This window comes from Talpa occidentalis, unplaced genomic scaffold, assembly GCF_014898055.3.
Source record: "Talpa occidentalis isolate TD23 unplaced genomic scaffold, MPIMG_talOcc4v2.1 talOcc4.12, whole genome shotgun sequence".
Classification (NCBI taxonomy): Eukaryota; Metazoa; Chordata; class Mammalia; order Eulipotyphla; family Talpidae; genus Talpa; species Talpa occidentalis.
This window is the reverse complement of record NW_023601212.1, coordinates 866,418-934,637: the sequence shown is the minus strand read 5'-3', so window position 1 is coordinate 934,637 and position 68,220 is coordinate 866,418. Positions and strand designations below refer to the sequence as shown.

General features: G+C 64.8%; 1 protein-coding gene across 1 annotated transcript; it reads left to right on the top strand.

Annotated features, from left to right (window-relative positions):
• The first annotated feature begins 38,145 nt into the window (after nucleotides 1-38,145).
• SESN3 (sestrin 3) lies at nucleotides 38,146-67,858 on the top strand. The gene is made up of 10 exons (XM_037504756.2): nucleotides 38,146-38,213; nucleotides 51,510-51,575; nucleotides 53,043-53,240; nucleotides 54,427-54,609; nucleotides 55,787-56,023; nucleotides 56,756-56,927; nucleotides 58,192-58,310; nucleotides 58,832-59,022; nucleotides 63,813-63,957; nucleotides 65,520-67,858. The coding sequence occupies exons 3-10, from the start codon at nucleotides 53,133-53,135 to the stop codon at nucleotides 65,604-65,606; spliced, it is 1,242 nt and encodes a 413-aa protein (XP_037360653.1). The 5' UTR covers nucleotides 38,146-38,213; nucleotides 51,510-51,575; nucleotides 53,043-53,132; the 3' UTR covers nucleotides 65,607-67,858.
• The last annotated feature ends 362 nt before the right edge of the window (nucleotides 67,859-68,220 follow it).

Genomic DNA, 68,220 nt, shown 5'->3' with positions numbered 1-68,220 from the left:
GCAGCTGCCTTCCTGCTAAGGCCGCAGCGGAGGATCCGGGAGTGAGAGAAGGTCCCGTTTGGGGTGAGAGGGACTGGGAGGGAGGAGCCCCACATTTGTGTACAAACACATTATCCTCTGACTGACCGACTCCTAATCACACCTTCATGAGGGAGAAACTGTTGGGGACGGGGGGCGGGGACGGGGCTGGCAAAAGTGAGAGCTGGGAAGTAAAGAACCGAGCCCTTCTGGTGCCTAGAGAAGACAGTCTCGACCTCCCCCTGCCAGCTGATTGCTGCCCTGGCGAGAGCCAAGTTCTCCAGCAGCACAGACAGAAGCCCGAGTGTTCACGTCACCCGCAACGTCCGGGGCGCAGTGGAAACGTAGACATGCAAGAAAAAAAGAAGAGGAAATAAAGTCATGATCAAGGGAAAAAACAAGCCTGTGATACTCAAAAGCAATCATGAGTGTGGCCAAGGACGTAAAAACAGTCACTCTGAATAAACAGGCGCGAAATCTCAGCAGAGAAAGAGAGGCTGCAAAAAGGAACCAAATGGAACCAAAAATTAACTGGATTTATTTCACTGCAGATTGGAGAGGTTAGCAAATTAAAAGATAGATGATAGAAATTACATAATCTGAGGAAAAAGCAAAAATATCGAGAAAAAAGAGAATGGATCATCAGTGATATGGGAGCCAATCCTCAGAATCCAACGTAGGTGCACTTGGAGACCAGGAGGGCAGGAGGTGGAACAGGATGGAAAATTACGTGAAATCTGGAAATGTATGAAAATGAAAATGTATGAAATCTGGGAAAAAGCCAAGTTAAATATCCAAGAGGCTCAGCAAATCTCAGCAAATCTCAAGTAAGAAAAAGCCAAAGAACCATCCCTGGATTCATGATTGTCAAACGGTGGGTATCACAAGATTAAAAAAAAAAATTAAAAAATCACCTTGAAAACAACCATAAAAAATGCCGCTGTGTGCAGGAGGAGCCGCAGCACACGTGGGAGACGCCATAGAATCAAATGAAAATCCTGCCTAAAATGATGCACAAATTTGACACAATCCCCATCAAAACCCCAGCAATCTTTTTCAAAAAAAACTCAACCAAAAATATTAAAATTTATCGGGAACCATGAAAGACCTCGAATTACAAAAGCAACCCTGACTTCAAACTTAACTATAAATCAATAGTCTTAAAAATTATATGATTTTGGCACAAAAATAGATGCATTGATCAATGGGACACAATCAAAAGCCCAGAAATAACCCACACCTATGCCAGCCTCTAATTTATGATAAAGCATCTGTGGCCGTAAAATGGGGAAAGACAGTCTCTCTAATAAGGGGTTCTGGGCAGCTGGAAAGCCACACGTAAAGGATGAGGGTGGATCACTCACCGACACCAAATAAACTCCAAGCGGATTAAAGATTCAGGGGCACGACCTGCAGCAATAAAATGCAGAGAAGAAAACACTGAGGATACTGTCCACGACATCAGCAATAAAGATATTTCTGTTGGGCCTCCCTGGTGGCGCAGGCGGTTGAGCGCAGCACTGTGACGCTGTCCGCAGCCTCTGCAGCGCGGGTTCAATCCCCAGCCGGCCAGGGAGATTCACACACGGCGCGGCAGACCTCTCCTGTCTCCCCGCTGCTCCCTCAGCAGTGTACTTCGTCAGTCTGCCTGTTCTGCTCCCCACTCTGTCTCTGGTGAATCCTCTCACCCTCCCACGCATCTGGCCTGTACCCCAGCTCTTGTATAAATAAATAAATCTTTAAAAAAAAAAAGGTATTTCTGTTGATTCAAACCCAATGGCAGAGGAATTAAAACCAAAATGAGCAATTTAGATTAAGTCAAGTTCAACAGCGTAAACTTGAAAAAGAAAACTAAGATGACTAAATAGTCACCCTCCTGAATGGGAGAAAATGTTCACACAATATGTGATAATAAGAGATCAATATCCTGGGCCTCCCCTGGTGGCGCAGCAGCTGGGCTGCGAAGCTGCCCGCAGCCTCTGCAGCGCTGGTTCGATCCCCGGCTGCTCCCCGGCCACCGGAGGCAGGTCCCACCTGGCACATAGACCTCTCCTGCCGCCCGCTGCTCCCCTCAGCAGTGTCCTTCGGTCCTTCTGCCTGCTCTGCTCCCCGCTCTGGCTCTGGTGGGGTCTCTCGCCCTCCCGTGCTTCTGACTGTGCCCAGGGCTTGTATAAATAAATAAATAAATCTAAAAAAAAAATACCCGTATGTCCAGGGCAGTCTCATCCACCACAGTGAGGACACAGAAGCTGCCTCAGTGTCCTTGACGGGTGATGCGTGGAGAAGATAGAGAACGATGCACCGTGGAGTATTATACAGCCATGAGAAAGGATGACATGCGCCATTTTATTGAAAATGGAACTTGAGAGCAGCAGAGGGAGTGAGAACGATAACAACAAACACTGGACGTTTTCGTGGCGGGCAGTTCAATAGCGTAAAACACTTTCAGAAACAAGGGCACATTAGTAAGCTTTCTGGGGGGCTCTTCCTGAGGTTAAGGGGGGGGCAGGGACAAGGAGACACCAGGGGTGGTGGTCAGTGAGAGGCGCCGAGTCCCCGGGCCCTCTGACGCCAGGTCTCCTACCCGGAGCTCCCGACAGTCCCACAGCGCCGGGGAGGGCCCTGGGCAGGGCGTCTTCGAGGACCCGGCAGCTCTGCCCGCGGGGAACAGCGTGGCCCGTTCATGCTTGCTTTGGGGGCCGACTGCGGCCCCCCGCCTGCCGCGAAGGCGGAGTGTGTGCCGGAGCCAGACACGCGGGCTGGGCGAGCGGTTTCCACCTGGCGGCACCCAGGGACCCACGCCCGCTGCTGCCGGCCCCGCGCGCTGGGCTGCCCCCGCCGCAGGAACACGCAGGTGGGTCGTTCCAACCTGAAGGCGCGCCCGGGTCGTCCAGCTGAGCGCCTCAGGACATGAGGCCTTCTGGTCCTTTTCACCTGCCTCTGCGTCCACGCAGGCTGCTCCCATCGTGGCTTGAGTCGGTTTCCGGAAAGGCCCTGCCCGCGGGGCGCCCCGTCTGGGTTCCCGGGCCCGGGCCCTGTCCCGCCGCGCGTGCGGCCGCCGAGACGAGCGCGTCCTGGGGTGTGTGGACGGGACGTTCGCCCGGCCCGGCCGGGGTGACGGCCTCGCGGGAGGGACTTGAGGTCCCCGCAGCCTCATAACCGGTCAGAGAAGCACTGCACCCGAGCACGGCCCTGACCCGAGAGCCACACGGCGCGGCTGCCCCGGCTGCCCTGCGCGCTCGGCCTGGCCCGCCCGGGGTTTGGGTGTTGGCGTCGGCGATGCGGCGTTGGCCCTGCACGCGCCCGGCAGGCGTCCCGCTGCGCGGGAGCCCGAGGTCCGCTTGGCCCAGTCGCCACAGGATGCCGCGTCGCGCCGGAGTGTCCCCCGCGGGTGGCACCGGGTCTGTCTCCGCCGCGGGGACGCCGCCTGCGGGGAGCCGGCCGCCGCTCCTTTCGCGTCCGTCTGTGACCCCGCTCCGGAGCCCGGGCCGGCCCCTCGCGTGACCGGTTTCCTATGGGAAGGCGTGTCGGGGGAGCCCACGCGCCCCTGAGGCCGCATCCGCGCTCCGGGGTCTCCAGTCTTCTCAGCCTGCGCCCTGCGAAGTCTCCAGACGGTTCTTGAAGTGGGGGATCCAGGGAGGAACGTCGTCCCCACCGGTCTCCCACCCCCAAACGGCCATGCCGCGAACCCTCGGCCCCCAGCGTCACCCTTGTACTGCTCCCTTTCACCTTTGACCCCGGCACCAGGCCGCAGCTGCCTTCCCGGTCCGGGGACTTTACACTGGGGCCGAGGGCGGTGCCCTGGTGCGAGGGGGCCCGGGGTCGGCCCAGCGCCGGCGAGTGGGGAGAGATGCCGGGAGGGACCCAGCGGAGGACGCGGACACGGCCCCAGTGACCCCGTCGTGCTGTCCGCAGCGGCGGGGGCTGCCGGGGTGTCCCGCAGGTGGGACGGGCTCCCAGCTCCTCATCAGCCCATGCCACACCGTCGGTTTTCACTTCTGCGTCCAAGTCCCTCGTGGGGCCGCGGGGCGCGGCGTGTCCTCCCGGAGTCTCCCGCTGGGGCCTCCCCCGCGCCCGTGTCAAACCACCTCGCTCCGGCCCGTCTGGTCCGCGTTCCCCGCTGTCCGCTCCGGCCTGGGCGCGCGTTTTCTGGCCTTCCCGGGCCTCTCCCGCCGCCACCTTTCCGCTTCTCCGCGTCCAGGCTGGGAACCACCCCCAGCCCTGCGGGGCGGGTGCTGACCGCCCCTGCCTCCCCCCGGGCCGGCTGTGCGCCTGGTGGCAGGTGTGGCGGGCGCCCTGAGGTGCCTTCCGGTGAAATGCTGATTCCTGGTGACCGTGCTGGGCGCCCCCGGGCCTCGCTCTGCAGATGTGGGGGGCGGGGGGTGCAGAAGCTGCGGGAAGCTTCTGGGATCAGGCGCCGACCACCCTGCGTTCCTGGCCAGGATCCTGGATGTGGGTGTGGCGCCCCACTTGCCTTCCCTGCTCCGTCCGGGAGTCTCCCCCACGCACCCCCGTCCGCCTCTGCGGGGGACTCGGCGCAGCCTCCGCACCGCGGCGATCCGGGGACACAGGCGCTCCGGGCTGCGCTGGGGTCTCCGAGCCGCGTGGCCCCAGGACGGGCCGGTCCCCGCCCACACTCGCGGATGCGGGGCCGCGGGTGCCACGGAGGCCCCTCCTGCCTGTTCCTCGGCCCACAAACCCCCGTGGCAAGAAATGCCTCGTGTGACGTACCCAGCGTCTTCCTTCCTGCAGGAATGGGCCGTGTTTATTTTTCAGAAATTGAAAAACTAATTTTAAAGCCAGGCAGAAATAACCGCGCTGGATTCCATACACGCCTCTTCTTTTACAAATAATGACACTTTTTCTCTAATTTGGGATTAAAATCACATGTTGTTTTCTCGGCTTGACACATTGAAAACTTTCCTGTGTCTAAAGCTACCCCCGCTGCGCGGCCGCTGCTCTGCGGATGTCCAGGGACTGGACCCGGTGGGCGCCTGTCGGGGCTCGGGGTCAGCGCCAGGCCCCGGGTCCGCAGCCGCAGCGCCCACTCTTGGGTCCTGACCCTGTGCTTGGGGCCGGCGAGGGGAGCGTTCCCGCCTCTGGCTGGCCGTGGGCTGGGCCGGGCCTGCGAGGGTAACACCCTGCTGTGACCTGCTCGGGAGCCCTGAGCCTTGGCAGACGGCGCCGGGGGGCAGGACCCAGCCTGGGCGCTGGTGAGCTCCGGCTCCTTGGGGACCCTCCGTAGCGTCCCCACCCCAGGGTCGCCCTGGGGCCGAATCCAGGGCCCAGCGCGGGCCTCTCTGCTCTCCAGCTGGGCCCCTCGCTGTGCCAGGAGCACCACCCCTGCCCTCGCCACCTGCGAGAGAAGTTCTGAGAACAAACAAGCAGACGTGGCCTCTGCCCCAGAGGCGGGGTGGGGTGGGCGGTGGGGGGAGAGCCAGCGTGATGCCCACGTACCCTCTTTAGTGCTCTTTGTAAGCTGGGCCGGGAGAGCCGAGCCAAGCCTGGGGGCTGCCCTGGGGCGGCCGGGGTGGCCCGGCTTGAAGAGAGGCTGTCACCCGCTGCCACTGTGACCCTCGGGGCCCGGGAGACGCACGATGAACTCCCGGAGTGGACAAAAGCCCAGTGTCCCGGGACAAGCAGGCCTCTCTTCCCTGCCGGTCACAAACATGTTTTCTTCTCCCTGCCTCGCTCCGGTTCCCCCAGAAGCAGGGGCTGGTCTCCTGTGCACGCTGAGAGCCTGGGGGGCTCTCCCGGCCGCGGCCGCCGCCCCGGGGCTGTCAGGGCAGCTGGCGCCGGACAGTCGGTCCCTGCAGCTGCTCCACACGCCTCTGCCCCTGACCCCACCGCTGTGTCTGGCCTGTCCCTGTCTCGGTCCCCTCTGGGAACGTGTCCCGGGGACAAGGACGGTGTCCCCAGAGGGCGTGCCCGGCCTCCAGAGGGGCTTCTCCCTGTTGGTTTTCCTGCAGACGCAGCCATGGGGCACCCTGGGGCTCGAGTCCCGGTCACCTGGGCAGAGAGGGCTCCAGGTTGTTATTCGGGGCCTGCGTTGGGTCTCCTGACCTGTGCCATGTCAGGGCTAAGTCTCAGCATCGTCAGGCTGTCTGTCCGCAGCCGCTGTGGCCTGAGTCCGAGCCCCGGCCAGGGAGCTACCCACAGGGCACACAGACCTCTCCTGTCTCCCCGCTGCTCCCCTCAGCAGTGGATTTCAGTGGATCCGCCCGTTCTGCTCCCCACTCTGTCTCTGGTGAGTCCTCTCACCCCCACACCTCTGGCCTGCACCCCAGCTCTTGTGTGCATAAGTAAATAAAATAAAGCTTTAAAATAAAAAAAAATTGCGACAGCTGGAGTTTGTCTAACTCGGGCGAGGATTACTGCGTCGAGCACAGGTCTTCGCTGTACGGCATCTGCATGGAGACGTTTCCAACCCCAGAGCAAGCCGGGCTGCAGGCGCTGCGTGCTTCCTTCTGCTCCTCTGTGAAGACCCCAGTGTCTCAGTGCCTGTGCCTTGGAAAGGTTGTGGGCGCCTGGAAGAGAAGCTGCAGCAGGCAAGGGCGTATCAAGACCCCGTGTGCGCTATGCATGAAGCTGCACTTTCTTTGACCTTCTGCCTTGGAACCGTCCCAATGCAGATTACCCAGGCCGGGCTGTGAGGCCCAGCGAGCCAGCAGGCCCTCCCCGGGGCGCTAGGGAGAGCCAAAGCTCCAGCGCCAGCCGCCTCTCGGCCCTTCACGGTTCCCAAAGCGCATAAGCCGAGCGCCGCGGGAAGCAGGCCCTGCCAGGGCGGGGCTGCCGGGCCTGGGGGCTCCAGACTCTCGGGCACAACACAGGGAGCGAAGCCTCATGTCAGCGTCTCGACGGAACCAGAGAAATTCCGGCGACGACAGCACTCGGTGCCGCGGCCCGGGAGACTAGGTGTTCGGTCTCAAGGGAGCCGAGGCCTGTGGAGGGAACGGCTGCTTTTTTTTTTCAGGCACATGTAAAATTCTCGGAACCAGCCGGCTTGGGATTCTGGAAGGAGCCTCATCTTGTGATCTGGTGAAAAGCCTCCTTGCGGCTTTCAAGGCAGGAGCCAAAGGGCCGCGGCTCCTCTCCGGGGCTGCCGGCTCCCCTTCGCCTCAAGGGGGTGCGAATCAGGCCTGCAAACCCCAGTGCATCCCCCAGGCCTGCTCTCCCGCTCCTGGGCTCCGGGCTGCGGGTGGAGGGGCGTCTGCGCGGGGCTGCGGGGGCGGGACGGGCAGGGCCCCCGGGGCAGCGGGTGACTCTTTGGGGACCCGGATGCACGCGTCAAGGCCAGCACCACGCCTCCGAAGACGCAATTGAGAAAACTGCATTTCGGCTTTTCTGCAGGCCGCGGAGCTGCTCGCCCAACCCCAGCGCCGCTGTCAGCCGTGACCGCGCGGCTCCCGGTCCAGGCGCCCGCCCAGCAAGAGGCTCTCGGGAAAGGCGTCCGCCCTTTTCATCCCCCGGTAACGCGTGACCGAGACGCCGGGCGCTGTGCAAAGCAGTCGGGCCGGGCGTGAACGGCCCTCTCTGCCCGGAGGGAGGAAGTCTAGTGGCAGAAGCCCGAGCGCAACAATCACGAGTGAGGACACCGCGGGCTTCGCGCCTCTCGTCCCTCAAACCCATCGGGGCAAAAAGGGGCGACGTGGCCGGTGAGCCCGTGGTGGGACCGAGGCTGGGAAGAGGAACAGACTCTGAGGAATGGACGGAGCAATGCGAGGCCAGGGGAGGGGACAGTGGCCCCAGGAGGGGAAAGTAGCCACAGGAGGGGACAGTGGTCAGGGGAGGACACAGTGGCCACAGGAGGGGCAGCTGCGCAGGCGGCACAAACGCAGGCTGGGCTTGGAGCGGGCCACGCTGCCCCCGACTCTGCGTCCATCACCACCCACAGCTTGGAGGGCCCAGAGGTGCTCCGCGGACGGCCTCGTGGCGCGCATGGGCAGGGCGCCCGCTCCGGGCCGCCTCGACACCTGCGCAGGCAGCGGGAGCGGGGAGCGGGGAGGCTGTGCCCGGCTCGTGGGGCGGAGGCCCCCGGCGCCGTCTGGGTCTTGGCTGAAAGTGACCCGCGTGGTTTTCGTCTCCAAGGGGCCCCTGGTGGCCACTGGCCTTGGAAAAGGAAACAAAATTAGAGAAACGTGCCCGAGGGGAGGCGGGAGAAGGCGCCAGGCCCGCGGGCGCCCAGGCGAGGGGCCCTCTGCTGTCTGCTGCCCTCGGCCCCGGGCCGCGCTGGCCAACAGCCAGAGCCAGGCAGTTTGTCCCGAGAATCTTCTAAGCACAGACGCCATTCCAAGCTCCCTGGGATGGGCCCGGCTGCCGGGCTCCCGGGACCACACACAGCGGCTCCAAGTGACAGGACCGCTGGCCCCGCGGACCTGGGGCGGACTCCTGTCCCTCGTGCCCCGCCCGGATGGAGCACCCGGGGCCCGGAGCCCCAGACAGGCTGGGCCGAGGCCGGGTTCCGCCTCTCTGGTCAGGCGATGAGGAGCAGATTAGACGCTCTCGGCCCTGCCCTGCGCCGTCTCTCCCTGGAGGCGCCCGGCCTCCCCGGCGCCGGCCTCCACGCCGCCCAGCCTGCCCGGCCCTGGGGCATCTGGGGGTTCTGGCATCGTTCCGACTCTGGCGGGTCTCCGGCACCCCGGCAGGGAGCCTGCGAGGGAGAGTTTCAGAAGACGCGGGTTTCAGGCGTCGCCGTCCGTGTCCTCCTGTCCTGGATGTGTCTGCCCTGCCGGGCGTCTGTCATTCAGCCTCCCAGTCCTCCTGGTCCGGTGTCTGGGCAGGGTGTGGGGGCCCCCTCTGCGGGGCCTGGGGTGCTGCTCTGGGGCTCGGCACACGGGCTCCCCCCGCCAGGCTCGGCGGCTGAATGTTCGCCCGGTCAGGGGCCGGGCAGTGCCCTGTCTGGGAGACCCTGGCCGGCCTGTGGACGCAGCAGAGCCCACCCCGGCCCGCAGCCCCCGCCCCTGGAAAGCAGGGGGTCCACGGACACCACGCGTGGCGTGAGGGGCCTGGGGCGGATGAGAGGACTGCAGGCTCAGCGGGGCTCGCCGGCCTGGGAGACAGCGAAGACCTGGGGGCGCAGCCAGCAGCGCGGGCTCCTCCGCGAGGGTCGGGCCTGAGGACGTGGCCAGCGCCTGGGCTGCGGCACCCGGTGGCTTCCAGGGCCGGGCGGGGCCCGCTGCTCAGCGCCCAGAGCCCCGTGGGGCGAGGAGAGCCCGCCAGTCTCGGGGCCCCCGCAGAGGCCTCCCCGCCCCCCCTTGCCTGGTTGTCTGCTCCCGGCTCCAGCTCCGGCTGCCCCTGCCGGCCAGCAGCGAGGCCCCGCGGCCGCCTCCCCCAGCGCACGCACCCAGGGTCCCGCCGGGGCCTGGGCCTGGCCATGGCCGCCGGGCCCGTCATCCTGCTCTCCCGCCGGAGCAGCGTCCTCCCGCCCTCCCTGCCCAGCGGCAACCCCCACGCCCCAAGTCTGCTGACCCCGGGCCCGGCTTGCTGCAGAGGGTCTGGGCCCAGCCGCCCGTCCCCATGGCCTCCCCCAGCCCTCGCCAGGCAGCTTCTGAGTCTCGCCTGCGCGCCAGCCGCCCCCGCGCCGCTTGGGGTGAGTGAAATCCGGCGTCCGCATCGCAGAGCCCAGCAGTTCCCCCTGTCCTGGCGTCCACTTACTGTCCAATCTTTTGTCCAGTAGCCCCCCCGCACCCCGCACAGACTCAGCCCCAGGCGCGGGGGCCCACCCCCCCCCCAGCGCGCCGCCGTGGCCTTGCTCCGTGGGCCTTTCCCGCGATGGCCCCGCTGGCCTCTCAGGCCAGGTCAGGCTTCACCTCCCCTGCCAGGCCGGCCCCCGAGCGCCGCCTTGCTCCTTGGCCTGGGGGGGACGTCTTGGCTGAGGACACTCTCCGCCTGTGAGGGTGCCGCCCGCCATGCCGAGGTCCCCCCGTGTCCGGGCCAACCCCTCCCCCCGCCCCCCGCGTCTCACACGCAGGCCTCAAGGAGCAGGCGCGGGTGCCTCGTCCCTGCCCGTCTCCTGCTACGGCAGCACTAAACCCTGATGAGCGCCTGTGACGAGAGGCTCTGCCTCCCCTCGGCGACTGCCTCGGAGTCTGTGCCGCTGCGCGAAGGCCTGTCTCTGCTTGTGACTTTTCCGTTGGGAAACACACGGTGATCCGGAGGCCTGCACCCCCCTCGCGCCCCCGCGCCCCCACTCTCGCTCCGCCGCCAAAACCTCGCTGTGACATGGGGCCTCCCCGGTGGCGCAGCGGTTGAGCGCTGGGTTGCGAAGCTGCCCGCGGCCTCTGCAGTGCCAGTTCGATCCCCGGCTGCTCCCCGGCCACCGGGCGAGGGTCCCCCATGGCGCGCAGACCTCTCCTGCCGCCCGCTGCTCCCCTCAGCAGTGTACTTCGGTCCTTCTGCCTGCTCTGCTCCCCGCTCTGGCTCTGGTGGATTCTCTCGCCCTCCCGCGCTTCTGACTGTGCCCAGTGCTTGTATAAATAAATAAAATAAATCTTTAAAAAAAAAAAAAAAAGAAACAAGCACATGTGAGGAGACTGCAGTATTGCTTATTGCAGATAAGCTCCCGCGTGTGCACACTCACACACTCACACACACACACTGGCTGGGATGTTTACAAAGTTCCAAGTTGAAAAAAACAAGGGCTAATTTTCGATCTTGGTTTTTCCCTTTAAGTCATAACAAGAAAAAACACAAACCAATGAAACCCAGCGCTCGGGACCTCAGTCATGCCCGCCGGGCGCGCTGCAAAGACACGGTCCAAGAGGGGGGATCTGACCTCAGCTCCCAGCCCGCGCCCTGGAGCCCGTGGACCGGCAGCACCCCATGGAGTGCCAGGTCTGGGTGGGGAGTCAGGTGGGACCAGGTCACGCCCACGTCCTGCCCCGATGAGAGCTGCAGGGCGGAGACCCCCACTCAGGCCCCAGCCCAGAGGAGGAGCCGCCGCCTGTCCTGCAAGGCCGGCCTCCGTCGCGCCCAGACCCCTCCTCGCGGGGATCAGGCGCGGGACCGTGGACGCCACCGGGGGAGTCGCCAGCTGGTACGGCCCGTGGTCTGACTCTCCAAATCGGGCCTAACAGCGCAGCCCCTGCGGTGCTGGACGGGGCGGGCGCAGGGCGGCTCGTGACTGTCGGCTTCTGCCGGGGACTCCTGGGCCCAGACCCTCCGGGCGGGGCTGGCTGGCGCGGGGGGCGCAGGGATGCTTGCTCGGCCCCCTCGCCCTGCTTCCCGCCCGGCAGCGGTGACTGTTCAGAAATGAAGGCGACGGGGCTTTCGGGAAGAGTCTGCCGAGTGCCGCGGGCCCGCTGGCCCTTTGCTGCTCCCCTGGAACGAGCCTGGGTAGCTGTTCTCCCCGCAGCCAGCCCGGAGCCGGCGACGAGCAGAGAGCGGCACCGCGCGCAGCCCAGCCGCTGGAGAAACCCTCCTGGCGTCAGCTCCCTCGCGGGACCTCAACCGGCTCAGTCCTCCGACGTGCCCTTCTCAGCGGGGGGGGGGGGGGGGGGGGGACTTGCTGGCTGTGCGCTCACCGGAGCCGCGGGGGACTAGTTTGCTCTCCCCGGGCAGGACCCCTCTGGCCACACGGCGGCATCTCGTCTTGTCTTCGTGTCGTGTTTGCGGGGACCCTGGAGCCGGACAAGCTACGCTCCACGGGGCTCTTCCACCCCCAGGCCCGACCCTGAGCGCGTCGCCGGCCTCTGTGCCTCACGCTGCTCGTCTGCACACGCGGATGACAGTGTCTGCTCCCCAGCAGCCTGCCGGGCCTTCCAGGAGCGGGCGGAGGGGACGGGCTTGGGAAACACTGAGTCCCAAATATCGTCACACGTGACCACCCCGGGCGCCTCCGACCGACCGCGCCAGGCGACTCTTTCAGAAATCTGCGTGCAGCTACCGCTTGAGGGGCGATTTCGGGTGCTGGCAACGCAGGGTGCGCGAGCCTGACAAGAGCGGAGCTCCCTGCGTGGACAGAGAGACAGACGCGAAGCAACCAGGTAACTCGGCCAAACACAGAGCAGGACGACGCGACGGGGCGGGAGTTTGGGCGGTGACGTGGGTTTTGAGGAAGACTATGAAGACGGGGGACAGTCGGGGGAGGGGACTGTGGGGCCCTCCGTGGTCAGGTCTGGGGAAGGAGAGTCGCGGCCTGGGAAGTCTGCATGATGTCACGCTAGAGAGAAGCCTGTGAAGAACGAAGCTGAACGGGGCTGGCCAGGCCCGTCCCGCCACGCGCTCCCGACTTGATTTTATCTGCCCGGCTCTGGTTCCGCCGCCAGCCTGGCTGCGCAGAGGACTGCGTGATGCTTAGCCGGGGGCTCGGCCCTGTCGGCTCCCTTTCGTTCCCCTGGAAACTCACCAGCAAGTCCCTCCCCGCAGGAGGAGAGCAGACGCCTCCCCTAAAACATTCCCCAACTGTTTGCTGGCGGTGCTGGGGTGGCAGGGAAAAGCCCTTATTATTCGCAGGCCGGATTCCTGCCTCCTTGGTGATTTGTGGGGATCCCTGCAGTATGTCTAATCACAGGAATTTCATGGTGGCAGGATGTGGGGAAGACACCTCGGGGCAGGCAGCACCCCGTGAGACCTGCAGAACCTCGCAACACGCCGCAGCTTGTCCGGGAAGGATATTTTGTGGTTAGTCTTTTGTCTGGAGTCACGTAAACCCGGGCCGGCCGGCCCTGCCACATCTTGCTGTGAGACTTGCAGAAAGTAACTGTTCTCCGCTTCTTCTGTGCAGTGGAGACCCTGTTGCCCCCAATCGGGGTGTCCAGCGGGGTGACACGCGCACATGGGCGGAGAGGATGTGGCCCGGTGCCGCGGCTGTGTAAGGCACAGTCACATCTTCCAGAACCCTGTGCACACCAACAAAGGTCTCTTTGTCCAGCCTGCAGAGGCTGCGTTTGCACAGCTGCTGCTCCGAGCGCGGCTCTCGGCCAGCGTGAACCTGGCCCGGCCCCGCGCGGCCCGAGCAGGAAGCGGTGTCTCTAGCGGTAAATCTGTGCACATTTACTCATAACGTGTGCAGTTTCGTTTCGTGGCTTTAAAATATTCAAAAGACAGAGTCTGACCCGTCACAGCCTTGCTGCTCCTGGGCAAGGCGGGGAGGGGGGCTCCCTCCCTAGAGCCCCTGGAGGAGGAAGGGGGAGCGGAGCAGGCTGGGCCTCCAGCCAGGGGGCTTGGCGTCTGCAGACAGGCCGCGGGGAGGGCCTTCCTTTCTGCAGCTCCAGAATGCTGTCTGGTTTTTCCACCTCTCTGCCGGGCGGGCGCTGCCGCAGGGGAGGGGTTTGGGGGGGGCGTGGGTGGGCGCTGGGAGCAGCCTCCTGGGGGGCAGTCCCTTCGCTAAGCTCTTGCGCAAATGGCATGATTTGTGGCTCATCTGAACCCGGAGTGCTGTGTTATGAGAGACGTGGGGGGCGCCAGCCCATTAATGAATTAGTGATTCTCAAAGTGTGGTCTCAGACCGCCTGCCTGGGAGTCACCTGGGATGTCTGGACACGCACACGCCCGGGCCCACTGGGCTCTGCCTTCAGGAACGGGCAGCAACGTGTTTTCCACGAGCACCCGCTGCCCCCAAGCCTGGCAGCGCGCGGGGTCCAGAGAATAGAGACGGGTCACATCTGGGCGCCATCGCCCGTCCCGTGACTTCTGGAGTAGCACGAGCAGAACTTCGGGGCGACTCCTGCAACCTGGGGAGCCTGCCAGAGACACATCCTCCGGGGGGGCTGGCGCAAGGCGGGGACCTGCGCTTAGCCACAGCCTCACCCCAAGCCCAGGGAGGGACTTCCCGTTTCCTCAGCGGGAAATGCACTGAAACGAGAAAACAAGAGCAGGAAGCAAGAACAAGAGCAAAGTGTCTCGTGGAGAAGCAGCTGCAGACGTTGCACTGGGGGCTGCACTGGGGGCTGCACTGGGGGCTGCATTGGGGGGCATTGCACTGGGGGCTGCACTGGGGCACATCCCTCTGATGTGTCCTCCTGCCCTCTGTTTGGGGGAGGACGACCTCTAGCCCTTGGTGGGCTTTGACAGGTGCAGGCGGGTCTGCCCTGACTCAGCATCTCCTTTGGGGGTGACTAAGTGACCCTCCCAGCAGCTGGGGACCCCGCACCCTCGCTCCTGGGGGCTGCCTCTGCCCAGGTGTGTGCTTGGCGGGTGCCAGGACTCTCTGGAGCCTCTCCCAACCTGTGGCTGAGCCCCTGTGCCCCAACCTGGGCAAAGAGATGGTCAGGCCGCATGAGCACCCCTTTGGGGTGACTGAGGCTTCCCTTCCCCCTGTTTCTTGCTCCCTTCTCTTCCCTCTGTGGGCCCCTCTGCAGTCGGGGGTGGGGGGAGGCCCGGGGAGGCCCCTGTAAGGCCTGTCCCAATCAGGCCAGTGTGCAGGGGCAGGAGCCCACTCTGGCCCGTCCATGGAGGGTCCTGCCCCCCCAGGGGGAGTGATGAAACCTCCCTCTTGGCGTGGACGACCTCAGTGGTGCCTCTGTCCGTCATGGGAGTGTCACCCAGAAAAGCGTGTCCAGGAGACCCGCCCGCCCTCCCAGGCGCGTCGCTGATGGGCGGCGGCAGCTTCCCCTGCACCGGCCCGGAGCCGCCGACCCACGCATGGGGGGCCAAGCGCATGGTCTCTTGGAGACTATTTTCTAGCTGGGGGGAGCCAGAAAGTCCACGGGAGCACGTGGGGTGACGGACGTAGCGACAGTGACCGTCACGCGGAGACCAAGCGAGATTAGAAGTGGCTCTGAGCAAGGGTGGGGGGGCCTGGGGATCCCGGGGGGCGGATTGTCCAAGTAAACGTCTAAGTAAGAAGACTCGGAAGGAGCAAGAAGACGCGAAGGCCCTGAGAGGGGCGTTTGTCCTCGGCCCGGGTGGGGCGCCGGCGGCGTGTCGCTGGGATGTCAGAAGAAGTGGCCGACCTCGGGCTCGGGGTGTCTGTGTCGCCTCCGCTTTCAGGCATCTTCTCGGGTGCAGCTCGCGTCCTTGAGGGTGGACAGTTTCTCTGCGTTTTCCTGACGCTTGTGGTTCATACACGCGCTTTTCCTGTCGCCGTCGTTTCGGAGGCTCCTCTGGCCTCTCACCATCCTGCGCGTTTCCTGTCGCTCTTGCTCTGACCAAGTTCTCTCTCCCTGTCGCCGCTCGCTGCCGCGGCAGGCTGGGCAGACACATCTCACGCACCGAAGGCCCTGCTGCTTCGCCGCCCCCGGTCTCTCGGTCACCGCCTCCCTCACTGCTCCACACTCCCGCGGGACCGCCCGGGAGCCGCAGACGCGCAGAGCTGCCACCACGCGTGCCCAGCACTGTTGAGCTATAACTGACAGAGCGCTGTGTGGCTTAGGCGCCTGCCAAGTTGACCTGCCGCACGCATCGAGATAGAATTGAAAGCCCCGCGTATCCGTACGGCGCAGGCCTGGTGATCCGGTGCGCGTGTCGCAGCAGGACGACCCCTGGAGTGCAGCCGTTACAGCTTTGAAATCCTTCTTATCGCTGCTTCTTCCGCCCCTTCTCGGGTCTGATAACACGACTGTTCTATTTTCTTATCATCCCTCAGGTCCCTGAGGCTTGGTTCCTCCTCCCCACCCCCACCAAGCTAGTTTTTTTCCCCTCTTGTTCAGATTTGGATACTTTCTGTTGTTCCGTCCTCAAGTTCTTGGTTCTCCGTCTCTCCAGCCTGCAGGTGAGCTCATCCCGGGAGTTTCCACTTGGCTCCTGTATTTTGCAGCTCGAAAGCTTCCACCGGTTCCTCTACTTAGCGTCTGTTCCTTTGCCGAGACTTTCTAGTTCTTCGTTAGTTTCTAACATGTTTACGATGGTTTGCTAAAGCATGTTGATGGTGGCCGCTGTGAAATTCCAGTTGGGATTTTCCACAGTTGTATCAAATTGGTGTTTGTGTTTGCTGATTACTTTTTCTCAATCAAGTTGAGATTTTCTTCGATATCGTATGATAAATGACTTTTTATTGAAACTGTTACAGGGCAACCCCGATATAAAACGGGTGGCCTGGCTGTGGGTCCTCACCACGCGCTTTAAAGGGACTTACGAATACTCCACTGCAGGACACACAAAAGGTTCATAAAAGGTTTATTTACAAGGGAAGGGAAAATGAGGAAATGAACAACTCAGGGAGAAAATAGGGAGATATATTCTTAAATGCATCCAACCCGTTCTGCTGACCTGCAATCCCAACGGCACCCTGAGAGCTGGTGGCGAGCCAAGAGCCGTGAAGCTGAGAGCCCCAAGGCCCACGTGTCTGATTTTATACCAACCCTGGCTGCTTAACTCCACCCTCAGGTCCCAGCAACCCTCCCTTTGGTGGTGACAGGATTTGTCATTTCCAGCGTCTTGATGGCTTTGGCCTGGAGTGGGGGTGGCGTCCACAAAGCCTGTATGGAGTTTGCTCAGGACATCCTCTCCCCCTAACAAAACCCGAATATTTTGAGTATTTTGTCATTAAATTCTGTATCTTATTTAAATCTTTTGCTTTTGTGTGTCTCTGACCCGTGGAGAGCTGCACCGTTACTGCAACCAAGCAGTCAAAGCTCCTCTCCATGACCTCGGCAGAGGCAGGTAAGAAGGTGTTCTGTGCTGGTTGAGGGATCCAGGTAGCCTCCAAGGACACCTTTGAGAGGCCAGGGGTGCCCATTAATGCAGGGTGGACAGGGTGGCCCTGGTGTCTGTCTCAGACCGGCATGCGAGGCGGGATAGCAGCGCCTTGTTAGGCTGAGCAAGAATGGACGTCTGGGCCCCTCACTAGGCCTTAGGCAGGGGTGGGGCTGTGAGCCTCCTCCATGGGCTTGCTGGCCCGGGGAGCATGCTTTTGTCTGACAGTGCTCCGTCGTACTGGGGTGCCCCTCACTCGGGCTTCTGTGATCTGCTTCCTTTGGCGTGTCCAGGCTGCTGGCTTCTCCGGCTTCCTGTCTGAGATGTGTGAAGCAGAGAAAACCCAGACTCACCTTCATGTTATACCTCCAGGCCCTCCCAGGCCCCAGCCAGCCTGCCTTTCTGCTTTGCGTCTTCCTGTGTTTGTTTCACGTGTAACGTGTAACGTGTGTGTGTGTCTACCCACACACTATACATTATGTATACCATATATAATTAATTTTTATTTTATTTATTTATTTTTAATTATTTTTTTTATTTTTATATTCCCCATACAATTGCAACCCCCGATTTTGACCCCAATCCCTCCTTTCCCGCCCCCCAAAGTGTGTCTCTGGTTCATAGTTGTTTGTTGATATAATTAGTTTTTTAAAGATTCATTTTATATGTATATAAGAACTGTAGGCCAGAGGTGTGCGTGGGGGGGTGGGTGTGGAGGGTGAGAGGACTCCCCAGAGACAGAGTGGGGAGCAGAATAGGCAGACTGAGTGAAATACACTGCTGAGGGGAGCAGCGGGCGAGGCAGGAGAGGTCTGTGCGCCACGTGGGTCACCTCCCTGGCTGGGGATCGAACTCAGGTCTTTGGGGTGATAGCCTGAGACCTAATCCACAGCACCAGGGAGGTCCTATACTATCATTTTTAACTACACCCAGCAGGAGGAATTGAGAACAGCACCTGCCTCCTCCCTTTTACACTCACGGCATCCGGAGCTCATCGTCACAGTGACGCTGCTGGGTTTGAGGCGCCTTTCCATGGCCAAGACCAGGCGGATCATTGGACGTTCATGGTGACCCTGTGGCTGGAGCACAAGCTGGCTGTTGCCATTTTATACAGGCAGCAACAAACTCAGCAGTAACTGTGTCAGTATTTATTGCTAGAACAATGCCTAGCACACAGGCTGACAGAGGTTAGGGAATGTTCTTGTTCTTAATGTATCAGACTTGTAAGTGGAGATCGAGATCGCAACTCCAGCCCAGGACAGGGCCAGCTGGTGCTTGTGAGCTCGGCTTGCCATTTCTCTCACGGGCGCGGTCATCCGGATTTAGCAATTTCTATTTCACCCCGTTCTCCTGTGTGTCACTGCCCTCTTCCTTCTGTCACTTTCTCTGGAGCTACGACCTGCCAGTTTCCCTCCATTTATGTCCCAGTAAGAAGATCACCAGAATGCATGCAGCACGCGTGTGGCCAGCAAAGCCAGTTTATACTTTCACATCTCGTATGTACGTGAAGCCTGGTCACGGCCGCGTCGACAGCCGTTACGAATCAGCGCTCCACTTGAAACTCAGGCTCGGAGAAGCGCAGGGCCCGGTGGAGGTCACGTGCCCAGGAAGTGGTCGAGACAGGCTCAGCCCGGCCTGGGTGTGCGGCCCACGGCTCACTTTCACATCCTCCGTGTGCTGTGTGCGCTCAGCGCTCTCCTCCCTGGCAGAGTTCGAAGGCCAGGGGTGGGGGGGGCGGGGCCCAGCACCTAACGAGGCCCTGAGGACCCAGCAGACACAGCACAGGCCCTCCCCTCCCCTCCCCGCTGCTCTCCAGACGTCGCCCGCAGCCCCGTGCCCGGCCAGCCCACCCGTGGGTGGCCCGTGGCTGTCTCAGCCATCGGGGAAGAAACACAGCCAAGAGCTCTGCTACCTGAGGGCAAAAATGAATCTTTGTAAGTTGCCCCCGTTGTCATTTTCACATCAATCCTCACAACTTAAGAGAGAAATTCTAACTTACTTTTGTAAATGAAAGACCTTCCAGAGCCCCTGGTGTCCCTGACCCAGAGAGGAGCCCACGCCGGGGTCCCACGCACAGGCGCAGGCCGAGGCTGCGTCCCAGTGCAGGGCAGGTGTCCAGCCGGGCACTCTCCTGCAGGGCCTCCGGTCTCCTCGCCCTGGGGTGAGAGGCTGCTGGAGCACTCAGGGCCCCCCCGCAAAGGGCTGTGCTCGGCCTTGCAAATGCTGAGAAATGGCGTCAGCACGTCCTGAAAGGTGGCCACCGTCATCCCGTTCCTCAGAGAAGAAAACTGATGTTCTAGAAGGTTCTTTAAACTCATGCAACTAGCATCAGAATGTGGAATCAGGTCTTCCTGACTCTAAGCTCATGCTCATGAAGTCAGGCTGACCCCACAGCACTGGGCACGAAGCGGCAGTGACCTTGCTCAGTGAGCACCAGAGCAGTTTTTTTGAGCTGCAAAAAATTGTCGTCAGGAAGCCAGGAGCTTCTAACACAAGCTCATCAGCTCTGGGTATTGCAGGTTGCTCATCTTCTGAAGGGAAAACACGAGGCCATTGAATCCCTGGTTTGTACCATCTGGTCTTTTTTTTTTTAAGATTTATTTATTTATGCTACAAGAGCTGGGGTACAGGCCAGAGGTGAGGGGGGTGAGAGGATTCACCTGGGGGGGGGCCAGGGCAGGCCGCGGGTGGGGCCGTCTGGAGCCGGCCTCTAGCTGTGCCGCCAGACCGGAGCACGCTGTCCCTAGCCGGGTCCTCTCACGATGCTGGTGTGAGGAGCTACTCTGCGGGGGGCCCCGAGGGCGGGCAGTGGCCAGCGCCGCCTCGAGCAGGGCGTTACGTGGTGGGGACCTGGCCCAGGATGCCGGGAAGAGCCTGGCAGAAGGGGGAGTCTGACTCCCCAAATGAGTCTTTACTTTCTTCCTGGTGGAGAGGGGCTCACAGGTGAGACGCGGCGGCAGGAAGCACGAGATGTCGTGTGGCGCAGGGAGGGTGACCCCACGCCCCTTGGGGTTTCCAGGCCGTGCAACAGTCACCCAGTGTCCAGGAGACGGAGAGAGCAAGAGGCTAAAGGAAGTTTATTGCGACGGACGTGACCCGGCCCCGCTGAGCATGGTGGCTTCGGCGCCTGGGCCGCCCACCAGGGCCAGCCCAGCACCCCGGGAGGGCTGGGAGGTCATGGCCACTGACAATGGAACATTCTGGAAAGAAACAAAGGGGCTCCAATCTCAGGAATTTGCCGCGGGTCTGACCAGCTCCCCATCCGTATCCCAGCACGGAGACGCCCCGGCCCGCCTCCCCTTCTCCATCCATCAGGAGCTCACTGCCCCCCAGACCCACAACCCTGGAGTGGAGCCTCCTTGGGAAGCCGCCCCGACTCCCCGGCAGAGACTCCTCCCTGCTCGTCCTGTGCCTCAGGCCCTTTGCACGCCCTGTGCTTGCACGATCCCAAACCAGCACCGAGCTGAGTGGCCATTATTTGTGTTAAACGTTCCTCCTCCCTCAGGACCTGCTCTCCAGGGCCAGGATTCGCGCCCTCGGACACCTGCCGCTGGGCGGGACGCTCCTCACAGCATTGCCCTCCTGTGAGCCATCCCGCAGGGTTAGCGCAAGACCTGCACTTCCCAGCTGAGCGAGCCGTGCTCGACGTGTCCCCGGCCGAAGCCACGCCCAGCGAGCCTGTGTGGAGTCAGGGGTCCCGGCCTGCTGCCCCCGGCCTGCTGCCCCCAACCTGCTCCTGGGAGGGCCTGCAGGACGGGACGATGACCTCGTGGGAGGAGATCAGGGCGTCTTTCTCCCAACCCCGAGCGTCCCAGTGGATCTGCTCAAACCGGCCCCTTCCTCTGATTTCACGCTCCGAGCAGGTGGCCAGCGAGCCAGCAGCTCCTGTGTGGGCCTGGCCTCCGGGGCCGCCGCTGTTTGGCCTTAAGAAAGGGCTGCGTGGAGCCGGGGCCTGTGGAGCAGTGGCTTGAAGTGCCGAGAGGGAGTGCCAGGCGGCCGGGAGGGAGCAGAGGAGAGGCCCAGGCCCGGTCTCCACGCTGGCGTCAAACCCGCACCTACGCCACCAGCTGCATTTGAACACCTGGACCTCCACGCTGACCAGCCCCCCCCCCACAAACCCATGACCCTGGACCAGGACCGGCCTGGCAGGGCTCACAGGGAGCTCTCTGGGCCCGGGGAGAGGCCACGAGGCATTTCTCTCGGCTTTTACGGGGTGTTGATCCGGCTGTTTTGACGTCTGGAGCGCTCTGGACAGTAATGGGTTGCAGGCCTCGCGGCGGCCGGGCGCTGGGGGCGGGCGGGGGGCTGGCGGGAGAACTGCACCGTCAGCAGCCGGGCCTCCGGGCGCTCGGCCACGTTTCCTTAGTTTTACGGGAGTCACTGACCTTCCCCGGGCCTGCATCAAAGCGGGGTGAACAAAAACACCCCAGAGTTTTTGGCGGCGGACTGGGGAGGCTGCTGGGCCTGCAGAGGCCTCCTGGCTGGGTTTACTGTCATGGAAATTCTGAGTGTGACTTAGAGCTGCCCTGGCTCTGTGCCAAGTGGAAAGGTCTGGAAAGAAAGCTGAGCCTCGGACGGGGGTGAGCTGGGGGAGGAGGCAGCTGCCAGGGCACAGCAACCCCCGCGCCCCTGCCAGGCCAGGGCGGCCCAGGGCACAGAAGCAGGGCCAGGGGACTAGCGTTAGGGCTGGGGGCGTCCTGATGAGCTTGTGGGGACCTGCTGACAGCCGAGGATGGGGAGGCGCTGCTGGAGCTGGGGCTGCTGCTCCTCAGCTCCGGGGGTGCCCGGCAGGCAGAGCGCCTGTGTAGGGCCCTGGGGGTCACAGACAAGGGCTGACGCCGCAGCGGAGGCAGGGAGCGGGCATGGGGGCAGCCCCGGCGGTGGCCGGCCGGCCATGTGAGCGGCCTCCACACCGCGGCCTGAGTCCTGGGGGCGTGGAGAGGCCTGTCCCGAGCCCACGGCGGCCCTGGGAAGCCTCCAGCGCTGCGGATGCCAGGCGCCTGGGAAACCTGGAGGGAGCAGACGCCAGCGTGCGCCTGGCTCGGGAGCAAGTGAACAGGAGCGCGGGCAGGGCCCTGGGGAGGCGCTTCTGGAAGACCAAGACCTAGGGTGGGGGTGCCAGGGCCTTGGTGGGGGGGGCGGTGTCTCGTCTTTCTTCCCTCTTCCTCTTGCATCTCCTGAGAGGGGCTTGGGGTCCCCGGGGCAGCCCGGAGCGGGAGGCAGACCCTGGCGACAATCACTCGACACCTCGGCCACCCAGCCAGCCCGACCGTCTCGAGCGCGGCTCCCAGCCCCCGCGCCGGCCCCGGCACCCCATTCCACCCGTGACAAGCGAAACTCAGACCACGCGGGGCCCTGCCGAGGCCCAGCCACATCTGCTCCGCCTGCGCCAGCGCCCGCGCCGGGTCCTCGCTGCCAGTCGCCTGACCAGAGACGCGCGTCCCCGGGGCCCAACTAAGACCCACGCACACGGGCGTCCATCCCCTCGCAGCTCTCCAGGGCCCCGCATGCATGACTGACCCCCCCTGGGCTGGACACAGGACACGGGTCCCCGGGACCCAGCACGAGCGGCTGAGCTGTGGCCTCGGCGACGCGCTTCGGCCCGGCTCGGAGACCCCAGGCGCAGAGACAGTCCCTGGAGCAGGAACGAGCCATTCGCTCCGCTTCTCCGGGATACGCTGAGCCCAGGGTGGCAGGGGCGGGTGGGGGAGGAGGTCGAAGCCTCCCTGCACGTGTGCTGCACCCCGCCCCGAAAGCGGCTCCGACCTGAGCTCCATCAGGCTGGCCGGGCCCTCCCAGACCCCACGCTGGGCCTCCAGGCTCCCCTCAGGCCCCCTGCCGCCCCCCGGGTCTGCCGGCCACCTCCTGGCCTGCTCTCTCGGGCTGCTGAGACATGGGGGGAGGAGGGGCGCTCTGGCGCGGCCTGTGCTTCCCCAGCGGCCCTCGGGGAGTCACCCTGGGCGCCCAGCACCAGCTGGGGAGGCTCCGCCCCCACCACTGGCCCCGCCAGCCGATCCGGCAGTGAGGTGGTCCCGGCTCTCCCTCCCACCCCTGCCCTGGACGGCGAGCCCGGCCGTCCCGCGGCCTAGGCCACCCTCCTGGACGCTTCTGCTTCCTCGCTGACCCTGTGGCACCTGCTCCCGGGCCCAGGGGCACCAGACGCCGGCTGTGCGGCAGGAGGGCGCCCCAGGCTCGGATGCCAGGCGGGGTTTAATTATGGGTGCGCAGTTTAATCACTCGGGCCAGCTTCCTATGACTTAATTTATGACGTAATTCACAGTTTCCTCGTTTCTTTCTCAGGCCATTGAGCTCATTAGTAGCGCCGGCGGCAAGAGCCCCCCGGTCCTTCCTTGCTGGGCTCCGGCCAGCGGGACCAAGACGAGGGCCAGGGCGGGCGGGGCAGGCGCCCCACTCCCAGGGCCTCTGCGTGGTGTCAGAGCCCCCCGCGGGGCCCGCGGTCCTCCCCAGGTCCCCTCCCAGCCCCTGGGCCAGCCCTGCCCGCCCCTGCCCACCCCCCGCCCTGCCCTCCCGCAGACCCAAGCCCCAGTCCGGCGTCAGGGTCTGCCCGTCTGTCCTGGCTCTGACTACGCGCCCCCTCCTGTTCCGTCAGCACCGGCCCGGCTCCCCGCGGGCTGCCGCGAGGGGGAGAGTCGGTCTCCTCCGTCAGGGAGCCCAGCACCGCACACAGGCCGCGGCTCCCGCCCGCCCTCCGCTGGGCTCCTGGGCTGCTCCCTGCACAGCGGCTGCGGGGCCGCGGGAGCCACCGTCAAAGCCCAGGTGGGCACGGCTGGGAGGAGGCCCCGGCACCGTGGGCGGAACGTGGGTGGCCCAGCCCCATGAGACTAGCCGTGGCCTGGCGGGCAGCCAGCGCCCCACTGGGCACCCGCCACGGCCTGGCATTCCCTTGGCTCGGACACAGACATCGCCCGGGGAGGGGTGAGCTCGAGGCCGCCTTCTCCACCAGGCCTGTTTATCTGACGGTTCCTGTAAAGCCACGGGTGGCTCCACGGGCCTCTCCCGCTGGACGTGGTGAGGAAGGGGCCTGTGGGTCCCGCCTCTGCCCCTCCCTGGCCGTGAAGCCTGGCCTCGGTTCCCCACCCCCCCCGCCGCCCCCGCTCGTGGAGGGCAGCCCGGGTGACGCGCGGGCCACGCCAGGCCCCAGCAGACGCTCAGTGAGTCTGAGGTGCTGCTTTTACCTGCCTCCCAGCTCCAGTCTCCGCCCCCACCACGTGTGACCCCGTGACCCCAGGACCCACCCGCTGCTCAGTCACGCGCCCCTCAGTTCTCCAGGGAGGGCAGGAGGGCTCCTGGCCCAGCCTGGCTGCTCCATGGGCCCTGGGGAGCCTTGGCTTGCTGGGCTGGAGGCGCACCCCAAGGCCCCCAGTAACTGACCGCCCCTGCAGGACCCAGCCGCGTAACCCCCAGGCAGAAATTTAATTACAGCCCGAGGGACTTAGTGCAGCTTAACTCATACCTGTTGTCAGATTCCACGGGTCAGCGACTTTCCCCGGGTCTTCGCCCTCCAGCCCTGTGGCAACAGGGGGTTTGCGCTCGAAGTGCAGGCTGCTCCCCAAACAGTGTCTGAGCACCTTACGGAGCCGCACCTGAACCCCAGGTGCACACTCAGCCAGCCCCAGTCTGGGAGGTTTTGCGATCCCCCCGGTTCTGTGACCCGTCAACTCATCTGTGTTACCGAGTGTCCGAGCCGGCAGTGGAAAGCAGCTAACCCACGGCGCCGAGTCCAAGCCCGGGCCCTGCCCGGACAACCTCACCGCGCAGAGCGGGGGGCCGGAGCCATCTTGCGGGCTGACTGGGCAGTGCGGACTGACTGACACAGACACGTGCTGTCCGGCCGTGGACCGTACTCACTAAAGGTCAGCTGCGGCGCTGGCACCCCTGGGCCAGGGGCAGGGCGTTGTCCAGGGCCCCCCTGCTGGAGAAGCCCCAGCTGGCCTGCAGCGAGCTCGGATCTGTCCCGGCAGGGCGCCCCGTCTGTTCTGACCGCCAAGGGACGGGGTGCAGGGCAGGGACACCCGGAGGACAGAGACAGCCCAGGCCGTGCAGACGCTCCCCACAGCGCTGCGTGGACTCGCAGGCAAGGGCTGGATTCTTTGCTCGGAGGCCAGATGCAGGCCCAGAGCCCCGAGCCCCCGGGCCAACTCCTGGTTTCCTGGCAGCTGGCGAAGCCCCCAGACGCGCCAGGGGCAGAAGCCGCATGCCCACCACCAAGGAGCGCCCTTCTGCAGCTGCCTCCGAGCCCAGCCCCCGCACCCCCTCCTGGCCTCCTTCCCAGTGACCCACAGCCTGTGCGCCTCGGCCGGGCTCCCCACTGTGGGCAGAGTGTGCGGGAAGCAGCTCCCGTGTCTTAAAATTTGGCTACTAAAACTACTCCCTGTCCCCGGACACCCCTGGTCTCTCCCTGCCGGCGGCGCCCCCCTCCCTGGGACACACCTCCATCCCGCGCCGCCGCGCCCCCGTTCCCACCCTCCTCAGCCTCTTCCGGGGCGTCAGCTCCTTCGTACCCAGGCGCTGCCCCTGGTCCTCCCAGCCCGCCTGCGCCTTCCAGCCCCGGCTCAGCGTCCCTGCCTCGGAGAATCACCTGGACTTTGTTTTCTGTGTCTGCATTTCTCTCCCCTCGCCCACATGGCCTCCTGGGGAGGGTCCTGCGTCCTTCCCCTGGGTCTTCGCAGCACTTGGGGCGCTGAACAGGCGCCTGGAGGTTGAGCAACTGACCCAGGGAGCCCCTTCACCCCACAGAGAGGTGGGGACTGCCCCGGCAGGGTGCGGTGGTGGACAAGCCAGGCCTGTCCTTGGGGGCGAGCGTGTCCTGTGGGGCTGACTCCGGCGCTGTTTCGAAGGCCCAGGCGGGAGAAAGCCCGGCGTCGTCACGGGCGCGCCCCGCAAACACTGACGTTCGCTGCTGTCCCCGCACTAGTGTTCCCGCCGGCCACACAGGGTTGAAACCACTGCCGGGCTGCGCTCCCCGTCCGCGGACAGCCTGCGGGGCGCGGCACAGAAATCAGCTCACGTGTCCTGGCAGCGTGGTGAGACGTGGGCACCACTGCACCCAGGACGCCGGGCCTCTGCGGGCACTGCCCAGGGGGCCGGCGCTGAGGGCCGAGGCTTGAACCTGGGCCCGGACCTCCATCCGCCCACCCGCCAACTTAGGGGGCAGCGTCTCCTCCCACCTCAGCTGTTTCTCAGACAGTCGCCCCGAGTCCCGTGTGGGCTAAGATCACATTTTCCAGCCTGGAGGGAAAAAGCCCACTTCATCCTTGTCTTCGTGATCCTTGGATGTCGCCCAGGTTGGCGCCTTGGGCACATTTGTCCTGCACATGAAGGTTCCGCTTTCACATACTCGTCCCAGGCCAGGCTGAGGAAATCTCTCATTTCATATTTCTTTATGGCTTGAGAAAATGCATATCAAAAAACCCCGAAAGCTTTAATTACACCTTTTAGTGCCCATAAAAGTCAAAGTCAACTTTTAAGAGGCCGAGCGCTCAGAGACGGGGTTCGCCGAGACTGGCGGGTGCACGGTGGGCTCAGAGGCGGGGTGCGGGGCAGGCAGGCAGGGGTGCGAGGCCTCGGTGCATGGACGAGGCGCCGCCTGCGCGGATCCCGCCTCCGCGGGTGTGTGCGGGTCACGGGTCCGTCTCCAGGCCTCCTTGTCGGGGAGCAGAGCCGCGCGAGCTAGTGCGGGGATGGTGCTTCACGCGGCGGGCGGCGGCCGAATCCGCAACGTCGATTTCCAAGATCTCTCAAGTGTTGTGTGACCCGTTCTCAGAACGCGCGTCCAGTCCCCGCTTCGTGCAGCTGGCACGCCCGTGACCGCGGGCCGGGGGCGGGGGGCGGGGCCTGGGTGCGGGATGTGGGACCCGGGCACAGAAGGCCAGGCCGGGGGCACCGTCTGGGGGGCTGTACTTGACCCTCTTAATTTCTCCCCAGCGCTGATCGCCTGCTGAAATGTCTCGCTGAGGTGTTCCCTGCCGCCCCCTCCTCGGGCCATGAGCTCCACAAGGAAGCCTTTGTCTCCTTCCCTGAATCACCCCCAGAACCTCAACCCTAACGGGCCCTGGCAGGTCCCCAGTCCATACCGTCTAGTTAATGGACTCCTCGGATGGACCACGGGGGTCAGCAGCAAGGCCTATGACGAGAGAGGGTCCTGAGTGACGAGAGAGGTCCTGGCTGTGTCCAGCGCTGCGTCTCAGAACCTGGCCTCGTCCATCTCTGCACCTGGGATGGCTACCCTGCAGCGTGGCCACGGCTCGCTTTAGCTGCACACACACGCACACACACGCACATGCACACGGGCGCTCAGCCAAGAACACGCAGGCGTGTCCAGCGCCTGCCATTAGCATCACGGGCGTCCAGCGCGGAAAGCAAGTGTCCTTCTCGCCCGGCAGCCTGCTCTGCCTGCAGCCTGCGTGCCACTGGGCAGCCTGGACAGGAGTGCGCGTGTCCCTAGGACCCAAGGCCTTGTTAACCAAACCTAGTCAAGGGGGTACTTAGCAGAGACCCACACGGCTGGGAGTGCATTTATAGGGGCTGCCCAGCACCCCCCATGCACTGCCCTGGGGCCAGCCACTGCCCTCCTGATGAGTCTGTGCAGCACCCTCCCTCCCCCACTCAGCCCTCCCCGCTGACCCCTTGGGACACCCAGGGAGGGGTGCCAGGAGCCTCCACCTGGGGCTTCCGAGAAGGGTAGGACGCCACAGGAAGCCAACCTGGGCATGGGTTCTGCCCGGGGGACCAGCCAGGCCCACGGCTGCCGGGGTGTGCGCACCCCTTGGCGATGGGAATAGTCTCCACCGTGGTCAGCCCGAGGTCGTCAGATGATGAAAGGAGGGCTGGAGCCTGGAAGCGGCTGCATGGAGACCCGTGGCCCAGGGCTACCCCTGTTTGGACAATGCCGTCACCGTGAGGTTCGGCTCTCAGTTGAGAGAGGCAGCTCGGGAGCAGGAGAGCGGCCCCAGCTCTCCTGGTTGGGCCTCTGACTCCATGTCTTCTTCTCAGGCTCTCCGAGACGTGATTGCTACATTTACGGCCACCGTGTTACCGCTTCTGTATTTTCCTATTTTTAAATGGTGTAACTGATGTCAGCCTGAGAACGACAGATGGCCAGACGCCTGATTTGTGCAGCTGCTACAACAGCAGGTAAAATGTAAGTTTAACTTGTATCCCCCAAATGTGGCGCCAGGGGCTGCGGGGCGGCCAGGGCTGAGGCCGGCTGGTACTGGGGAGGCAGACGGGGTCCCCACAGCTCACTCGGGGCGGGTGAGAGAGCACCCCACTGCTGGAGAGAAGGAACATCGCTGGTCTCGGATGCAACAGCTCCAGCTTGGCGATGACCCACAGGGCGAGGCTGCGGACATGCAGAGAGCGTCCGCCCTGACGGGCAGAAGAGCGGAGCCCCCCGAGGGTAACTGCGTGTGTAAGTCACCGCTTCCTGTTCCCCCCGATGCCAGCTAAAGCAAACGTGGGTCTGCCGGAGCAGCTCTGCGGGTAGGATCTGCCAGGCTGCCTCCCGGGTCTCCAGTGCGCACCATGATCACGCACTGACCTTCAGCTCTCGGTGACATCTGTCCCGTGAGCCCCCGTCACAGAGGACCCCGAGCGCACAGCCACCCACATCCACGCTCTCCATCGACCCCGCAGCATTTTTCAGACAGGCAGGCGCAAGGGACCAGAGGACCGGAGGGGAGAGCCGAGGGCGGAACGTCCCGGCCGGGTCCAGCTGCCCCGACACCTGGTCCTAGGGAACGAGCTCAGATGGATCCTGAGGGACCAGAGCCCTCCTTGGCTTCAGCGTCACCGCGCTCCCCCTGGAAGGCCAGCACCCGTCCCCCGACGTGCTCAGGGGCTCCCTGGGGCGTGGGGAGTGTCCCGGGAGCCCAGGGATTTTAAAAAGGCGACCAGGGTGTGCTCAGGCTACCGTGTTGGTCAAGCACGGGAGGCGGGTCACGGCGGGAACCAGCGGGAGGCGACCCGCAGGAGGGGGCTGAGTCTCCGGCCAGGCCAAGGCAGACACCTCGGCTGGAGGGGGAACCACTTCCACAGTGTTCCAGGCAAGAAATAACCGGGCCCTGAGCTCCAATGCGGGCAAGTGCAGAGGGAGGTGGGGAGGACTCATAACCGCGGCTGAGGAGGAAAAGCTGTAAAATATCGGCGGAAACTGCAGATCCTCAAAAGGTCAGAGGGTCCTTTGAGTCGCCAACTGCACGCCCATTTCACAGACAGCAAGGCCTGGGGGGGCAGGACTGCAGCACCCCCTTCTCTCCCGGGGAGGATGAGGGTCCATCCCTCCGGACAGCCCATCAGGTGGCCCAGTCTGTGCAAACTAGCCCCCTGCCCAGACCCGGCCGCCCCTCGGAAGCCCACCAGCCGGTCTGCCCTCGCAGCTCCGCCCACGCCCGCTTCTGCACTTGCTTACAGAGATCGGGCGCCTGGGGGCCCTGTCAGGTTTCCAGCATCCTGTGGCCCTGCTGGGCAGCCGTCTGTCTCCCGCAGCCCCAGCGCCCTGAGGAGAGAGCAGGCAAGAGCAGGTGGGCCGTGCTGCAGACTTGTTCTTGAGGAGCAGGGCCCGGGGGAAATACGGGAACATCTCCACTGACTGCCGACTAATGAGGAACCAGAGTCTAAAATAGTGGGTTCAGCCTCGCCCAGGAAATGCAGCCCACCCCCATCTCCCACCCCCACTTCCTCTTCTCTGGGTCTGGCAACTGTGCTGACCTCTAACCTGCAGGCCCAGGGACTCCGCGGGCCCTCCCTGTCTGCAGGGTGGGTCTACTAAACTCCTGGGGTGCCAGGGCCACGTTCCCTTGGAGGAGGTGCAGGTGCAAGAGGGGCGGCAACCCCGGCAGGGGGTTCCCCACCAGGGCGCTGACATCTTGGGTACAGAGCACCAGGGATTTAAAAACATCTCAAGACACACAGACAAGCGAGACTCAGATCACAGGAAACCACCCGCACGCGGAGGTGGGGTCACTCAGGCAGCAGGAGCTGAAATCTGAACAGGTGAAGGGGGCGGAGGTTCCCCAGCTGGCTGGGCCCCCTCCAGCAGTCCCGCAGCAGCCGGCTCCCCAGGACTCAGTGGGCCTTTTGTATGCTAATGACGAGCCCGTCCCTGGCATTGCTGTCTGCCAACAGGTTGTCTTCGCAGGGTAGAGGGTGGCGGGTCTCTGAATGGTTGCTGGGGCTTGGCCGGGCTTGGCCAGAGACTGTTTATCTTCACGGCTTCATCTGGCAGCTCAGCTGTGCCCCATTTGCACCTGTGGGGTGGAGCGTGGGCCCGAGGTGCAGACTAGGAAGAAGTGGAGCTGGACTCAAACTCGAGGGAACCCGCCTCCCCCCCAACTGCCAACGCATTCAGCCTGCTTCGCCCCAAAGTGTGTCCCCAAATTCAGCGGGCTCAGCAATTCAGAATGTGCGTCCTCATGAGCCCAACTTGGCTGGCGGTGGTGAACTCTGCTTTCCTTCCAGCCGTGAGGAGGGTGAGGCTGTGCCCTCTCCCGGGCGCAGGGCTGAGGGGGTGGCGGCCAGTCTGGTGCCGGGTCCTGGCGCCTGGGGTTCTGAGCCCTCCGGAGGCTGGCGAGGCCTCGGGGAAGCTCACTCCTCTGGTTGCGTCTTCTCTCTTTGGAAAGCGCTGCCTCCCGCCTCCCGTGTCCTGCAGGAACCCTCGCGCCGCCCAGGCTGCGGGCCCCGCCTGGGCAGTGGCAGCAGCCGGTGCTGGGAAGCCAATCCCGGGTCCACCCAGCCTCCTCCAGGGGCAGCGGGCAGCCCCGGTCCTGGGACGCGCATAGCACACGAGCGCCTGGGGTGGGAGCCTCCCGCCCGCCCGCAGGTGGCTCCAGGCGGCTCCAGGCGGCTGCAGGAGGCCCCCAGGCGGCTCCAGGTGACTCCAGGAGGCTCCAGGCAGCCCCCAGGCGGTGGGGCGAGAAGAGGCTGGACAGCAGCGCATGGGGGGCGCCCTCCAAGGTGGACGCTGGCCCCAGGCTCCCCTGGCTGCCCCCACCCTCGGAGCGAGGACGCGGGAGCCACACGGGCTTCCCGCAGGCAGGTCGCACCCCCGGCCTCGGGAATATCTATCAATGTCGACGTTTTTTGTTGCAAAAATTACTTGAGGGAAGGAGCCGGCAGGACGCGTCGGGTGCTGACCCCAGCGGCTGGCACCGCCCAGCGCGGAGGCCCAGTGCCAGCTTGTGAGCTGCGCCCCAGACCCGAGACCGGGCTGCTGGGCTGTGCGCTGGGCAGGGCCGCCCTGCCGCCGTGTCCCCCAAGGCCGGGTTGGCTGCGCCGCGCTGGTGTCCCCTGTTGTCGGGTGGACATGGCCGGGGGCTGCGGCCGCGCCGGGGGACAGTCCCTGCGCGGCAGGGGCAGGTTCCAGAAGCGCCTTTCCGTGCACGGTCACCGCCGGCTGGAGAACCCCGTGCAGGCCCGAGAGTCTGCTCCCGGGCGGGGAGGAGCGCCCCAGCTCCCGGGCCACCGGGTGCACCCCCTTCACGCCCACCGGAGGCTGCCCCGTCCCTCCACGGGGCCTTGGGGAACACAGCGGCGGGGCAGCCCTGCCCAGCACACAGCCCAGCAGCCCGGTCTCGGGTCTCGGGCGCAGCTCACAAGCTGGCGCTGGGCCTGCGCGCCAGGCGGGCTGGCCCCGGGCCGGCATCTGTGGGGCCTGCAGGGGGTGGGCCTCAAGGGCCCCCAAGGCAGTAGCTAAGAAGCAGAACCGGTGTCAGGACCTGGCCCCCGGCCTTGACCTCCGAGCCTCTGCTCCCAACGCGCCCCCAGCCCACCCTGGCCGGCTCTCAGCTCCCCAGCCCCGGCCCCAGGCCCACCCAGGGGCGGCTCCTGACTTACACCTGCCACCTGGCCGCGGCTTCTCCCTGAGGGGCCAGAGCCTCTCCGGGTGCCGATCCCGGGCTCTGCGGGAGAACTCGGCAGCCGGGCTCTGGCTGGAGGCGCTGTGGGGGCTCCCCTCTCCCCAGGACCCTGCTTCTCCCCACTTCTGCCCTCTACGCCCCCTCTCCTGGCCCCCTGCCTCTGTCTCCTTCACCGCCCCAAGCCCCTCCTTTTGTCCACTTGTAACCCCCTTTGGAGATGTTTCTGCTTCCCTGAGTCATTGCCACAGAGGCAGAGCAAACCTGGGCTGGGGGGAGCCCAGGTGCGCGGCCCAGGTGAGAGTGGGGCCCTCCAGCTCCTTGTAAAGGCCTGGACTCTCAAACAGGCCCAGGCCAAAGCGTGGACAGCAGGGCCAGGAGAGAGGCCCAGCCTCAGCTGGCCTGGTGTCTGCCCAGCTCTGGGCCTCCACGGCCTCCGGCCACCATGTCCTCTAGCACCTGTGGGCCATGTCCGCCAGCCCTCCGCCGTGTTCCCCAGCCCTCCGCTGTGCTCCACCACCACCCCCTAGTTCCAGGAAAAGGTATGGGGGTTCTGGGGTGCCCCCTCCCTGCCTTGTAATAGGCAGAGCCTCTGGGGCTGCCCTCGGTTCCCCTCTGACGTCCAACCTTCCCAGTGCCGCCATCTTGGTGGTGGACACTTCCCCTCTGCCGGACACAGCGGCCTGAGTTCCATCCCGGCCAGGGAGCTACCCACAGGGCACGGCAGACCTCTCCTGTCTCCCTGCTGCTCCCCTCAGCAGGGGATTTCAGTAGATCCACCTGTTCTGCTCCCCACTCTGTCTCTGGTGAATCTTCTCACCCCCCCCACACCTCTGGCCTGCACCCCAGCTCTTGTATGCATAAATAAATAAGAATTAAATCTTTAAAGGAAAAAAAGTCCTAAGCAAACACTGGGTGTCTTGGACACAGGGACTCTGCTACCTCCCGTGTCTGTGGTTAGAAGGCGTGTGGGCTTTTCCGTAGCAGGGATCGTGTTTCTGCCGGGGCGAGCGCGGAGCCCGTTCACCCTGTTCCCCGTGGCCCAGGGCTTCCTCAGTGGCCCTTTGGCCCTGGGTATCAGCAGATTAGCGTCTGGGCGCCTGTTTGCCATCGTGCTGTGGAGCAAAGGGCCTTGTGAAAATGCACCACGAACTTGGCTGCTCTGTCAGGGGGATCAAAGTGCCAGATTATCCGCCTGTGCCCTGGGTCCCAGACAGAGGAGCCCCCCCGAGGAGGGCTGAGTCGGGATGCTGAGGGCCAGGCACCCCTGGAACCAGGCAGGGCCCTGGGACAAAGGCCAACAGACAGAGCGGAGGCACCCGGGGGGCCGGCTCCGGGAGGCGGCACTGGGCTGAGCCCCCTGCAGCGCCGGCGTCCTGTCGGGGATGGACGCTGGTCTCTGATCTGAAGCCCCGGGAACTGCGGCACTGACCCCCGGGGCACCCGGCTTCTTTGCTCTTTTCACCTCGAAACATGGTGCCCCCTTGTGACCCTGCACATCTAGAACCTCCTCCGTGGCGAATGCAGATGTGACTCTGCGTGAGTGAAAAGAATCTCACGGTTTCCACTCCGTGGAGGAACTTCTGTTGGTGACACAGGCCCGCTGGCTTGCGGGCTGGCAAAGTCCAGCGCGCCGGTCACGATCCGCCAGGCTGCCTCGGGCATCCCTTAGGTTCCAAGCGCTTGAAGCACCCAGACGGACGAGCGTCGTCCGAGAGACGCTCAGAGCGGGGGCGGCGGCCACCCTGGGCCTGCGCTGGTGCAGACAGCCCCCTGGGGGCCTCGTCTGGGCCTGGGCCCGGTGCTGGTCCCCACAGTCCTTTCCGGGGCTCACACGGCCCCTTCTCTCTGTGGGCGCTCCTCTTCGTTCATGCAGGACGCTTCTCGGGATCTTTCTTCACAACAGAAACTATTTCTGCCCAGTTGCCTCTGCCCTGAAGGCAGCGGGGGTTGAGAGCTGGGGACGGGGAATTTGGGCTGCAGGGAGACCACAGGCCAAGCAGAGAAAAGGTCCCTGAGGGTGAAAAGGGGAACCGGTACCCCTCGGGGATTTCGCGATCTGGCTGCTTCCCTCCCGGAGCGCTGCCCCCGTGGAGCTGCCCTGGGTCGGTGGAGACACCCAGGCGGGACAGAGTCGCGGGGTGGTGCGAGGGCGGGCCCTGCTGCTCTCCACCTGGCCACATCTGAGCCCCGAGCCGCCGCTGCCACTGGGCCTTTGGGGTGCCTGGAGAGGCCCGCCTGCCCACTGGGTTTGGGCCTGACCCACTAACCGCCTCACACAGCTAACGGGGCAGGAAACTGAGGCCAGAGCCCGGCTCCCGGCAGCAGCACCAACCCCTAGGCCGCCTCTTGCCGGGATGAGACGGTGGCGCAGATGCTGGCGGGCGGCCGGAGAGGTGGCAGATGCCCGTGAGCGTCCAGAGAACGTGGCCACGGAGGCACGCGCAGCCCTGGCCGCTCAGGAGGGGCCCGTGTCCAAAGCCGGCCGCTTCCGAGCTCCTGACGGCTGCAGTGGCGCGACGGGCCCGCGGGACCGGAGCTGCTCGTGTTTCGAGGGAAACTGGAATTCTAGGTTTGGGGGTTAAACTGTCTGAGGCTGGAAATATTTTGAAATCGCTCCTTTTCTCTAGAGCCGGGTGGCTGACGTGGCGGGGCCGGCTCGCCGCCCGCATCTGCCGGCCTCCCGCGGGGCCTGTTCTCTGGGGCTAAGTCCAGGTGAGGAGACCGGCCGAGTCCTTCTCTTGCCATATTCGTTCCTTGAAAAATGAGCTTCGGCGAGAAAAAGCTTCCCTTTCTTGGAGTGGGAGCGGGCCCCGGGGAAGCAGCCGGGACGCCCCGGCTCAGCGCTCTCCTCCCTAGTCCGACGTCCGGGGAGGGCACGGGCCTCTCACTCACAGCTCCCGGGGAGCGGCGGCCAGAGCGGCCTGTGACGTGCGCTGGTCTCGGTGCAGGAAGAGAACCTGTAAGTAGCGGGCCTTGTCCCTGAGACCCAAGTGCTTTGGGGTCCCCCTCCCCCAAAGGAAAAGGCCAGGGGAGACCAAACGTTGGAAATGGATCTATTGTCTTAAGAAATAGAATTTTAAAAGTATCTTTCGTGACTCCCATTTTCAGTCCGGGCCTTATTTACCCACTCACAGGCGTGAAGAGCTAGTCAGTTGGCAGCTCCAGGCCAAAGGCCCACCCGCGGCACTCACGGCGCCCTCTCTCAGCGCGCCGGGCGTGAACAGGCGCCACCCTCCTTCCACCCGGTTTATGGTGACAAAGCTGATTTTCGAGAAGGCCGGGGAGCCCCGCCGTAACACAGCTGGCCGGGGCCGGGTCTGGGGTGGGGGCTGTGAGACCAAGCGAGTCCTGCGGAGGTCGAAAGAGCCGCCTCCCAGGAGCACCTGCTTCACGGAGGGGGCTTTGCCTCAGGTGGGCTCGGGGGCCTGTCCGCCAGGCAGGTGCGGCTCGCCGTCCTCGTCACTGCGCTCGAGGCCATAGAAGGAGCTGGTGAGAGCCGCCCATGCAGCCGCCTTACTCCGCAGCCCTGTATTTCTGAACCGTTCAAGTCACAGATATCCACGGGGGCCCTTGGCACCATCCTGCGGCTGCAGCTAGACACTCAAGAGACGACCTGGAAGACTGTCCCGGCCTTAAGACAGTAGGAGTGAAAACTCGTGACCTTCTGAGGTTTCTGGAGCACTTCTCTGTGGTAGAGGCAGCAGTTGAGAACACAGAATGAATGTGACTCCATCCCTGCCCTGGAGGGATGCACGTCTAGAGGGAAAGGGGCTTCAACCCAGCATTTCAGTTCAAGCTTAATGCTAAGGAGCAGGCGGAGCTTTGAGGGCTCTGAGGGGAATCTCAGCTCCCAGAGAAAACCCCTGGTTGGGTGGGAGCAGGAGCAGGGGCCTCTAGCAGGGGAGAGACAGCAGATCAGACTGGAGCTTGCAGATGACCCTCTTCTGTTGTTATGTCCCGGGAGACGGGTGCGAACTGGTTCAACCTCTAGCAAAACACATCACGAGCCTAAACGTACTCGCATCCTTACTCAGAAATTCCACGTGGAAGAATCAGCGCCTTCCAGAATGCGTGTGTGAGGGAGCCTCTGCCTATTAAGCATCATTTATAAGCAGGAAAAACTGGAAACCACCTACATGGTTTTACAAGTTCAATACGCTTGGTCCACCCAAGCCAGGTGATTTTCTGCACCGCTTGTAAAAGAAATCACGTTTTAAAATAAAAAATTTAAAACAAGCAAAAATGATGGGGGATCTAAAATGTTTAATGAAATATCACCCTGATTTTGTAATAAAAATTCTCAACATCGGTTGTGATCATCACCCACATCTCGCTTTTCCGAAGCTCTTGCTGCGGACACACCAGCCGAGAGAAGGGGCGGGGCTCCTTCTTGCTCCGTGTGAGATCCAGAGCTTTGGCTTCTGCTTTCTTCCTTCTAAACTGCCAGTGCCCAGCGTTTGCAAGACACTGTTCTCCAGGCCACGTTCTCTTCCTGTGTCCAGGCTGGCTGGGGAGGGAGCGAGGCCAGGCCGGTAGAAGGACAAAGGAAATAGAAAGGAAGTGCCCAGAAGCGGAGCAGTGTTGGGGAGGGCACACGCATGATGGGAACGGGGCCTCCAAGGGCCGTTGGCACTGAGTGTGGCACTGAGTGTGGCACTGAGGACTCCAGGGGGGGAGATTCCATGGAGAAGGGCTCAGGCAGTGCACGCCGCCTCCTGGCACGGCTGCCAGCCCGGTGCGGAGCCACCTAGTCTGCCAGACGCCACGTGTGTCACCACGCGCCACCGAAGACTCCCCGCCAGAGCCTCCTTTGTGCAACCTTTGGGGGGGACAGGCTTGTCCACCACCCTTTCTGGGGGGCTGGTTACTGAAGAACTTGAAGGCTGCACTGCGACAGCGGCTGCCCTGGGAAGTGCAGGAAAGGTCAGAGGGCGCGACAGAAAATGAAGCTGGAGAGTGAAGTTGAGAGACTCCTGGAGAAAACTCTCCGCCTGAAAACTCACTTCACCTTCCCCTGACGGTGCAGTCACGGGAAGTCTGCTCGACCGGGCAGAAGCGGCCGGGCACACGGCCCAGGACTGCCAGCCGAGGGGACACGCGTGTGTCAGTGGCAGGAAGACCCTGCGGCCAGCGCTCTGCATTTCTGGGCCCTGTGCTGATTCCTGCTTTTCCATGTCTGCTGCTGGACCGGGCACCTGCCCACAGCCGGCTACCCGGGTCTGCACAGCGCCAGGCCCCCTCACCACCACCAGCTGCCACGCTCAGCACCCCCCGTACCACCCGGCCAGGTGGCGCCTGGGCCCAGCGCTGTGCGCCTGGACACGGCCGGGCGACCGCACCTGCCCTGGCGGAGCTGCATCCCTTGGGGCCTTGGGGAGACCGACCGGGCCTTGGTCTGGGGGGGGGGGGCCGGGGGCAGCTGCTGAGGAGCGAGCAGGGCGGGCGGCCCAGAGCGGGCCGGGCTTCGCTGTGCGGGAGCCCCGAGCCCCTCCCGCGCCTCCCGCGCTCGCCCCTCGCGCCCCTCGCGCCCCTCGCGCCCCGCGGAAACCCGGGAGCTGGAGGGAAAAGAGACGCGACCCTGGAACCCTCCTGCGGGGCGCCGGGGCTGGCTCTGGGCGGGAGCCCGTGCTGGGCCCACGCGGCGCGGACACGGGCCGTGGCCGGGCCGGGCCGGGGCGGGGGCTGCGGGCTGCGGACCGCGGTGGGGCCCGGGAGCCGGCGCGGGGCGCGGGGCGCGGGGCGGGCGGGGGGCGGGGGGCGGGTCTCCGGGCGCCCGTCGGGTCCCGCTCGCTGGGCCTTTGTTCCCGGGGGGCAGGGCCGGCGCCCCGCCTCCCGGCCCCGCGCTCGCCGCATGCGCGCTGCAGCCGGGCCCCGCCGGCGCGCCGAGCCGCGCACCCCGCGCCTGATCCGCCGCTGGGGGCCGCGGGGGCCGCGGGGGCTCGGGGCGCTCCCGGGCGGCTCCGGCCAGGGGCGCGCCTGTGGCCCGGGCCTGCGCGCAGCGGGGCCGCCGTAGTCCCGCCGGGGCCTCGGGCCGGGGGAGCCAGGGACGGCGCTGGCGCCCCCACCTGCGCCCCCACCTGCGCCCCCACCTGCCGCGGGCCCGGCTGTGCGCGGCGAGGCCGGGGGGGCGCGCGGCGCCGGGGCCGCCGTCCTCCGCGGAGCGGGGCTGAAGTCTGGCGAGCGCAGGCCCCCCCCCCCGGGCGCGCAGCCCCCCGCTGGGCCGGGGCACCCCGCGACGCGCGCTGCGGGGCAGGGGGCGGAGTCTTGCGGCGCGGGCCACGCCCCCGCCTCCCATTGGCTGGGCGGCTCCAGCGCCCCGCCCCGGCGGCCCCGCCCCCGCCGCCCCCGCGGGCCTCGGGCCCCGGAGATAAACTAACTTGCCCGGAGACTCCGGGCCCCGCGCGCTGATTGGCCCGCGCCGCGCTCCGGGCGCCCATTGGCGGCGGGCGGGGGGCGGGGCCGCGCGCTCCGATTGGCCGGGCGGGCGGGGCGGGGCCGGCGCGGGGCGGGGCCGGCGGCGGCGGCGCGTCCGGTCCTGGGGCGCGGGCGGCGGACGGGGGCGCGGGGGCCGCGGCCGGTGAGAGCCGCCGCCGCCGTCCTGGGGCGCCCCCCGTCCTCGCGGCCCGGCCCGGGGAGCGCGGCGGCGGCGGGCGGGGGCACGGCCCGGGCGCCATGAGCCGCGGCGGGAGCCCGGGCGCCGCCGACTGCCTGCTGTGCGCGGACGGCCGGAAGGGGCTGCGCCAGGTACGGGCGCGGGGCGCGGGGCCGGCGGGGCGCGGGGGGTGCGGGGCCGGCGGGGTGCGGGGCGCAGGGGGCCGGCGGGGCGCGGGGCCGGCGGGGCGCGGGGGTGCGGGGCCGGCGGGGTGCGGGGCGCAGGGGGCCGGCGGGGCGCGGGGGTGCGGGGCCGGCGGGGTGCGGGGCGCAGGGGGCCGGCGGGGGGCGCGGGGGTGCGGGGCTGGCGGGGTGCGGGGCGCAGGGGGCCGGCGGGGTGCGGGGGTGCAGGGGGGCCGGCGGGGTGCAGGGGGCCGGCGGGGCGCGGGGGATGCGGGGCCGGCGGGGTGCGGGGCGCAGGGGGCCGGCGGGGGGCGCGGGGGGCCGGCGGGGGGCGCGGGGTGCGGGCGGGGCGGGGGTGCGGGGCGGGGCGGGCCTGCGCCCTCGGCCCGGCTCCCGGGCGTCTGGGGGTGCGCCGCCCCCGCGCCCTGGCCGGACACCCCGCGGCGCCCCCGCTGCAGGTCGGGGCGCAGGAGCTGGGAGCGCGGGGGGCGCGCGGGCGGGGCGGCTCTCCGCTGCGCCCCGAGGGGCCGGGGTGGCCCCCCGCTCCCCCCGCCCCCCGCGGCCGTGGAAAGTTTGCTCCGTCGTGCTGGGCAGCGGGGGCGCTGGGGTCCCCTCGACCCCCGCCGGCCTCGGGCGCGCCCCCGCGGTGCGGTGTGGGGGGCGGGCGGGGCGAGCCCGCGGCCGCCGGTCCCGGGCCGCGGGGCTTTGTCCGGAGCCGGAGCCGGGGCTGGTCTGCGGGGCCTGGGGGCCCCGGGGCTGCTCCCCGCGGGGGGGGGCGCCATGCAGTCGCCGCGGGCCGCAGGGGTTCAGCGCGGTCCCCCGCGCGTGCCCGACCCGCTTGGCGGCGGCGGCTGGTCCGGGGTCAGCGGGGAAGCTGCGGCCTCGCTGCGCCCTGAAAGGCCAATGAAATGTGGGGGGCCGCGCGGCGGTAGCCCGTCTCCGCCCCCCCCCCCCCCCCCCCCCCCCGCCAGAGCCGGGCGCGTCCACCGGGTCCACCCGCGGGAGAGGCGGAGGGGGCCGTGCGCAGGCCGCGCCCCGCCCCCGTGCCCCCCGCCCCCTGTCCCGGGGCTCCCCGGCCGGCCGGGAGGGGCCGCGGGCCGCGGGGACCCCACTGGTGGGCGCTGAGGAGTAGCAGGCGCTTGACACCCCCGCCCTGCACCCCGCACGCTGGAGGGCGCCCCGCGGGAGGACGGGCCGTGGCCCCCAGCAGCTCCCCGGGGGCCCCGCGGCGCTTCCCGGGGGGGGGTGTCCAGGGCCGGCGCCCCTGAGGAGCCCCCGAGGAGCCCCCGAGGAGCCCCCTAGGAGCCCCCCGAGGAGCCCCTGAGGAGCGGGCGCGCGGGGGGCGGGCAGGGGAGACGTGAGCCTCCGCCGTGAGCCCCAGGGGCCCTGGAAGAGCTGCGCCCCGCGGATGCCCCGCGCTCCCCGGCGCCGGTCACCGCCCACTCCCCCCTGGGGTCACCCCCCACTCCCCCCTGGGGTCACCGCCCACTCCCCCCTGCAGCGCAGGGGCCGCTGCTGACCGCATGGCCCTCACCCTGCAGAGCTGGGCTCTGACCCCACAACAGTCCGGCTGCATCTCGTAGGTCCAGCGGCACCGTCTTGTCCGTGACTGCACTCCCCCGCTTCGCTTACGTGGTGATTTATTTTGAGGACTCTTTGATGATTTCACAAGTGAAGAAGCTGAGAAAGTGGGAAATGCGCGCCTGAACAATACGAGCCGCGTTGCTGCAGTCACAGTGGCCGTTTAACCTGCAGAGTGAAGTGTCTTGTGGAGAGGAGCGATGTGCCGCCTTGGCCTACGGGGTTTCTTATGTGCATATATTTTTTTAAAGATTTATTTGTTTTTATGCAAGAATCGGGGTACAGTCAGAAGCGCGGGAGGGTGAGAGGATTCACCAGAGCCAGAGCGGGGAGCAGAGCAGGCAGACGGAGGGAAGACAGTGCTGAGGGGAGCCGCGGGCGCGGCAGGAGAGGTCTGTGCGCCCTGTGGGGTTCTCCCTGGCCGGCCGGGCATCTAAGCGGCGCTGCGGAGGCTGCGGGCACCTTCGCAGCCCAGCGCTCAACCACCTGCGCCACCAGGGAGGCCCAATGCATATCTTTTTTGAATGTTGAAACCAGTTTTTCCACCTGATTTTTGTCTTAAACTAAGCTGCCCGAGCGGCGAGCAAGCTGCGCGTTTCTGCCCGTAAACCCTCTGCAGTGGTTCTCGAAATGCTTTTCACGGCGGCCTCCGTGCTTCCATGTTCTAAAATGCTTGAGTTGGATTCACGTTTGAAGCACGTTCTTGTTTGACGATACAGCTACCCCAAAATATGTTTTGCCAAATATCAGCCAATTGTGTTGAGATTTATCTTTTGTTACAAGATTATTCTCGTGCGGGTCTTGAGTTCGAACTCGCCCTGCTGCCTTTGCACGTACATCTGGATTCTTCATGAGGCGCTTTGACGGGAAAGGGGGTCGCCCGTCACGAGGGCGCTGGCCTTACAGAGAAAACAGCCTGTCCTGTGTATTCAGACACACTTTCACTCACAAGCTCACAGTTACCAGGAGCTGCTACTTCATAACTGCGGTGTATAAAAGTCATTGTCTTGTAGACAATGTTTCCTACTTCGGTTCTGCCTAAGATTAAATTTCTGAAGGGACCCTGACCCCCTCAGCCCCGCCAGGGCTCCCGAGAGGCCCGGAGAGGCCGGCGCCCACAGGCCCGCCGGGCAGACCTTTTAATTTCGCACAGGCCTGTTAACTCCCCTGCAGCCTGGTTTTCTCTGTGAAGTGAGGGTGATTTCTCCTTGATTTGTTGTTTGCGGCAGGCACGGCTTGAGAGAGGTGATAGGTGTGAAAGTACTCTGTGAAACATGACGCGTAACTGTAAATCTAGAAACCAAAAAGGTGCCAGTTCCCCCCCTTTCCCCAGGAGCCCGGGGCGTGGCGCCCGCGAGCGAGCGGTGAGGATGCGCTTTTAGTGAGAATCAACATTCGGTTTGTGAGTTTCCAATTTCTCTTTTTATTCTGCCCCCAACCCGTACATAGTAAGCCAATTTGTTGCTTTTGGGTTTTGTTTTTTTTTTTTTTGAAATAATTAAACTAAATAGCATTTTGGACCCTTGGGGGGCTGTGGGAAATTGGTATTTGGTTTGAAAAGACCCCGAGTGGAGCATGATGGTGCGGAAGAGAGGCCGGGGCGCACCTCGGCCAAGCAGAGCACTTGGGCGGGGCGGGAGGAGCTGCCGGGCGGTGGCTCTGGCGGCGCTGGGTGGGGTCCTTGGGAGACAGAGCAGCGGCTCTCAGATTTGCTCTTCGGACCCTGTGCCCTGTGGGATGTCCACGGCCTTCCCGAGGGTCCAGAAGATCAAAACTGTTTCTGAGACTTCGCGGCCTCTCCCGGTGCAGGCCCCGCCGGGCAGCTGAGAGCAGCGGGCAGCCCGGCCAGCCCGGCGCAGCGGGGAGGTGCCCGCCCGCAAGGCACAGCCTCCGGGACACAGCGAGACTCGCGCCTTCAAAGTCGGCCCGAGCGAGGCCTCCGGCGCGTCCCCGGGGCCAGCTGAAACGCGCGGGCCAGGGCGGTCTCCCCGGAGCTGCGGGCGCCCAGGCCGGAGAGCTGGCGGAAGTCACCCCCAGAATGAGTACGTGACCCCGGGGACGCTGAAGGCACTGCGCTTGGGGAACTGTGCCCCCGCCGCCATGAGCCCAGCTCATGGCACACGGCCCATGCTGAGCCCGCACGGCCCAGCTCGGAGCCTCTCCCCGGGGCCGGTGGAGCCGCGAGCAGACCCGAGCGGCGGAGGCGGGCAGCGCGTGGGCCAGCGCGCGAGGGCTCCGTCTCCCGCGAGGCGCTGCCCGCCCTTCCCTCCCCACCCTGGCCGCCCGCCGGCCCAGGGGCCACCACGTGGGCCCTCCCGGTTCTCGCCCCTCGGTATCCTTGGATTCTCAAGATCACTGTATGCGCTTTCGAGAAGATTCATCGAAGTCATATGCGGCTAAAGAGTCAAAGGCCTCGGCTTGTAATGCCCCAGAAAGTCCAGCCCGCGCTCCGCGCCTTCACCTTCCCGCAGCGCTGCTGGCGCGCGTCGTGCGGGTCGGGGCCTTCGCGGTCTCCGCCCTGGCGTCCGGCCCCTGTGGGAGGCCAGCGCTGCCCACAGCCTCAGCCAGCGCGGCGGAGGGACGCGGCAGGGGGCGCGCCGGGCTTGGCTCTCTGCTCTCCACGGTCTTTAAGGAAATAGTTACTTTCCTAACACGCGTGTTCACCCATGAAGGGTTTTTATTATTTTAAATGAATTAATAAACATTTTAAATTGTGTCAGTTTTAACCCCCACACAGTAAGTGTTGCCCTTACAGCCTGCACCTGAACCACAGCTCTTGGGGTGCACGACGGTTTCTGGGCGTGTGTGGGCGCTTCAGGACCCACGCGGTGACGCAGGGCTGCCGAGCCCGGCGCCGCTTGAAGGCTGCGGGGACGCTGGCAGCTGAGGCCGGGGCCGGGGCCTGCCAGCTGCTCAGCCCTGTGAGTGCGGAGCCACCAGGCGCCTCTCCAGGGTCGCCCTGGATGGTCTCTGCTCCCAGGCCCCTGGGCTCTCGTGGCCCTTCGGCGAACGCGCGGTGCCGGCGGCCGCAGGAGCCTCGTCCCGGCGCCGTGTGACCGCAGAGGGCCAGACGGGAGGCTGTGTCCTCTGCCCCCTGGCTTGGGCCGGCAGGGACGCCAGGCCCCCAGCAGCAGGGCCGGCCTTTTGTCTTGACAGCCGAGCCTGTGGGAGAAGCAGCGGCAGGAGAAGGGACGAGAAAGGAGGCCGGGGGCTAGTGCGCGCTGATGGCGCCAGCAAGCTCGCCCCACCAAGGAGAGGAAGAGCCGGCGGAGCCCCAGGGGGCACGGGCACGCGTGTCCTCTCGCCGCCCCGCAGACCGGACGGGTGGGGGGGAGGGCAGTGGACGCCCAGGGCTCCCCCGGCGCGCGTGGAACTCCTGGGCAGATGCAGAACGAAGTGCTTGAAGACGCACCCGGCCCTCGGCCTGCAGCTGGCGCGGAGCAGCCCTCTCTTTCCCAGACTCTCTCCCGTGCTCCGTGACGCCAGGAAGCCTCTCCCGAGCGCCAGGCCCCGCCCCGCCCCCGCGCGGCCGCTGACTGGGCACGGCCCGGGTGAGGGCGTAGGCGACAGAGGACAGTGGGCAAGGCCCCCGCGAGGCGGCTCTCACCGGCATCCGGTTCACGGGAAGTTCATGTCTAGCAACACAGAGGTTTGACTTACAGGCACGTCACCCCTCTCGGGACGGCCCTCACGTCGGGTGGCCCGGCCGCTCCGGTGAGCGCGTCTCCATCCCCGCGCGCCCGAGCGCTTCTTCACAGGCCCGTCCAGAAGCCCGTGGCCGCTGGCTGGCCGGGGCTGTGGCGTGTGCGCGGGACTCTGCGGGGGCTCTGACCCGGCCAGGACGCTGGTCCCCGGGGCGGGGAGGTCAAGGCCCCAGCCCGGCCGCCAAAGGAAAAAGCGGCCTTTGCTCTGGCACAGCCCTGGCGCTGGGCATGTGGGGAGTGGTGAGGGCAGGCGATCAGCTCCCCGGAGCCCCCCACACTCCCCCTGGGTGTCCTAGGCCAGCCGCGGGCTCCCGGGCCTGCCGGCGCTCCTTGGCCCACCGCGAGCCGGGAACTGCCCAGAGGCCGGGACCGCCCCGGCTGGGCCTCCACAGGCGAGTCGCGCGGGTCTGCGGCGGGGTCTTGCTGCCCCCGGTCCCACGACCGTCGGGCCCCGGCGCCGGTGAAGGGCCTTGCTTCCTGCTCAGCCTCCGGCCTCGTGTCTCACGAAGGTGCTGGACACGGGCTGCGAGCGCAGGACCAGGGGCCCGCGTGGGGCTGTGTCCGTTATTAGCCCGGTTTTCCTCACGGCAGGAAATGAACTTGCGCGTCAGACCCGTCTTCTCCCCGCAGAGGCAGCGCGCGTTCTCCGTTCCAGAGACGGGTTTTATTTTCGCGTCTTCCTCCATCGCAGTGGTGGACGTGGACAGCTGGGGAGATGAAATCTGTCTTTCCAAATACAGCTGCGCCGAGTGCTCAGAGGTCAGACCCACCTCAGGGGTAACGGAAACTGGATTTTGTGCAAGTTCCTCCTCACTGCCTGGGCCAGCTCTCCCTCCGGGAGGCCGGTGCGCGCGGCAGGGCGGGGCGGGCGCGACCCTCGCGCTTCTCGGCGTGGCCAGCGACCCTGGGGCTCGGGACCAGGTGCGAGGGTAGCACCCCGCTCTCCTTCCGGGCGAGCCGCTGCCTGGCATCTCCTGCTCTCCTCTGGGCACGGGACTCGTGTTGTAAAATGACCGTGACGCGATGGGCCCTGACTCTCCCGGAGACTAACAGCGACTTCGACTTCCGAAGCAGATACTTTTACGACTTTATTTGCCCATTAGAAATGCAAATTCCTCTCTCTTTATAACACTGCAGCAGTGGAGACACGGGTTAGGGTTCTTTGATCTGTCCCTGTAGCTCCTTCATCTGCACGAATCTGTCTCCTTTCCTTCCCAGTCACAGAATGGTTTTTCCCAACATCCGGCAAATTTTAACTCCCTCCTTTCCCAACAGTCGCTCCTCAGCGCGAGGGCGAGGGCCCTCCGTGCTCTGCTGTCTCTGCTCCATTCCAGAAGGAATGGTTTCAGCAGCATTCCCTTGGCGGGGGCCTCTGAGACGTGGCTTCGCTTTCTGGTGGTTGTGTGTGGCACGGAGAGCTGTTTGTGCAGACACGGCTGCCCGGCCCCTCGCCTTGGCTGTCTGTGGGAAGGAGAACCCGGCAGTGCCACGCAGCGGAGCCCTGGAGTCCGTGTCCAGCCGCCGGGCTGCCCTCCTCCGCCTGGACACCACAGCCAGGGATGAGTGTCCACTCTCACTGCGGGCCGTGCCGGGGACGGGGCATGTGGGAAGTGGCTCCTGCGCGCCGTAAACTAGAACTCCCGGGAGCTGCCCACAGACACGCAGCAGACGGCAGCGAGGCCTGCTCTGCCCCGGCACAGACACTGCCGGCTGCAACTGACCACTCGAAGTGTCCCCCGGCGGGGAGCGTCATGTCCATGGGAGGCGCACCTGGGGCCGAGCAGCTGCCCCGAGACCATCTCTCCCAGCTGCTGACCCCACATGGCGACGGGCGGTAAACTCTGGCGAAGAGCAGCTTCAGCGTGTCCACTCTGAGGGTGGGCTGTGCCCTGGTTGTCGGTCCAGCGGGTCCACCCAGTGTCCAGCAAGACGTGGAGATGAAAAAGAACCGCCGGTGGGCGAGAGCCGGTGTCAGGCTGTGGGCAGCGCCCCTGCCTGGTGGCCCGGTGGCGGCTGCCGCCAGGGGCACATTTTACCACCGCGAGATTCAGAGTTCACTGTGCTGCTAGTTTTGATATAAATCAGTAAAGGAAAACAAGAAGCCCAGAGTGTTTCCCCCACTAAACAACAATGAAAACAAAAGTGAAAATCACCTAAGCTGGAGGCCCCTTCACGGAAGCCACTGGCGAGGCCGCAGCGCCCCGGCCCGTGGTGGAAACTTGTGTGTGGTGGTTTATCTTTTGCTCGAGTGTGAGGTGCAGATCCAGCACCCCCGGGCATGGCTGTCCACAGAGCCGGGGGCCAGGCCTGGTGTTCGTCGGGCTCGAGCGCTGCTGCACACCACTCGTGCGCATGCATTCTCTGGGTTCTGCAAGTGACCTATTTGGCATGTGGGGCCCTTAAAAATGGGGGAAACCGTGTTTAGATAAATGAGAACATAGAAAAGTTCTCTTTTCGGGGCCGAATATATTGCCATTTTATGCTGTTCTCTGTGTCGACAACTGCCGGCAGCTGAAGAGCGGAGCCCCGAAGAGCAGAGCCTGCCGGCGTTCACTAAGGCCCTTCTTGGAGGGGCTCGGTGCTCACACGCGGTGCAGTGAGCATAGCCGGCCTCTTGTCCAGCATGGAAGCCCCACCTATGCCGCAGCCGCCCCGTCCAGCCATCAGGGTGGACAATCCCCTTAGGCCGGCGAGCTGGCCGGCTCCCGTGACTGTGGGAGGATCCGGGTGGGGCCGCCGCGTGGGCAGTCTTTCTTGTTCTCGTTTGTCTTATGAGGTGATTGCTAATCTGATGCCCTTGCTTTCCAAAAAACCCAGTTCCCCTGACGAGCGGCCACTTAGAGAAAACACTTCACTTGTAAGTGATGTTAAACTTTAAATAGAAGCACAGAACATCTCCACGGCTCCCCCGGACCCCTGGCCCGTCCGCCGCAGCTCAGGGCAGCTGTGGGCCACGCCGGCTCTGAAGTCTCCCCAGGTGCGCGCTCAGGGGGACCCCGGCGCGGGCACTCACCTGCGCTTACAGGGCCGAAGGTCACGCCAGCAGGCCACAAGCCAGAGCTGACGAGAGCCCGAGCGGCCTGCACCTGGGTCAGGTGCCAGCCGGGTTAAGGCTGTGCTCTGCGGGACGGCCTTGGCTGCGGGCCTGGTCCGGTGGCGCGTGGACTCTCTTGGGTTATTTGGTTGCATTGAGTTTTGAGGAAAAGGAGTTTTCCTCATGGTGTCCCTTGCTTAGCTCCGACACTGACCCATGTTGAACGTACTCAGCAAGAGTAATGGGCTGTGCAGCTCCCGCCCCTCCCAGCCCCGCTGCTGCCTGGGCCGGGAGGGGACCCCATGCCAGGGACGGCTCCCTCAGCCCGCTGCTGCTCCTCCGAGGGAAGGGCTGGTACGGAGCCCTAAATAGAACGGTCTCCATGGCAATGGCCAGTCAGCTTTTGACTTTGAGATGCATAAAAAAGGAAATTTAAAAAGGCATTTTCGTGGCCTAAAATAGTGCCATGAAAGTGAGGTCTGGGGGACCCGGGGCCAGCGCCTCTGCTCCTCCCACAGGCCTGTGCTCGCGCCTCCAGATGCCGCCACAGTGCTGCCCTTCGCGGACGGTGGCGGTCACTGTCTTCAGACACTGGGCGATGGAGGCGCTCAGATCCGGGCTCGGAGTTGGGGGCCGGGCTGGGAAGGGGTGCGCTCGCTCTGGCGTCGTGTCGCCAGCACGGATGCTATCGCCTCGCTGCTTGTCGGGGCGCTTAAGCCGAGCCCCGCTCCGTGTAGCAGTCTTCCATGACGCTCTCACGCGGCTGCTAAGACCACAGATTGCGGCCGCGGAGCGTCACTGGCTGTCTGCAGCGCCCAAGTCTGTTGATACATTGAGAGTATTTTTAAAATATTTGCCAACTGGATTGCGCTTAATAAGTAATCACAGATGCCTGCTCAAGCTGCTGCTGCAGTAACTGCACGCACGGAGGGTAAGAGTGATTTAGCGTTAGCAGCTCACTCCTGCTCCCGCCACGCGGGGCGGCCCCCACGGCTGGCTCTGCGGCTCTGGGGCGCTCTCGCCTGCTGGCTGGAGGGTCCCCTCCGGAGCGGCCCAGCCCCGTGTCCTGGCGCCTCTCTGCAGGCCGCTGCCACTCGGTGGTGTCGCCGCTGTGACACATCTTCCTACACAGAAGATGCTTTGGGGTGCATCTAAGGACCCTAAAATCCGTTGCTTTACAAAGTGCAGTGGCCTTTGGAGGACTGACCGTGACCGGGGGCGGGGGGCGGGGGGTGCACCCTGGGCCTTCACACTCGTGCCCACCTGGGGGCCCAGCTGCCGTCCCGGGGGACGCCCCACGCCTGCACGAGGAGAAGCAGGCCCCGACCGCCCAGCACCCCGGCCACCAGGCCCGCGTCTGCAGGACAAGGAAAGCCGATTTGGAGGTGGCATCCGTGAGGGCAGGGTCGGGCTGGCGCGCTGTGTGTGACGCGCTGGGTCACAGGAGCCCCCTAAAGCAAGTTCGGGAGGATGGAGACGCGGTGACGCATGGTTGCCTAGAAACAGCTGTCCCAGCGGCACTGTGTGCCACTCCATGAGGACGTGGGAAACACATCAGTGGGTTCTGAAGATTATTTACAAAACTACGCTCATTTACATAAGTGGTTGATCATAATTCCTTGCCTTATTTGGGGAAAAGGTAAAGAGAATCATTAAGCAACATGGATCCTTTAAAAATGGATTTGATTTTCTAGATTCCTGCTATGAGTGAGACCATCCGGTATTTTTCTTTTTCTTTCTGGCTTATTTTGCTGAGCATGATCCCTTCCAGCGCCATCCATGTTGCTGCAAATTTTTTTTTTTTTTTTTAGAAATTTTTTTTACTGGATCATTTATAGAGAAGAGAGAATATAGAATATTGAAAATAATTATAGATATTTAAGATTAAAGTTATTTTTAAAAATATATAAATTACATAATATATAACATGTTATTTTCTGATCTTGGTTTTATATTTTACAAAAGTTTCGGTATCTAAGATGATCAGTTTATTAACAGACTAGGTGAAATAGTTATTTTTAAAATATTTCTTTCGCGCTAGTCACATGGGAAGGCCTCCTCCCTCCCTCCCTCTGGAAGCTCTGGGGTACACAAGCACGTCGCCCCTAAGCCTTCTCCTGGTACCTGGAGTCTCTGACTAGGCTGGAGAAAGTTCTGGGCTGGAGAAAGTTAATGCAGTCAGGCCTTGGAGATGGCCTCGGCCTCATTTTCAAATGAGAAAACTGACGATCTGGACACTGACCAAGTCTCTGCATCCGGGAGACTCTGTGCTGGGGTCTCAGTGACCTTCGTCTACCGGCCACGGCCCACTCTGGAGTCTGCGGTGTGCGTCCACCTTCCCCGGCCGGTCTGTGAGCTGGGGAGGAAGGGCCCTCCGGTCAGTGCAGGGCTGGCCGGTGTTTGCCGGATGTGCGTGTGGTGCCCGCAGAAGCCGCGGCAATGTGCTCACTCCCGTGGCTGTGCTTTTAACACGTAGGCGTTAGTTCTGCATGAGCCAAGGGAAGGAGCTTGTTTCCTGGAGGACCGTGGAGTTAGCAGGGAGCACCCGCGCCGTAGGCCAGGCTCTCCTTCCTTGGGTGAGTTGAAGTAGGGCCGTCCCGGCCCTCTGAGCACTGTCCGGGCGCCCACGCCCCTAAGGGCCGCCTGCTGCCCGCGTCTCCCCGAGCCCAGCCTGGGATGCTGCCTCACAGACCCGCTGCCCTCGCCTGGCGGCCTGACCGTCGGGGTCCTGCTCAGGTGACCCGTCCGGGGGCTGCCTGGCCACCGCCGCTGGCCTCCTGTCTGGGCTCCTCCCGCGCCCTCTCCTGTGGCTGCGTCCATGGGCTCCAGCCTCCCGGGGCCCCCTGGGCTTGCTTATCCCTGGGCTTCAGGGCTCAGCGAGGACCCCAGACAGCGAGCGGAGGGGGATCTGGGCGAATTGATAGTTCTTCCTCATGAAAGTCACGTTAAATAATTTTTTAAAGATTTATTTATTTATTTATACAAGCACTGGGTAGAGTCAGAAGCGCGGGAGGGTGAGAGAATCCACCGGAGCCAGAGCGGGGAGCAGAGCAGGCAGAGGGACCGAGGACCCTGCCGAGGGGAGCGCGGGCGGCGCCGGAGGCCGAGCGGGCCTCCCCGGGCCGGCGGGGGTCGACCCCGCGCTGCAGAGGTGCGGGCGCTCGGCCCGGGGCGGCCCTGCTGTGGGTTATCAACGGTGCGCGCGTGGCTGAATTATTTTTTCAATTGTTTGCGACTTCTGAGTCCCTCTTAGAAAGTCCCGTTGGGGTGCGCCCTGCTCCGCGCCCGCACCCCTGGATCACAGCAGGTCCGGAGCCCGCGGACCGAATGTGGGGGGACGGGGGTCCGACGGCGCGTCCCGAGCCCCCGGGTTTGCGGCCGCCCTGCGCGTCCTCCGGGGCGCGGCGCGTGGCGAGGGGCGTCCGGCCCGCGGGCCCCGGTGTCGGGGCGCCCCGAAGCCGGCCTGCGAGTCCGCGTCTGGGGGGCGCCGGGCGGGACGGGGGGGGGGGCCCGGGGCCTGCGGGGGGCCCTGCCTGGGTGCTCGGGGCGGGCACCGCACCCGTGGGTCCTGCTGCCCCGGAGCGCTGGGTTCTCGCGTCTCTCCTCGCGGGGCGGGGTGCCGGCGCTGTCGGGGGTCGGGAAAGCGTCGCCATGAGGCCCCGGCCGAGCCGCGCGGGGACCCCGGGAAGAGCCGCCGGGAGCGCGGGCGGGAGGCGGGGCCGCGGGGAGCCGGGCGGAGGCGCGGTCCAGGCTCCCCCGTGCTCCCGGGGCGCCCCCCGCCATGGGGAAGGGGCGCAGCCCGCGCAGGGTCCCGCAGGCCGCGGGGTCGGAGGTCCCCAGGACCCGGCTGGCCGAGGGGAGGAGCCGCGGGGCGCGGGAGGGGGGACGTTCCCCCCCCACCCGCGCCTCAGGGCCCGGCCCCGGAGCCCCCCCAGCGCCGAGCCCCTCCCGCTCGGACAGCCCCTGCCGGGACGCCCCCCGAGGCGCTGCCCGGGCCCAGACGGTGACCCCGGAACACACGGGGGACACGACGCCGCGTTCCTGCTTGCCACGAGGCTTCTCGATGGAGATGACGGGTTATGGGGACCCCGGAGCAGACCCCGAGACGGATGTAGGAGAGCCCCGGGGCGAGTCACCACAGCCCCGCAGTGACGGCCTCGGCCGACCCCGGCTCGGTGCCAACGCCGGAGCCGCCCGTCAGAGCGCCCGGCTCGGCGGCCTGGGCGCTGCAGGATGCCCGGTCCTCGCCCTGCGGCCCCGGGCGGGCGGCCCTGCTGGACCGTCCTGTCGCCTCCTTGGGGCTCCAAGGCTTCAGGGCGCGGTGGAGCTGGGGAGCCGAGGCCCTGGGTCCCAGCCGGGCGCCCTCCTGCCCTGGAGCGGTGCCCACAGCCCGAGTGCTCCCCGCAGGGCTGCCGGTGCCTCCAGGCCACAGACCTCGGGCTCCCAACCCGGAGCCTCCAGGCCGCGCGAGCCACCTTCTGGCTTTGGGTTTCCACAGACGCGACCTAAGGGGCTGGGCCAGAAAATGGCCCCGGCCTCCATTCCCAGCTCCTTTAACCTCTGCTTGCTGGAGTTTACAAGTAAAAACTCCAAGTTCTTGAATCTGACCCTTGCTATTTCACTAAGAAAAACCACACGCAGGCCAGGCCGCTGCTGGGGGAGCCGCGGGGCCTTCTCTCTGGACGCAGCTCTGGGGCGCCCCTGGCCCGCGGGCTCTGCCGGTGGCCGCGAGGGGCTCGGTCACGCTGGGTGGGGCCCGTTCCTCGCGGGGCCGAGGGAGCCGTGGGGGCCTGCTGGGGCCCCGCCCGGGGCATGGCTCTCCCACGGCCGGGGCCTTGGTCCGAGGCCGGCAGTGGCCCTGGCTGCACAGTCCTCTCCTCGCCGGTCTGCACCCGCCTGACTCCTCTAGAAAGTCGTTAACACGTAAATTCTTCCCTTTGGAAACAGGATAAAAGAATCAGAGTATCTCAGCCCTCGACGAGAGGACCAAGTGCCTTCATCCCGGAGAAGGAAGTAAGTGCGGCCGCCTTTGCCACAGCCGGGGCCGGAGCGGCGCGTGACCGTCGGCGGGCGGCTCCGTCTTCAACACGGAATAAAAATGCATTTTGTTTTTGAGTTTCTTAAAATGTCAGAGAACCGCGAAGATAATTTATTTTCAGCTTCCCATAAGAGATTTTCTGCAGAATAGTCTGCCGTGTTTTAAAATTAGGGAGCATTTCAAGGCTCGAGTAATAGGGATTTTTCCGTATTTCATTTTAAAACAATTTTCTGCAAATGCCACCGGTCACGGAGGCTGGTGTCAGCCTCGGGATGGCCACTGTGTCGGGGGTTGGGGCCACGTCGGCTTTTAAGGTGTTTTGAAATTCCTGGCATTATTCGACTGCTCTGTGTGAGCGGCCACCCGCCCCCCCACTGCCCTGGGGGACCCTGAGTCTGTGACTGAGCCCCTCCCGGACGGCCGGGTCGGCCAGTGTGGGGGAGGGGCGGCGGGACACAGGGCAGCTGCCTATCCGTGGCCTCCCTGTCACCAGGGGCTCGGCGGGGGCAGGCCTCCCGGACCCCAGAGGGCGCCTGCCTGGCTAGAGGAGGGCGGCCCTGGCGGGCTGTGTCCACGGCAGCGTCCAGCTCCACCGGGCACAGCGCCCGTGTCTGGGTCACTCGTGCCTGCGGGCGCCGTCCCCTCCCAGCAGGCCTGCGCAGCGTGCGGTGCGCGCGAGCCCCTGGGTCACCGGACACACTCCGGACTGCCCTCATGCCCATCATGACGTGGGGGTGGACAAGGTAAAGGTGTTTGGCTTTACAGAGAGCTGAGGTGACACTGCCTCTTGCACCCCGTGGCGGGAGCACCCCGTTGGCACTCCCCAGACATCGCGTGTCCTTGGGGCTGGGCTCCTGCTCAGTAGCGCCTTCCGGTCATGTGCGCCATGTCCAGCGGAGGCGCAGGGCAGCCTGGGGGCGTCCTCCCGCAGAGTGACCTACGGGACAGTAAGCAGCTCCTGGCCAGAGCCTCCGGGGCCAGCCCCGCCCGCTGGCACCCCCAGCCCATCTCCAGTGCCCAGCTCAGTCCGTCTGCCACTGCCCAGTGCGCCTTCCACTCTGGGGGCGCTGCGGGGGGTCTTGTGACTTGGTACTTGTTAATGAGGAGCTCGGAGTGGGGGCACCGTGTCTGGTGTCCTCGTTAATTTTTCAATTAACAGTTTTTCACACGTTACCTAATTTTTCCTTTGTCCCCCCAAAAAACTCAAAAAGCTTTTTTATGTATGTTCAGAAACAAAATTAAACAAAGAATCTGGAGATACTGATCTAAAGAAAACGAGGTTTTGTCTTGGACTGTGGAGAGGAAACCACCAGTCTCTGGGCCCCGCGGCCCAGCCCCTCGCCAAGGCCGACAGCGGTGCAGGCGGTGTGGACTCACGGGCCGGCGGGAGGGCGCGTGCGGCCAAGGGGGCGCCGGCCTAGCACCCTGTCCTCTGCCTGCAGGTCGCCCAGGCCGACGCGGCGGACGAGCGCACCAGCGTCCTGGTGGAGGAGTACTCGACGTCGGGCCGCCTGGACAACATCACGCAGGTCATGAGCCTGCACGCGCAGTACCTGGAGTCGTTCCTGCGGAGCCAGTTCTTCATGCTGCGCATGGACGGCCCCCTCCCGCTGCCGCACCGGCACTACATCGCCATCATGGTGCGTGGCCGCCTGCCCCACCGCGAGCGCGCGCCCCCCAGCCCACCGGTGCCTGCCCCCGGCCCGCCAGCGCGCGCCCCACGCTGCGCACCTGCCCCCCAGCCCGCCAGCGCCTGCACCCCCCACACACCCGCCCCTGCGGCCCACGGGAGCGCGTGGGAATGGGAGGGAGGGCCTCGGGGCCCCTGGACACTCTTCATGCTTTAAGCCGCTTCATGTAAGCAGCGTCATCTGACTTTCACCGTTCTCGTTTCATCTCCTGACACAGGACGCCGGCGGGGCCCACAGGCCTTGCTTTGCGGTGGATGTCTCGGTCTAGCCATCGCTGTGAAAGCTTGTCATTGGGTCATCGCTAATTTGGCGGAATAAGGGGAAGGGTGGTGGGCGCCGGTGGGCCTGGGGTAGAGCGCTCGCACGGGGCCAGCAGGCCGGTGACCAGGCTGTGAGGCTGGCGTGGCCGGGCAGGAGCAGGGAGCTGGCAGCGCTGGACAAGGGGACTCCCGCTCTGGGGTAGCGCGGCAGGGGTAGCCGGCCCCAAGAGCTGGCAGGCGGTAGCAGGAGAGTTTTCACTGAGTTTGAGGCCCTCCTGCTCTCATTCAAGAGCCAGACCACAGGGGTGGCACGCGGCTTGCTGGGGGTGGACTTGACCTTGAGTTCAGCGTCAGTTTTAGCGTCAGTGGCCACAGACTGCAGGAAGGCGGGCAGCGGAGAGGATGGACGGGACTTTCAGGAGGAGCAGTGCGGGCTGCTGGTGCCCAGGGCCGGTCTGGATGAGCGGCCGCGTGGGTGTGCGGGAGGAGGGCTCAGGCCCGAGGGTGGAGGCTGACCCAGGCCAGGGCACCTCGCCCAGCCGCCACGCTGGCCACGCCTGCGTGTGGGTAGAATGCAGGCGGCGTCCTCCGTGCCACGCAGGGACACGCGTCCCCGTGACTGCTGGCGTGGGCTTTGGCGTGGGTGCTGCCGCTTCTGGGCGAGTGTGTGTCGCCGGCCTGTGAGGCCGCTTGCTCGCGTGGGTCTGGGCTCCAGCGTCCGCCCCGGGAGTCGCTGGCGGCTCTGTGGTGAGAGGGCCCGGAGGAGGAGGGCGCTTTAAACAAAACAACCCAACTGCTGGGGCGACGGTCAGCGCCATCCAGGCCGCTCCTCCGTGGGCAGCGTGAGCCCGGCCGCCCACTGCTGCCCTTTGCAGGCGGCCGCGCGGCACCAGTGCGCCTACCTGATCAACATGCACGTGGACGAGTTCCTGCAGACGGGCGGCGCGGCCGAGTGGCTGACCGGCCTGGAGCGCGTGCCCCGGCGGCTGCGGAACCTCAACGAGATCAACAAGCTGCTGGCGCACCGGCCCTGGCTGCTCACCAAGGACCACATCCAGGTAGGGGCCCTCCTAGAGCCCCTCTTCCGTGTGCAGAAGAGATTCAGAAGTGGGGGGCGAGGTGCGCGCACGCCTCTCCCTCCCAGCCCCGGGGGCAGGGGTGGTGGTTCTGAAGCAAGAGCAGGGCTGCGCGGGGTGGGGCGCAGGGTGCGGGGCAGGAGCGGGCCGCTCCAGGCTGGTCTGGGCAGTCACCGGAAGTGGACACATGCGGGGACCCGGGTCTTGTCCTCCCTGAGCCCTGGCCAAGTTGGGCTGAGTGTGCGCCCGGCGTGGAGGGCAGAAGAGCAGGTTTTCCCATCGGGATTTTAACTGTGAAGTCAACCAAGTGAAAGCTTTAGACTGGGGGGCGGCAGGACATGGACGCTCGCGTGGGCGCAGGCGCTGACCGAAAAGAGCCCCTGCAGGACTCCCGGGTGGATCGGCTGTCGGGAGAGCAGAGGTACCTGCCGGCTTCTCTGGGGCGCCATCGGTGGCTGCTTGGAAATTTATTTTTAATGTCCGTTTTTAAAAAATTTACTTTTTTGTGAAGAACTGGGGTGCAGGCCAGAGCAGCAGGATGTGAGAGGACTCCCCAGAGACAGCGTGGGGAGCAGAACAGGCGGATCCACTGAAATCCACTGCTGAGGGGAGCAGCGGGGAGACGGGAAGGGGCTGCTGCGCCTGTGGGTAGCTCCTGTCCGGGTGGAAGCCGGGCCGCAGGTCATGGCGTCATGGCCCCGAGACTAACCCTCGGCACCCCCTGCTCGGAAGTTTTTCAAGCTCTCGTGCAGACGCGGGACAGTGGCCCGCACGCCAGCGCCTTCTTGTCCGGCCTGTAGGGGCTTTATCCTCGGGGAACTTACCTAAAAGGAAGTGAAAGTTCACTTGCTGGGTTGAATTTCTGGTGATTTTTAAGGTGGTCGCTCCCTTAGCACCTTAAAATGTCCTTGCTGGGTGACCCTCTGGACCCCGCCCCGTCCTCCTCAACCACCCCCCCCCGCCCCCGCGGCGAGCTGCCCTGGGGCCTCCCGTGGGCCTCCCGTGGGGCCTCCCGTGGGGCCTCCCGTGGGGGCTGGGAAGCGGCCTCACGGCCCTCGGCTTCGTGGCTTCACGCGGCCTTATTTGCCCAAAGCCCCTTCTGGCCTCCCGGGGCCCGCGGCTCAGCAGCTCCCCCTCCCCTCCCACTGGCCCCTTCCAGAAGCTGGTCCGGACGGGGGAGAGCAACTGGTCGCTGCCCGAGCTGGTGCACGCGGTGGTCCTGCTGGCGCACTACCACGCGCTGGCCAGCTTCGTCTTCGGGAGCGGGATCAACCCCGAGCGCGGCCCCGGCGCGGCCCCCGGCCTCAGGCTGGCCCCGCGCGGCCCCTTCTGCGCCTGTGACCTGGCCAACGACAACGGCGTCGAGAACGCGGCCCTCCCGGCCGGCAGCTTCGGGGTGAGCCCGCCTGTCTGCTCCTCGCCCCCGGGGCACCCCGACATTCCACGCATCCGGGCTTGGCCGCCGTTCACTGCCGCGGGCCGGATGTTCCGCGCCGTCCTGCAGGACAGAGGCGCCGCGAGGGCCGGCGCTCCGCCGCCCGACAGCCCCGGGCTGGGTGTCCCCCGCGGCGTGGCCGTGGCCGTGGGACAGCAGGGCTGCGTCTCGTGGCGGCGCGAAGGGGCCGCTGCCGCTGCCTCGCTTTCAGAGCACAGGGGGGCAGCTCCACGGGCAGCAGGCGGCGCCCGCCCTCCCGCGTTGAGCCTGTCCGTTCAGCACGTGGACGTGGAACAGCCCCCCCAGCCTCGCGCGCCCGCGGACGGCCCGACGGCCAGGACAGCAGCGTCCTCTTGAGCGCGTCTGCAGCCGTCATGCAGTTGTCTCTGGGGTTAGTGGGAAACACGCTGAGGAGCTTGCTGTGTCCACGCCACTGATCACAGTGGGGGGTGCCAGTGGGCAGACCGAGGGGCACCCGGGACCCCCAAACCTGCACGCTCTAAGCGGGTTCACCGTCTGCCACGTGAAGACCAGGCACCAGCGCCTCGGCCTGCCCCGTCTGAGCTTCCCCTGGACGCTCAGCTCCCCCGAGCTGGGGGCAGGGAACCTGGACCCCACTTTCTGTGGGGCTTGCCCTGTCACAAGGGACATTCAAACAGCGCTGACACCCAGCGTTGTCCTGTCTGCTTCCAGATCGTCGGTTCTCTCAGCGAGCTGGAGGCCTTGATGGAGAGAATGAAGGGGCTTCAGGGGGGACGGGAAGACGAAGAGGCGTCTCAGGAAGACCTGGCCCCGCGCCTGGAGTCGGAGAAGGACGGTCTGTTCGTGGTCTCTGGGGACACTTTCTACGCGTTTCCTCACTCAGGTATTTTTTCTTCCCTGCCGTCTGCGGAGCCCTGCGGGTCACACCCCCCCCCCCCGCCCCTGCCCCCCAGGGCGTCTCTGGGCAGCCTCACGCAGGGGAAGGCCGCAGAGCCCTCGCCTGCCAGGCGAGATGGCAGTTCGTTGTTTTTTCTGAAATCCTGTTTCAGCAGAGCCCATCGGCGGGGCGGGCCTGAGGGCTGCCCCCCGCTCTGCCAGGCAGCTGAGGGCTGGGCGCCCCCGGAGTGACCGCTGGGTCCTTTGCTTAGACTGAATCTGGAGGAATTCATTCCATGTTAAAAGCTAAGAATCCTTAGTCTTAAGAGCACATTTTTTCCCTAATACCCCAGAGACTTTGAAAGAGGAGGGAACTTTCTGATTGGGACTGAGACCCAGGACACGCAGTGACCGCCACTCAGCCACGCCGACCCCCCCGGGCCTCGGTCTCTCAGCACTTCCCTCTGTCACTGGTCCCGGCGGCTGCCACGTGGGGCTGGTCTCGGCTCTCGCTAGCCGTGGGCCGCGGCAGCTTGTGGCAGCGCTGCGAGCCATGGGTCGTGCCTCAGGCTTCTGAGCAGCAGGCCTGGGCGGCCCTTCACCCCCCAGGCATCTGCCGGCTCCCCCCTGCCCTCAGGAGCCTGCCCCTGCGGCCGGCAGTCGCAGCCCTGGGCAGATGTGGACAGGCCTGGGCGCCCGCCATGAGCCTGGCCCAGTTTGGGGGCGTGGCAGGAGCCCCTCGGCCCCTCCCGCCTGGCTCTGGGGGACGCCAGGCGCCTTCACAGGGGTCCTGGACCTGGGGGTGAAGGTGGGGTACGCAGGCGGGGATGCAGGTGCAGGCGGGGAGCTGAGGAGCTGCCCCTTGGCCTCCTGAGCATGCGAGCCCTGTGGGCTGGTCCCGTGGGGGCGACAGGGGAGCATCTGAGCGTCTGGGCCTCCCGTGGGCGCCCCTTCCTGGCGCGGGCGGAGCTTCTGCCCGTTGCCATCCCCAGAGAAGTAAACCTCGTTCCCTCCCCTGCTGCTGCTGACATGCTCCACCTCAGCTGCTGTTTCCCGCCTGGGTAACTGAGTGATTATTAACGTTGCCAGGATTTGGTGATGAAATTGTGTCCCAAGCAAGTACTGTTTCTGTGAGTCGAGCCACGAAGTCAATATTGTTCCTTCAGAAATCCAGGAGAAAGATTAAAATTGGTGGAAAACCTGGCTGCGTTCCGCTGCCCGAGCTGTCTCCGCGCGGCACGCTCACCTTCCTTGCTGCTCCCTCTGCCTAGATTTGGAGGAGGACGTGATGGCAGCGTCCGACGTCTCGCGGTACGTGGAGGACCCCGGCTTCGGGTACGAGGACTTTGCCCGGCGGGGAGAGGAGCACCTGCACACCTTCCGCGCCCAGGTGGGCCGTCCTGGGCAGAGGAGGGCCCCCCGGCCTCACCTGACCCCCCGCAGCCGCGTCACTCCGGTGTCCCCGCAAGGAGGCAGGAGGCCTCGGCTCTGTCAGTCCTGAAGTCACCCCACAAGACCAAACTCCCCCACATCGGGTTTGGGGGCCCAGGCGACAGGCTGCCCCTGTCATGAAAGGCGCCGGGCGTAAGGCCCGGTGCTGCAGGGTGTCAGGCCATGCGTCCCCCCTCCCGGGACCCACGGCGGCAGCAATGTGGCCCCGGGAGCCCGAGGGAAGCAGACCCTGCCCCTCGGGGTCCCTTGTCTCTGTCCATGTCACCCCATAGGTCTGGGCCCGTGGGGATATTTCAGGAGTCTGGGCCCCCTGGAGAGGCCCACGGTGGTGCCGTGCTGAGCACAGGAGGGGCAGAGGTCATCCCCAGCGGCCACCCGGGCCAGCGCCCTGGCAGGCGGGCAGCACACATGGCGGGGCCGGGATGGCACTGTCCTGACTGCGTGACCCTCCTCCCGCAGGACTACACCTGGGAGGACCAGGGCTTCTCGCTGGTGAACAGACTCTACTCCGACATCGGGCACCTGCTGGACGAGAAGTTCCGCATGGTCTGCAGCCTCACCTGCGGCCCGGCGGCCAGCCGCGAGGACGCTGACAGCACCACGCTGCACCGCGCCCTGTTCAACTACGTCCACTGCATGTTCGGGATCAGGTGCGTGCGCGGGAGGGGTGCGCTCCCCGAGGGGGACTCTGACCCCTCAGGGCCACGCCTCGGGGTGCCTGCACGTGGACCCCGACTTAGAAATGGGGTCCGTTTTATAGGCCGCTTCCCTCTTTAACACCATCTGTCTCTGCCGCACCCAGGGCTGGAGCCACCCCTCCCTGGGGCGGGGCGGGGGGTGGGCAACAGCCCTGGGACAGGGCAGGGCCAGTCGGGGTGGGTCTGAGAGCCCCCCAGGATCCTGAGAGCGAGGGGGACAGGATGGGCTCGGGCCAGCAGGCTGAAGGGCCAGCACAGACTGGAGCTCCTGGCGAGCAGCGTGGGCCCCAGGCGGCCGGTGACCTGGACTCAGGCAGCTGCAGCCCCAGGGAAGCCCCACCGCTGCGGCCTCCTCGCCCCCTAGGCCGGGTTCTTGGCCACCCCCCTGCGTGGGCTCTTGAGCACCAGTGACCCTGAGCGGTGACAAGGCTTCAGCACAGTGCCGGAGGCCAAGCCGGCGGCGGTTGTAGCCCAGTGCTGGCAGCGGCCTGGAGGAAGACGCCGCTGCACCCACACAGGCAGCACAGAGCCCCAGGCAGCGTGAGAAGGCCCCGCTGGTGGGTGAAGACAGAGCCCTGGGGAGACCCTAATGCAAGAGAATGAGCCAAACTCCGGGAAGAAGTTTTCAGACCGCAGGCACAATGGCGCCTGCTGGAGTCAGGAGGGCCGTGCGCGCTCAGGGTGCGCCGTGCTGAGGGAAGTGTGGAAAAGCTCCACGCAGAACACAGGTCAGGGGGTCAGCACAGCAGAGAGCTCCGCAGCGGCTCAGTAGGCCTAGGGCGGGGGGCATCAGGATGGCAGCCGCAAGTGGGGACAGCGCGGGCCTGTGGGACAGCCTCGGGAGCACCCGCGTCACGGGGCCCCAGGGAGAGGGGCAGAAACCCCACCGAAGCAACCGTGGCGAGAACTTCCCCAAACAAGGGGGACATCCAGGTCAGGAAGCTCGAAGGGCTGCAAACGGAGCAGACCCAGGCAGACCCAGCCCCGGAGAGGGGCCCTCGCAGGGGCTCACGGATGGGCCATCCTCCCTCGGCCGAGCGCCAGGGGCTGCAGGCGCCGCTGAACACGCCGAGGGAGCGAGTGTGTCTCCGCGCTGAGAGCAGGATCTCTTTTGGAACAGTTGCCTTGAGAAGATGCCACCAGCAACCGGCAGGCTTTCTGGAAAGAGCAGTGAGTGGGAGGACAGCGCAGGCTGCAGTTGGTCTGTGATGTTTATGTCACGCGGCGCGCGCTTCTGGAGGGCTGGTTAGAACCCAGCTCTTGGCCGCAGCCGGGCGGAGAGGCGCGAGCAGCACGCCCACCATGCCAGCCCCACCGCGGGCACGCCTCCCCGCTCGGGCGCGTCCCAGGGCATCCTTGGCCTTACGCGCTGGAGAGAACCACGCGTGTGTTCACGAGGGCTCTCCTCATTTTGCTGGCTGATGTTTCTGTTGATCACGCAAGCCCTGCCCGTTTTCAAGCTCCCTTTAAACTGGGAGTCCAGATCCGTCAGCAAGAGAATGAGCCAAACCCCGGAAGAGACTGGTCAGTGCGACGGCACGGCCGTGCTCCTGGCGACCGTGGGCCGCAGCCCCTGCCTTTCCTCCAGGGAGCAGCCGGCTCGTCTGCCACAGACGTGCCGCTCAGGGGAGGAGACCCGACTCCACCAACATCAAACCTGTGGTTTTCTCAAACACTGCGCTTTCTGTGTGTCTGGAACTTTCATTTTCAAGGCTTCATGTTCTCCATTTTCGATGTCGTGTGATGGACGCTCCAGGGTCAGATTTCTCTGTGGTTTGACAACCAGTCGCCCCATCTCAGCAGAGCGCTGGGCCCGGGCCCCGCTGTGCAGCCGCGACCCCGGGCGTCCGCCTCCCTCTGCAGCTCTTGGAGCGTTGTTTTCATGCAGCCTCCAGTCTTTTTATGTTCTTTGACCGTTTGGTTTATATAAAACGCTGTATGATGTAGCTAGCACACCGAAATGCCTTTTCTTTCTCTTTCCTAATTTTTATTTTTATTTTTATTTATTTATTTTTTTTTTTAATAGAGGCATGTTTATTTCTTTATTTATTTGTTTTGTTTGTTCTGTTTACACATGCACTGGGTACAGTCAGAAGGGCGGGAGGGTGAGAGAATTCACCAGAGCCAGAGCGGGGAGCAGAGCAGGCAGAAGGACCGAAGGACACTGCTGAGGGGAGCAGCGGGCGGCAGGAGAGGTCTGCGCGCCATGGGGGACCCTCCTCTGGTGGCCGGGGAGCAGCCAGGGATCGAACCGGCGCCGCAGAGGCCACGGGCAGCTTCGTAACCCAGCGCTCTACCGCTGCGCCACCGGGGAGGCCCCCACTCTTTCCTAATTTTTAAAGACAAATCACTAAAGACTGCTCTCTAATTTATTTATTTTTTATTTTTTTAAGATTTATTTATTTATTTATACAAGCACTGGGTACAGTCAGCAGCGCGGGAGGGTGAGAGAATCCACCAGAGCCAGAGCGGGGAGCAGAGCAGGCAGAAGGACCGAAGGACACTGCTGAGGGGAGCAGCGGGCGGCAGGAGAGGTCTGCGCGCCATGTGGGACCCTCGCCGGTGGCCGGGGAGCAGCCGGGGATTGAACCGGCGCCGCAGAGGCTGCGGGCAGCTTCGCAGCCCAGCGCTCAACCGCTGCGCCACCGGGGAGGCCCACCCCTCTGTAATTTTTTTAAAAAGAGAAAGAAAACCTGCGCTGAGCGAGAGCCAGCTTGGAGGGAAGCAGCAGCTCAGGCAGATGGTTTCAATAGTGAGTTTTATCAAAGCGCCAAAGAGAGACTCTTTCCTGCCCCTCTCAGACACTTCCAGACCCCTCTCCTGAGGCTGACAGTGCTCCGGTGCCGGCAGTAGACAGGGATATGGCAGGAAGGAGAACTGCAAACCAAATCCCTGCTGAGCACGGAGGTGAAAATACCCCGAATCTCAGCAGCAGCACATAGAAAGGCCCATCTGCCCGGGCAGAGTGGGCCTGGCCCCGTCCCCACGGTCCACACCGCCCCGGGGAAGACAAAGCTACGTCGTCTCAGTAGATGCAGAGGGAGCATTGGACGAGCCAACATCCATTTTGATAAAAACTCAATACCATGGGGGCAGAGGGAGCCTGCCGCCGCGTGGTCCAGGCCGGGTATGATGAACCCACGGCAAGCTCGGAAGTTCAGCGGCGGACCTGGAAGCTCTTCTTCAGAGATCAGGTGCAAGGCGAAGGTGCCCGGTTTCATGGCGGCTGTTGGGCATGGCAGTGGAGTCCTGGAGGGGGCAAGTCAACAAGAGTAAGAAAAGAAATCCAAGTTGAGAGAGAAGTAAAAATGTTCATTCTTCATGTCACAAAGCGATCGTATACGAGAAAACTGAAGACGCCACTGCGTGCGCACGGGGAGCCAGGAGGGAACACACCAAGGGAACAGTCCCATTGACGATCGCATCGAAAGAATGAAGTAGCTGGCGATACACTTTAAAAGAAGTGGAACATAAAAAAATAGGAAGATCCTCCAGCTCAGGGACTGCAAGAACTAACGTTGCTGAAGTGGCCGCCCTGCTCGCTGCCGCCCCGCGTGGCCACGGTGACGGGGACATCTGCGAGGACGCAGAACATCGCTGAGATGCTTTGAGGGGCTGGCGGCGGGCGTGGAGTGAGACCCCCTAACAAACTCGTGCGACACTGAAAGAAAAGGCCTGGGCGTAAACGAGGGGCCTCTGAATGCAGAAGGCCGGCGTGGCGAGGCCTGTGGGTGAGCGAGTGAGTGAAACTGACTTTCCTACTCAGGGAGGCTTTTGGATAATGTGCTCTTGTGAGCTAGTTTTGAAGGCATTTGTGGAGACTGATGCGCAGAGAGACGCAGTTCCCTGCGGTCCACACACGCGTTCCGAGTCCAGGGTTTGTGTTACTGCTGAGCTGGCGTGGAAGGTCTCTGTGGGCCGGACTCCGCTCCTGGTTAAGCAGCGCCGCGGCGGGGGACGGTGGCGGCCCCCTGCCCGCTTCCCTCCTCGGCAGTGAGGTCCCTCGGGGTCCGCCTAGAGCGTCTGGCCGGCCTGGCTGGGAGCACACACCAGCCGCGTCGCTGTGGCGCGCCTGTGCACGTGAGGGCAGGTGAGAGGAGCCCGCCGGGCGCCGCTGTCCAAAGCTGGGGAGCCCCCAGCTCCTCCTGTGAACTCAGTCTAGGGTCTGGGCAGAAGGGAAGGGAAACCCTGCCCGGGAAGCTACCACTAGTCCCTCGCCCTCCTCGCGTCCACTGCCGCCTCCTGGGCGAGCTGGCGCCCTGCCTGGCCGGCGTCCACTCTGCCCGTCGTGTGGGGGCATCTTCCTCCACTGCCCCTCTGGCTGCGGGCTCTCCCGCCCGGTCCCTGAGAGGGTGTCCGCTGGCCAGCGCCTCACCCATGCCCTCTCCCGCCCACCTCAGGCTCTTCCTCCCTCCCGGCCCACAGAGTCCCCCTGGGGTCGCAGCTGCTGGCCAGGAGGGGCCCGCGCAGGCCCCTGCCCACAGCAGCCCCACTCGTGCTCCATGCAGCTGCCGCATCATGGCACCCCACCCGCCCCCTATGGGCAGCGCCTGCCTCCCATGCCCCGTGGGTCCCCCGACCAACCCCTGCTGGCTTTCGTGCCCTGGGTGCCCACGGCTTTGCCTAGCATGTGGGGCAGCCGGCCTGGAGGACCGCGTCTCACTGAGGAGGGGCACTGAGGGGGGCCCTGGGTGCGGGGCATGGGTGGCAGAGCCGCGGTCACGAGCTGGCCCTGCCCACAGGTACGACGACTACGACTACGGGGAGGTCAGCCGCCTGCTGGAGCGCAGCCTGAAGGCCTACGCCAAGACGGTGGCCTGCTACCCGGAGAGGACCACCAAGCGCATGTACGACAGCTACTGGCACCAGTTCACGCACTCGGAAAAGGTGGGTCCCGCCCGGCTCCCTGCGGCCCGGCCCGGCCAGTGGCACTCGGCTTCGCGTGCGGGGACTGAGCTCAGCGTGGGGCAGGGGGAGGGGGTGGCAGATCTGGGTGCCCAGCAGGTAAGTCCATGTGGAAACTGCCCTGCTCTGTCGGCCACACAGGCCCGGCCTGGTCATGAGGGGCGCGGGGGCTCGGCCCAGCCTCCGTCACCAGCCTGGACCTGCGCTTTCTCACCCTTGCTTGGTGACGTGGCGTCGGACGGTGGGTGGAGACCTTTGAGCCGCGTGTGGCGCAGTCTCCGTGTCTCTGGAGAAACATCCAGGACTCAAGACTTAGACCTGACGTGTGGCCAGGGGCGCCCCCACGTTGTGGGAACTGGCCTAAAATCCTCAGTCTTTTCACCTTCAAGTCCAGGAACCTCCATTTTACACCAGTTTCCCCAACTGCAGAGTAAGGGCCTAAAATTCACTAATTACCTGTATCATCTCTACAGAAAATGTCACAGCCTCAATATGGATCGGAGTTTTCAAAATCTTAGCGCCGGTCGGCCTCAGAGAGCCATTTTCTCCCCGGCACCCCCGTGGGCCCTCACGCCCCGTTTATATACTGCGTGAGATTTTCTCCCTTCATGAGTGGGACCTAGACATCCCCTTGACGCATCAAGACCGTCTCCCCAACGGTATACCCCGCCTGTAGGACGGTAGCAAAATAATTTAAATATTAATACCAGGTTCCATAATAGCTTCTGAAAATACCTGGGCATTCGTTCTGGCCCCTCTGCCGCCCACGACCTCCCAACGAGGGCCTTGCTCAGGCGGCCCGACGGCCGGGGCGCTGGCGTCGAGCTGCCTCAGCCGGCGGCTTTTCAGCCGAGTCTTTCTTTTTTTTTTTTTTTTTTTAAAGATTTATTTATTTATTTATACAAGTACTGGGTACAGTCAGAAGCGTGGGAGGGTGAGAGAATTCACCAGAGCAGGGAGCAGAGCAGGCAGAAGGACGGAAGTACACTGCTGAGGGGAGCAGTGGGCAGCAGGAGAGGTCTGCGCGCCATGTGGGACCCTCCTCCGGTGGCCGGGGAGCAGCCGGGGATCGAACCGGCGCTGCAGAGGCTGCAGGCAGTTTCGCAACCCGGCGCTCAACCGCTGCGCCACCAGGGGAGGCCCTTCAGCCGAGTCTTTCAAGTGAACCGGGAGTATTTTCAAAAGCGCTGCCAGGACTAAGCATGGGCTGCAAGAAGTGTAGCTGACTTTCAGCCACACAAAATCTGACAGCTGGAAGAATGTTTATTTGTAGGAAAAGATCATTTATAAAAATTAGTTTCATGACCCAAAAGACTCATTGGCTTTACGTAACATACAGTCTTGAAAATTACCGGGATAATGTAAGGCTCGGGGGTCTTTTTCCAGCCCTCGGAGCCACGTGCACACACCAGGTCGCGCGAGTGTCAGGTGGCGTCGGCACCGGGCCAGCGCCCGCCCACGGGGGCCGCCTGCGTGTCTAGATGTGAACGAGCAGCTTTACCAGGCACTTCCGACGGCCGCGCTGACGACGCTCTCATTCCCAGGTGCACGTGAACCTGCTCCTGATGGAGGCGCGGATGCAGGCCGAGCTCCTGTATGCCCTTCGCGCCATCACCCGGCACCTGACCTGAGCGCCGGCCAGCGCCACCCCAGCCCAGACGCAGGAGCCGCCCGGGGCGCGGCGTCCGGATCCTCGACCCCCGAGTCCAAGTCGAGCCGTGGCTGCAGGCGGCTGGGACGTGCAATGATGTGTTTGCCTTTCCTCGATGCCGACCGTCACTAGCAGTCCCCCGGACGGCGCGAGGACACGGCGCCGCGTGGCCTGCAGTGGGCTCTGGACGCCTGCCACGGATCATGAACCTGGTTGTTGATGCTTCAGCGCTTGTGGGTGTGTGTGTACGTGTAGCCCCCCCTTTTATTTTACAAACAGGGAAGAGTGCTTGCAGTCTGCCTCCGCCATCGCTCATCGGATAGTGGGGCTGACTCTGGCCGTCCCAGCCCCGGCCTGCGCCCTGAGTCGGGCGGAGCACAGCCTGGGCCCCGGGCCAGCCCTCGCCGGACACGGGCCTGTGCCCGGGAGGCCGCCGCCCGGGCCCCGGCTGTTTGGGGTTTTACTGCTATTGGTGATAACATGGACTGCGAAGCCGCCGCCACCCATGCTTTAATGTGAAGCTGATCACGATGAATTCTCGAGCACGCCACTGAAACGCCAACTCTGGCTGCTCCTTCCGCCGCTGAAGCAGGAGTGTCGGCGTCCCAGGCAGACGCCCGTGTCCCAGGCCGCGCCGCGCCCCCAGCCAGGCGCCCGAGAAGAGGCCCCCGGCGCTGCCCTGGGGTCGCCGAGCCGGCACCGGAGGGCCTGCTCCCGCTCAAGACTGACCAAAAATTTTCTTTGCACATTTCCCTTTTCTCACAGTGTTTCCTGTGTCTCAGCAACGAAGGGCGGCTAATCCGCCTGTGTGTGTTTCCCCGTTAGGCTTTTAGAGATTATTTTCCATGATTTTTCTTAAAATAGGTTAAGCGGTTTGTTACCCGAAGGTGAACAATGTTTTCTATGCATTAACGCGGTGAGCGGCAGCTCCAGGGGTGCAGTCCGTGGGGGAGAGGAGGCCGCGGAGCCGGAGCAGCTCTGCCGGGGCTTCCTCCTCCGCCCGGCGCGAGGCGCGGGCCTTGCTGGGGGGGACGGCGCTCCTTCCGTAACGCCAAAGCATCTCCCCGAAGAGCCTCTGCCGGACAACGGCTGAAGCAAAGCCGTGACGTCCTGGGGGGGAGGAAGCGCCCGGAGGTCACACTCTGCGGGGCAGGGAGCGCCCGGCCCGCCTGTGGGTCGCTCTCTGGTTCGTGGCGGGGCCTCGGGTTCTCCACAACACGCTGGTCTCTCAGAGCAGAGCCCCGGCCGCACGGTACGCAGCGCAGTGGGGGCTCCTTGGCACCCCGGGGCGTCCCCTCCCGAGCGGCGTGGCTGGCGTCTCCTGCCCCTGCCGCTCCCGGCCCTGCCTGCTCCCATCGCCCGGCCGGGCCCCGTAGATGCCGTTGCAGGCGCGGCGGGGACAAGGCGGCCGTGAGCCTGTGGCGCGGCCAGCTCTGCGGCTTGGGCTGGGGGACTCGCTCGCCATCATGCCCGTGAGGAGACATTTCCCGGCGTTTTTAAGGAAGGGTGTTTGCTCGGAGAGTTCATGCCAAGGCTGCTGTCGGGCACCTCCGTGCGCTGCTGCGCCTCCCGGAGGCGGCCCTCAGCCGGCGCGGAGAGTCCAGGGGAGGCCGCCGCCGTGCGGTGCCCGCGCAAGCGCTCGCGTCGGGGCCTGCGCCACCCTGGGCTCTGTCCTTTGCTGCCGTCACCCTCTCGGCCGATAGCCCGGGAACGTGCAGGCGGCCTGCGCTGCGGGCGAGAACAGGGACGCACATGGAGGAGAGACGCCCACAGAACACCCGACGGCTCTAGACCGCAAGGGGAGCGAGGGCTCCTCGCCCCCGTGCCAGGTGGGGTGTTCCGCAGACGGGGTGCTCCCCAGTCCCCCAGGGCGGGGTCTGCAGCTCAGCACCCGGCGCCTGTCAGGGCCGGGAGAGAGGCGGACGCGGAGTGTCAGCTGAAGCTGAACCTGGCGTGCGCCCCCGTGACCAGCCTAGAGAGGCAGAGCCGGGCAGGTGTCCCCCCAGGTGCGGCAGGAGCAGGTACGCAGGTGTGGGTGCCCCACCCCCTCCCCCGCAGCCCGCGGGCCCCCGGGCTGGGAGCCTCATTCTGCAGCGACTTGGCTGCGGACTCTGTCGAACCCAAACTTGAAATCCTGACGCGGTTTTCCAGGGTGGTATTTTTCCAGAGTGTTGAATTTACTATGTAGTAATTTATAGTATAGCTTTTTATATTAAAATGTGATATTTTTCAAAGAGATACCTGGTCTGGTCGTCGTGGTGATGTGGTGACTCCCCACCGCCCGCGGCCCCCGCCCCGGCGTCGGCCCCGGCGCGCTGCCCACCCGAGTCCACTCGGCCCCGAAGCCGCCGGCCCCAGCGGTGGCGCCTGCGCGCTCGGGTCACCTCGCCAAGTGCCCAGATGCTGAGCCACCCCGAAGTCCGTCGGGACCCACGCGTGGGGGCCCGGGCTCTAGTGGGGCGAGCCGGGAGGCCGCTTGCTTGGTGCCCGCGCCGCTGGGCTCGGCGCGTCGTCTCTGTCACCGCCCCACGGCCGCCGGGCACAGACTGTGAGATGAGGCGAGACGGATGGGGCGGGGCGCGCTCGGCCTTTAC

Excerpts from the sequence above, each read along its gene's own strand:
- SESN3 (XM_037504756.2), top strand. The coding sequence starts at position 53,133 with ATGAGCCTGCACGCGCAGTACCTGGAGTCGTTCCTGCGGAGCCAGTTC. Across the intron at positions 53,241-54,426 it reads GGCACTACATCGCCATCATG|GCGGCCGCGCGGCACCAGTG; the intron begins GTGCGTGGCCGC and ends TGCCCTTTGCAG. Across the intron at positions 54,610-55,786 it reads TCACCAAGGACCACATCCAG|AAGCTGGTCCGGACGGGGGA; the intron begins GTAGGGGCCCTC and ends GGCCCCTTCCAG.